Raw genomic sequence first — 72089 nt, forward strand, 5'->3', positions numbered from 1 at the left:
CAGGAACAGATGGGCTGAGGATGGCGGGGGACTGGGAATGAGGGAGTAAAGGGAGGGAAATACGGGAGAGAGCATCGACAGTCGGGGACCACCATCATTGCTGCCCACACCAGACTTCACTTACCACCACTCGCTCGCCCGCCCCCATCCCATCCCACCAAATTCATTTGCAGCTCAGTGATTCTAGACTGTAATGAATCTGCAATTTGCACACATATGCAGGGTGCCTGACATGGTACTCCTTTAAGATCTTTTAACCCCTGATGGAAACATTTACAAACAAGTGGCCACAAGAGTCATCAATCTGCACATTAACCTCTTTCTTGCCTTTGGGGGATTCTGCTATTCTCTATTAGAGGGTTAAGAGAGGACCAAAGAAACTGGAACAGAGGAAATGGAAACAGTCGCTATCAAAGCAGACTACAGAGGAAATTAGCCAACTACTAACAGGACCAAGCTATGGTCACTTCAGTCCTTGCCTTCCCTTGCTTTAAGATTAGAAAATACATGATCAAAGCCAAGTGACAGATGTGAGACCCTTGAGAGGTAGAATGAGCATTTCTAAGCTCCCTGTGTCGGACTCGCTACACATCTGGAAATGCATCAAGTGACAGATCAGTTTCCTGTGCGGACTACTGCAAGCCAATGCTGCTGTATTTACCTCCCTGGAGCTATGTCATTGTTTTTGTGTGTATTTGTATGCATCAGGCATTGAGTACACCGTAAACAGTGACGGGACACTTTGTCTTCCCGACTTGTGCAACCCGGTATGTGTCTCGTGCCACCACGCCAGGGAGCCCTGGGTGGCTTCAGTTACTCATGCCATGTGTATACTTTAGCCAAACAAGGCCTAAGGACACTCCAGGGTGGTACAGAGGAAGGAGGGGCGAGGACGCTAAAGGCGAGGTAGTGTGGTCCAATGGTTGAAGGCTGTGATTTAGAGGCTGTTGATACCGGGCAGACAGCCCAGGCTCAGTCACTGACTCACTGTAGATGACGCTGCATAAGTCACTACACTTAAAATGTCCTCATGTGTTTAGAAATGTTCAAGTGGAAATCAGGCGCGCTCACACAGCTGGAAATCGCTACTGGATCACATTTTCTTGTCTCTCTCTCGCTTTTCCCTGAAGCTTTCATAAACAGATGGCCGGGGCTCATTAAGCTGTTGTCAGGACTATTAATGACATTGTGAACACTTTCCGAGTTCTGTACGCCTTAGGGCTTGCTATTGCCAAAGCTGGGCCATTAAAGAAGGTGTGAGAATAACACAATGCTGCTGTGTGCTGCAAGGTGAGGGATGGAAGCCGTGAAAGAAACGTACACACATGGTGGAATGGCTGTAAGCAGCGGGCTCAAGTTAATGATTTCATGTTCTTGGTAGAGCTGGGAAATATGGTGTGCTAGAAGAATCTTGATACTTTGACACTGCAATAATACATTGCATGCATACTGTGTGCATTCTATGTGCTCCAATTCTATGATGGGTGGGCTACACTACAGTCACACCTGACATTGGTACTGCTTCCAGAAAATACCCTCTGCATGGTTGCAAAAGATTATCCAACCCGAACAAGAGATATAGCCACGAGATGTTAAAATTAGGTGAAGCTAACATTCTGATATATGTATAATGTTTACAATGTTTACCATTTTAGAAACATGAAATATGCTAACATTTGCTAATTTGAGTTATTACAATTCATACAGAGGGTTATATAAATATCTAAACCTAATTGTTCTTGAGGTATTTTAGGCAAAGCCACAATTAGGATCCTAATAGTAGTACACTACATATGTGCCAGATTTGCCCCAGTTTGTGACTCTTACAACCTCAGATCCAGTGCCTGGATACGGTTCCAGGTTCCTGCTGTGCGGACTGAGGCTGGAAAAAGGAGTCTTTTTTATTATGGTCCTTGGTCTTGGAATGACCTTCAATCAAGCCTAAAACTGAGGGCACTTGTCTCAATAGCATGTTTTAAATTGAAGTTGTCTGAAGTCCTTACCACCAGCTGCTCTTGCAGAAATAAGTAGTGTACCTTTCTTACTGTCCTAATGTGCACAATGTAGTGACTGCTTTTCGTCTTTTGTTTTCTTAGTTCTCTGTATTGTATATGTTTGTGTTATGTGTTATGTGTAACGTTGCTGCCTTCTTGGCCAGGTCAGCATTGTAAATGAGATTTTATCTCAATGCTTTTATCTGGTTAAATAAAGGTTAAATACAATTTTTTTTTAAAAACACTGGTGGAACTGCTACCTCCGCGACCCGACCACGGATAAGCGGGAGAAGAAGAATGGATGGATAGTAGTACACATCATTTCTGGGGATCAAAGTCTTCAGAATTCATCATCTGAGGACAATGAATGGATGTGTAGTATATGGAATGTATCCTTTACATTATTATTGAGATATTTCAATTTCTCAGAAGGACCAACAGACAGAATAAAACAACATTGGCATCTATAGAAAGCTCATCATCATCTGACAACTTTATTTGGACTTCTAAACTGTGAAGTGTGAGTTTGTGGGTTTGCCTTCTTGGAGTGGAAAAACTGAAAAAGCACAATGGGAGCTCTGTCATCAGTGCTGGTTTTCAATGCTCATGATTACGATGTTAAGTTGGGAAGCAAACAATGCAGAAACCTAACAGACAGAGAGTACAGAGGAAACTTTCAACATCTCCTCGGTCTGGAAAACAGAGAAGGCAGCAATGAGAGCTTGCAGAGCTCCAGACTCATGTTGTTGATCCTTATGTGGTCACACGCAAACCCAACCGTCTTCCTCTGGGATATCCTCTCAGAGGGTCAGACGCTGAGGGAACGAGAATTCCCCTACTGACCCTGCAGAAATAAAAGGAGCAAGCAGGTGGTATCTTTTCAGGGAATTATTATGTAAATGTTGTATTTATTGTACTAATATTGAATTACTAACATGATCCTGATGAACTAAAGTGATAAAAAAATCCACATCTAAAATGGAATGCAACAAATGTTATACACTTGTTTTGAATAATATGGAATCCAAGAGAGAAGACACTTTATAAGGTTGTTTGCCCAATTCTTCATGTGTGTGTCTGCTCTGTCAGCTTAGAGCTGCGGTCTGTCGAACTGTGATTCTCTCTAATGGCCTATCTCTCCCAGCAGATGTACTCTTCTCCGCTCCACAGCTGCATCCCACATGTTTTCACACTGTTCGACAATGCAGTTATATTCTTTTTTTGTATGCCTGGAGCTCTAGATTTGGTGGTGGTGGTGGTACAGTAGTGGTGGTGGCAGATTCCTTCTCTGCATATGGTCTTTACATCCAGAATACTGCAGTAGCACTTTGGCTATACTTGGTCCTGAAATGTCTCCAATTGGGTAGCGTAAAGAATGTAGAGGGTGGGGGGTCAGATCTGGTAGGGTCTGCTAAGGCTTCATAGCACACACAGTCATTTCCATAATTGCCCACAATCAAACCAACCCCTCCTGGATTCCTCCCGCTCCAGATTCCTGTAGATAAGCTGAGCTGGGGCTCTGGTGCCGGAGACCCCCAAGTAAGAACAGGTGCCGCTAATGTAACTGATTTCAGATTCCCGGTGTATCCAACAAAGAGGGGGGGGCTGTTGTTTCTCCAGTAATTGCCATGGTGGACTGGGACATACCCTTTCGGGTCACTATCGTGTGACTTTTCTAAAGAGGGCAATAAAAGAGGATTTGTCTCACATTTGTTCTGGAGGAAAATGAAGATGCCTCAAAGAATGTGCAACTGCCAGATTCAAAAATGGCTGTGCATCAGGGCATAGCGATTCTTTCACATTGTAGCTTATTTTCCACTGCCTAACACATGTAATTCTTCATTCTGTGGCCACCAGATGTAACCTTGTATGCCCTATTTAACAAACAAAGTCTCACATCCATGATACAGTTTGTGATGCGTTCTCAATTTTCAAAATGTCAACACTTTGCACAAATCTTAATGCCTTTCTCATAAGCTCAGTTATTTGAGACCAAAAAAGAACAACAACAATGGATTATTTTCAAATATTTAAAAGACTCGACTCGTGGCAATAAACTAACTCCATATGGATAGCAGTGAAAGATGTAGTCAAATTCCTGTACATTTCTGCAGTAGTTATATTGTAAATAATAGAACCTGTAAAGTTTTTATTGCATTATTTTTAACTGATGCATAAACATGTTAGACATTTTTTAGACTATGGAGTCAACATGCAGAATATAGAATATACCCATATCAAATACATTTTCATCATCTATCTATCCATCTATCTATCTATCTATCTATCTATCTATCTATCTATCTATCTATCTATCTATCTATCTATCTATCTATCTATCTATCTATCATAGCAAAGGCACCCTCATTGTCCCCTCAAACATTCAGTAGCCTACCAATCGAAACACAAGTGGTTTTTTGAAGACTTGCGTAATAATTCTCTGCACTTTTCAGTGGATTGAGCCCACAGTGCGCCTCCCACTGCCTCCACTCACCGTCCTCTGCTCCACCAGGTAACTGTTTACCTCGACGTGGACGCGACTCTGTGGCCACATGCGCGCCCCCGCGAAGTCATACGTCACCGCGCTCGCTCCTCTTCTCGCGCGCTGGTTAAAAAGAAGGAGGAAAGAGCACGGGAAAACATGTGAGCGGTCTGAGGACTTTAGTGAGAGACAACTTTTATGTCTTCTGTGTTTTTTTGACCCCGTGCATGCACAATCCGCCTTGCTGTGCTTAAAAGGAATTACGTCTAAAGGAACGTCACGGCTCTTTTGCAGTTTACGGTGTTTTTCTGGGGTTTGACCTTTTGTGATCATCAGGATAAATTGTGTTATTGTTTTGTTTTTATTTGTATTTCTTAATTTCTTAGTTGTACTGTATAAGCAGAGGCAACCATAATTGATTGGTAAAAAAAATGTTTTTATAGCAGTGGGTCAAATTCAGGCACCTGCTCTGACTAACAGCATATTTCTAATTTTCTTGTAATAGGAATCTACTGCTTTCAGAAATATAGCCCAAAACAAAAAAAATACTCACATTGCAGGTTAATTAATACCACTCTTTTATTTAAAAGGGGGGGGAGCTGGTTTTTGTTTTATTTTTTATATATTTTTTGTATTCATTTTATGATTTTTTAAAACTATGAAGCATTTGCAATTTGTCCTGGTCCTGGCCATCGCGGTCAACGTGTGGGAATGTGGAGACGCAAAATTCGGCGAAAGGGGAGAAATTAGCCCCAGGAGGAGAAGATGTTACGACGGGAGTTTGCCCAAGCGGCTGAAGAAAAGGGAGCGAAAAGTGTTGCTTGACGGCAGCAGCAGCGGAGAAGTTTGCCACAGGTTATACCCCCGTGTGTCCTGCTGTCCCACCCGGAGAGCCGCATATCAGATCCTGCACCGCAGGGATGCCAGGGTAGGTTATTATATCCCTCCACTACGCATGCATTTCCTTTAAATTGAGACACTGGGCTTTTACGGCTTAAACGCCTCAGGAGATGCATTTACAGCCCTTGTGTATTGTCATTCTGCCTCTTTTTACCGACAGCTGAATATGGGGATGGTCAGGGGAATTTGCCCTGGGCTCTGCTGCCTCTGAGATGTAATAGTCTTATTTTAACATGCCTAAAGGGACATACCGTATGTGTGTTGTATGTTACACAATTGCCCACCTTACAATAGGCTTCCTTCCTTTGAAATGTTACCAATAAGTTCGCCTTAATAGTTGAAGCTTATGTTTTTTGTCTATTTGTATCGCCATAACACCTTTAAATCGTCTAATAATATATCTTCAAATTAACTTAAAGTGCTCGTATAGTGTTCGACTATGTTTTCTGTAAAAAGTGTACCTGCTCCTCTTGCTCACCTCATCTGAAGATAAACATATTTCGAGGTTTTGATGATTTTCATTTGGTTTGTTGTCACGCTTACACATCAACAAATGGAACGCACCTTAATTCAGCTGTCCAATGCGCTTCGGCGTTACCATGGTAATCACTCGCCGATTTACGTTACTTCACGCCACAGTCAACTGTCAGGAGAAAGGGGAGCTAGCTAAAACTGTTGAAACTGTTTGCCCCAAAAGGTAGGACCCCGGTTGTAACTTTTTATTAGCCGTCGACCTTTTTCTGCGCAGCTGGGAGGTGATAGCCCACTCTGCTTCTTGTCGTGTGTTTGACAGCTTGTTCTCAGCGTTTTTCCGGTGCAGGAATTTGTTTGTCTAACGTATTTAACGTTAAGGAAAAAGTCCCACAACACTCACCGCTCATTTACGTTAAACTCTTTCGCGTCGACCGAAGTGATACAAGAAGTGTAACAAATGTCATGTAACGAAGGCTTTTAACTATATGCTCAGTTTCCGTGGAGTGATAGGCAGGACTGTATGTGCCAAACTTTGTATCGGATTCCGTTGAGTCCTTACCGGGCTATTCTCATGTAAACCACTCCTCGAATGATTCAGTGGCTGGGTGGTATCTTACTTTGTGTTGCGACAAAAAGCCATATTGCATCATTTAATTTGCTCAAGTCATGCAAATAAGAGGAGGAGGAGGGGGGGGGTAGGACGAACTCGACTTCTCCTCCTCCCCACTACACTGCCCACACACGGAGCCCTTTCTGATTATGGCAAAAGACTAACAACAACACCATTGTGTTTGTTAGTTTCACTAATGGGAGAAGCTGGAAAACATCACTCTCCCCCAGTCATCAGCCCTGTCCAAGTGTTAATGCCATTGAGAGGGTGTGTGTGTCCTTCACTATATCCCCCTGCCAACCAACTTACACCTATTCCCTGAGGACAAGTGTTTTGTTAAAGCTTAGCACTTTCTACATCAGTGCTCTCCCTCTCTCTCTCAGTCTCTCTGACCATATGAGGTTTGCAGAGAATCACTGATTTATTGCATTAAAAAGAAAAGCGAGATTTCCCCCAAGTGTGGCAATGTATATTAATATGTTTGTTCCGGCAATTTCATTGGCAAAAGCCATTATGCAGATGCTATCCTAGAAAGAAGTAATCCTGTAACAGCTGTTCTCCCACATGAAGCTTGGTTTGATGCCAACTTTAGAAAATGTAAACATCTGATAGAGCCTGGGAATATGTTATTGGAAATGTTCTTTTCTTACGCTTATATTGTTCCATTTGAGTTTGATTAGGGTTATGTTAATTGACCTGCTTTTTTGTGTCCTCAGCAAAAGTGCAACAGTTGAGCCTCATTTTCTCCCTGCTTTTGAAGAACATACTCACTGAGATTCAGCATAAGACAACAAACAAAGGTCCACTTGTTCTGGTTTGGATGATGGCAACATTGGAGCCCATCCCAGCAACATATGGACACAGGGCATGGCTGAGAGCACACCAATGCTACTCTCCATGGACCTCGTGCCAGCCCATGGCACACAGAATCAATGGGCAATTTAGAGCAGGAGGGCAGGCCTGCCTACGACAACGCATGGCATGAATTTGTAGGGCCCAGATACAAAGGAGCGCACCAGGGTGACCAGGGTCACAGCCAGCCTGGAGCTCCCTTTTTTGAGGAAAAGTCAACAATTAGATAAAATATAGAACAGAAGAAGTGGGATTCAGATCTGACTATGTCTGACTCTGAAACCTTAAAAAGGCCAGACTTTCATTTCCCCCTTCAATTTGTCCGTTATACTGCCTGTTGTGATGAGAGATTCTCTGTGTATGTTAGTACATTTTTTCAGGTAGACCCTCAAGGTTTTGCCAGATGTTCTGCCACCTGTTGTGTAAACACGGCTCTGAATATCTTCTAAACTGAAAATCTTTTCCCCAGGTGCAGTTTGTTCTGCAGTCAGAGCGAAGTGTAAGGCATATGTTGGCCTTGGGTCCGCTGGTCTAATTGACTTCGACAGACTGCTAATTTGTTGATACCAGAGTGGGAATGATGTGCCTGTCTATCTCTAAATTGGTGTTTACACATGGACCTCACACAGAGCAAAGCACTACCAGCCTGCCTGCCTGCCTGCCTGGCTGCCCAAGCAGTGCTGCTCTTGACCTAAAACAGATTACATTGTGTTTTATTACAGCTAATTTGTTATGTAAATAATCCTGCTAATTTCTTTTGGATTAACTCTTTGTGTATTTTTGCGGGAATGATCCCAAGTCAGGCTTTGAGGCTCTTATTTGGGTTTATTTGTGCACTGGGATCTGTCAGACATGGGAATTGTAATTGGACTTTAACTGTTTATGAACTTGGGTAAGTAGGCAGTGAATGAGATTATTTCTTTGTTTATTTCTCCAAACAGACAGGGTGTTCCAACCTCAATGTTTAACAAATTGGAATCAAAGGATAGAGCATTGGATATCACAGAAAATGTTGTTAGGAGAGGATAGAAGTGTGCTAAAGATTTAAAATGTCCAATTGCGAGGCTTTGTTATAATTCAGTTTGACTGAATAAGATTGCAGAAACTCTCAGAAATTGTTTCAGTGGAAATAGACCATACCACCACTTCCAGTGAAAAGTTGGAGCGTTTTTGCAGTGTGAATGGTGTGAAGCTTCATGCAGATCGCAGTAGAGACTGCAGACTTTCACACTATGCAAGTGACCGCCTGTTTCCTTGCTAATTCATCAGATGATGCTACAAAAAAAGAAAGTTGCAATGCAAACTAGCAACCCTCAGCGATTGTCAAATCTGCAGATCATGTAGAAGATAAACAGAAATCGTATTAATATTGAAGTTTACAAATGATGTAGAATGTGGAGTAATGGATTATTACTTCGTGTGGCACTTTACTTGTTGCTAGCAAGTTTATCTGACTTTGTAGTAATATGGGAGAGAGAGGTTGTCAACATACAGTTATTTACAATGTGTTGTTGTATATGGGTTGAGTAGAAATCATGGACTTTATGTGATAACTGGGATGATGTTGGCTTATTTAGGACTGAATGGTGAGGGATGGAAAAAGTGCTGGAAGATGTTTAGGCATCTCTGTGTTTTTAATAAAGGAACATCCAAACATTTAATCTAAATCCTTAATTGTACACATGACACAGACTGAAATGAAGACTACATATGGAAAAAGTTAGATGACATTTGCATTTTTTCAAAAGTATTTTGGACTTACTAGAATCATTTGGATTATTATTAAATTATAGTCTTTAAAAATCTCGAATAGTGTTTAAGTTATTAGGGATTTATGATACAGAGGTTTGAAAATGCGACCTAAAATCTAAACTAAAGAAATAAAAGCCCACCATTTTAATCAAGCATTGCTCCCTTTTGCGTGTGGTCTCCAGATTTTCTCCACCAACAACACCGAGTGTGGACTTCTCCTGGAGGAGATCAAGTGTGCTCGCTGCTCCCCCAATGCCCAGGTGTTGTTCCACTCCTTGGACATGGATAAGATGCCACACAGGGAGCCAGACCTGCCACGCCTCTGCCAGGACTTCTGCCGAGAGTTCTACTACACCTGCAGGGGGCACATACCAGGTAAATTATACAGATACTGATGACCATGAATGTGAATTCAATTATACCCCCTGCTCGGTTACCTGGTGATGACACGAGCAAACATATACACATAAATAAAGTAGGCATACGTGATGATTCCTGTCTCATACATTTGAGATGAAACTGACACCTCTGATTTTGATTAATTAAAATTCCCAGCAGAGGCCTCGTTCCTCATTGAGACGCAGCCTGCACATGTACAACTGGCAGATTTTTGGACTTGTGCAAGAAGTGGTGCGTCAGTAGTCTGGTCTGTGAATATTTATTTATCCAGCTCTTACCTCATCTGACCTCACCTCCATTTGTTGCTGCGCTTGTCTCACCGTTTGCTGTCTCGCTCCTTGCTTAACAGTTGCACTTTAACGCATCAGTAAAATGACCCGCCACATACTGCCTACATAGACACCAGTTTTCTGATTAGTCTGCAGTCTGATGTAGCACGTTTTGTCAAGCAAACAGCAGAGCGATATTTTAGCTGTTGTTATGCCACGGTATTCAGTGTAGCTGTATTTATGGAACCAGGTGCAGAAAGTTTTGTTCTCTTGTCTCCGTTATGTTTGTTCAGATCATGCACGTTTGTTTTAATCAGTGTACACTTGCAAACATTGGCTTTTTTTAAAGACCTTGAGAGTAGTAACAATACACAGATTTGAAGCATTTCCTGACACGTGAATGGAAAATATTAGATTTGCAAAGGTGGGTGTGAAAACATGCACGCAAGGCATTGTGGATACTGCTCACTGGACTGAAGTGCTGGGGATGGTCCTGTATTCGGGATGCATCAGCACCCTGGCTGTGGTCTAGACATGACTTCTTCAGACATCAAATTGTCACTTAAAAGCTTGTGGCTCTAACCCTAACCCTAGCCACCACCATGTTTTCGTTAAAGTTGTACATTCACATGAAACTAAAGACAGTTGAAGTGTTTCTCTGCTTGCCCCCATTATCTCTGACCCTCAGCTCTACTATGAGATGGCAGAATTCCTAGAACAGGGGGTAAAACTCATGCTACAGTTTTCTTGTGGATGTGGTTCTGCTAAATGATAGGAGCCCCTCTGCCCTTTGAAAGCTTTTGGTCCTCCACATTTCCTTTGAAGGGATGCAAGATCACAGGTACCTGTGCTTTCATGGCATACCAAACATGATCAAACACTTTCTGATCTCCACCAGCCAAGTCTTCTTCCAATCTCTGACGCCACAAACTGATTAGATCTACTCAGATTTGCAAACAGAGAACAGTTTCAAACACACTTGTCTGCAACCCACCCACATGCTACAGCTCAAGTCAAATATCAAACGCATACATTCCATGTGAGTCCATCCTCGTCTGCATCTAATGGCCTGCTCGCATATCTTGCACAGCACTTGAACTACACTTAAGGTCGGCGAGTGGAACTCCAAAGTGCGTAGGAAGAGGAAGAAGGAGAGGAGGAAGAAGGAGAAGAAGGAGACTTGTCTGGAGTTACATTACTTGCTTCTGAGCTGACAGACATATGGGCTCAGAGAGTCAAACCAAAAAAGCTCCAGAGAGGAATCTGGAGAAGAATCCCCCCTCCCCGTGTTCACCGTCATGCTCCTCCCCGCTCCCCCCCCCCTCAGCCCTCCACAGATCAGCATATGTGGTGACGAATGACACATTTATTTTTCTACAAAGGTTGTGTGTATGTAAAACTGCTGAAGTGCATCAAGATGTCAAGTACTTTGGGTGGGCCACCCAGGTTGCCTTGGAAGATAACCAGATGGAAGTATAACTTTAGCGCTGTGGAGCCGGGAATATGGACGGAGTTCTCTCTCTTTCTCGCTCTTTCTCTCTCGCTCTTTCCTGTCTTTTTTGTTTTGCATGGTCTTCCTTTTTATCTTTTACTTGTTTTGTTTTTTGACTTTTACACAGTACAATAAAGCTGGAACACAAATACATATAATACACATTAAAAATGCATATCTTGCTAAACACAACAAGCTTGAAAACATAGTTATCTGATTGCAAAAATGTTAATAATTGTGTTTTAAATATTTAATACATTTTAAATATGTAATATGGATGTGTTTTGATTCAAGCTCTGGATCTTACCATGCAAGGCAGCAACAGTATATATTACCAAAAACCTGAACAGACAATATGTCTTTCACTTTAGCTAATTCAAAATGTCTGGCCTAAGGTATTAAAATGAAACAGTAGCCTTTACTGCATCCATAACTGTCGTCCTGCTCCCATGAAACTTTCTAGCAGCCCTTGATTAGGCCATGTACTTAGCCCCCATTTCTTCATAAAGACATTTACTGCCTTCACTCTCACTTCTGCCCGGAGGCCTCCTACCTTCCTCGTACTCCTCTTCTCCCATATCTTCCTCCCCCTCTTCACTCAGCCCCCCACCCTGCACCCGAGGTCCCTAACCAGCATGGTTAAGATAACTGCAGACACAAAGTGAGTGAGTGGGTGGTATGGCCAGCGCTCTGTCTGTGTGTGTTTGATCTCCATGTTGTGTTTAGATGTTTCAGGGGATATCCTATCACCTCCAGTATTTGGTGCGGTCAGCGCTTGCGGTCGGTGTGGCAGGAGAGGCAGATGAAAGGAGGGACAGGGAGAGTCCTGTTTGTGTTTTTATCACTGGTGTATTTGTCCTCCTTCTTTCCTCTGAGGGATTGGCTAAAGGAAACAATATTGGCAAGATTGTTTTTAGGTCGCAAAGGGCCTCTGAGACCCACTGCACACTTAGCTATTTGCCGGGAAAAGTGTTGTGACTGCACAGGATGGAGGCGTAGCTGCGTGTGACTGCTGTGTTTACACAGGTCATTTTTTGCTCTGGCACTAAAACATTTTAGGTAAACAAGCCGTCCAAAGGGAAATGAGGAATGATGTGAATCACATGCTTAATTACTTGAATACAATTAGTACGTCAAATCAATGTTTTTACATAGACATCACATAAATATCACATTTAGGGATGCCTGAGAAATGTAGGATTATTAAAAAAGTGTTTTCCTCCAATTTATTAAAATAACAATGTTGCATAGGGTAAACTATCATCCACTGTTACTATGGACACCACTACACTAATGTGAGTTTTTGTCACGCTGACAGGTGACAGTAATAGCTTTGACATGGTGTGCCCCTTAACGTGTGTGTGTTGCAAGAATTTGCCAAATGAAATATCCTTCAACTAGCCTCATAATGTGAACTGTTATGACAACTGAAATGTCATATTCTATGATCTCTTCAAGTAAATATGGAGGTAGTTAGATTGGGTTTGTTTCGGTTGTGTTTGGGCTGTGTGAGCAGAGCCTTCACCAGCTGGGTAAAGGGAATTGGATTGTACTCCTTGAAAGGTCAGGGCTTTGTCACTTAGATTAGAAGCTGCAGATGAAAATCACTCCTGCTTCCTTGAGATGGCTAAAGAGAGAGATACACAACTGAAAGCATTCATACAGCACACAAGTTGTTACAATGAGATGTTTGTACAAATCAGACAAGATACTAAACTGGATTGTTGCTGAGGATTTGAATGTGTCATCTGGTTAAGAATGTATAATGAAAGTGAAATAAAAAAGCAAAGCCTTACTATGAAGAAAACCAGTCCCTTTTTTTCCCGATATGAATCCACAGTGCAAAAGTATAATTTCATAAATCAAAATAAAGACAGTTTAACTGTAATTTAGAATGCAATCATGTGTCTCTCTGAGGAGGCATATTTAACAGCAGAGATGGGTCTTATCTGTGATCCTTTTGGTTTGGCTCAGTTTTTTGCACTTGTTCATTTCAGCCCAGTCAAGCCAAGATTTGGTTTGGCTCATCAAACATATCTCCATCCCTCCCCAACAACACCATCACATCCTTTCTCTCTGTCTCTATTTTACTACATTGTCCTCTCTTGCACTGAGAATTCCATGCACACCGTGATAGTACCGCTTTGTACTCAACTTCCATGTGGAAAGTAAGATCCAAAGTACTATAAAAACTATTTATTTGATTAAGCTGTGTACCTAAACCAGTGTATACATGTCAGTTACCCTGCATCTACAGTAAGAGTAACCCCCTCTGTCTGTGTCTGTTTTCTGTTGTGTTTGCTAGAACTGTTCCAGGCCGATGTGGACGAGTTCTGCCAATACTATGGGAGGAGAGATGCAAGTCTGTGCTTTCCAGATTTTCAACGAAAGCAACCGCAAGGGCAAGATTCCAACTACTTGGGAGATGAGAAAATAGAAGATATCAGCAGGTTTGTAGCCTGACTTTTACTATGCTTTTTTTCCATTTGAGGGTTGAGTTACACCATATATAAGATGTACTGATCGTTATTTTCAACGAGCTTTGGCTAGTACGTAAATGTGTTTCAGCCAAGTCAACGTTTAGGCTTCATTAATACTTATGAGTTTAGATTCATGACATACAGTCAGGATTTGATTGTTTTCATAGTCACATATTCTGGGTTCACTGCTCTATTTGGACATCGTCTGTAGTCTATACTCTCAGACAGAAATGCTAGGCCATCTCCTCTCTAATCCTAAAGTTTGTCCAGACTGCATTTGCTCAGCTTTGCTCACATAATGAAAATGCTTATCCTGCGTCATTCTGGTTGCCTCCCTCACTGCAAAGGTCTGTACATCACAGAGGGCTTTGGCCTTTTGTCCATGGGGGATGCCTTTCATCTCTGTTCCCCCTGAGGCAAGAGGGCCAAGCAGCATGTGCACCTGAATTGGAGCAACTAACATTCAGTCAAATAACTTCCACAAGTTAAAGAGTCAGAGGCTTATTTTTGGCTTCTGTGCCTTATCTTCTTGGGGTCTTCTTGGGGTCTTCTCAGGTAAATGAGAAGGAAACTCATGTTAGTTATGGGCTTACACTAGGGGAATTTAGACACCGAGTCCAGATGCAAAATGAATAAACGTGATATCCCACCTTAAAAACAAAGAAGGTGTGTTTTGTCATTTGGCACAAACATCGGGAAATAGCAGTAAGGTATTCCATTAAGATTAAGATGTTTCAACTGTAGTTATGTGTTATTGTTGATTATTTCATGCTTCCTTTACATTTCAACATTTCTACCTTATAACTGGATTATTCCCTGCCACCATCAGTCTCTGACCTTTTGTCTCCCCTTGTTACCCAGGAAACACAAACACAACTGCTACTGTGCCCAGGAGGTGTTGAGTGGTCTGAGGCAGCCGGTGGCCCTGGTGCACTGTGGTGATGGATCCCAGCGGCTCTTTGTCCTGGAGAGGGAGGGAATTGTCAGGATACTCAACCATGACCTGGAGCTAATCAAGGAGCCCTTCCTGGACATACACAAGCTGGTGCAGAACGGCCTGAAGGTAGGAACGAATCTGACTTTATAGTGTTGACAGTGTTGGAGGGAATCCAGATGTTATATGATATGATTTGAACACAGATGTTAAGGGATTTGAATGAGGTTGCGTGAAGTATTGTTTGCTACATTGCTAGATTAATTTGCTAGAGCTTTAACACAATCCTTTGCAACACAACTTTGTGCACCTATGTAAACGTGTGAGGAACATCTCCAGCCAAGACAAATCCCTTAAAAGTGCTGCCTGTTCACTATTAGTATTCAATTATATAATTACACCAAACAAGCAGTCATTCATCAAATGTGACCGTGGCTAATCATTACGCTATTATCAGCTAATTAACTGTACATTCAGCACACATTGTGCTCACTGCTAATTTTCTGCTAATTCGCACAAGATGGGTTAATGGCTTTCTTAATCTCTCCCATATTGTTCCTATAAAGGTTCTTGCATCCCACATGGTTACCTAATACTTAACATCGTGTCTTAACTATTTACCTCTCGTAGTGACTGGATCAAATTCTCTACACTTTTTATTCACTTTGAAAACAATGTTTATCAACTATCCGATATCCTTTTGATTTGATTGAAAAGACTGATATATCTGTTATTTTTTGACAGCAATAAGCATCTATTTAGCATTTACTGTATATTGTGTGCTTTACCCCCTACCATCATGAAAATGCACCTGCAAGAAGAGGGGACATGATAGGGGTGTTGAGGGGCGCATATAAAAAGGGCTCAACTTCTGTTTGGCTTTGCGCCAACTCTGAGAAAAATAAACATAGGCAGAGCTGCTAAAACAAAAAAAAGGTGCACATGAGGTATCTTATGTCATTAATGACTTTAGAGTCTGTTGCAGCATTTTAGGAATTGTTACGACAGTTGTTTCATAAAGATATATATGTAACCGATTGTGGACTGTACTGTGATGCTAGATCTTTGATTGTCTTCCTTCCAACATTGGAAATGTGGCGAGACTTGAACTTACATTTTTATAATACAACATATCCTGTAGTTCTAAGATTTCTATATGGGTCTCAATTGCAAAGACACTGTACTCATAAGGGCAATGTCCTACTATTTGTAACCAGTAATCCTTACTGCATCTCGGATTTTGAATTTGAGAATTGTTTGGAATTTGTTGTGATTGCACGAGATGTGGGGCACACTCCCAGACAGGAAGTGTATCTATCACGCTACCTCCTGCTCGTCCACTGACAAGACCCTTTGCTTACAAGGAGTCAAACGGAGCACAGCGATTGAATATGCAACTGCCCCCTGCGGTATGCTCTCGCTGCTCTGCTGTGCTCCCTTATCATCATTCAATCCAAACTGGTTGTGGATAAAGTGATCATTATGACAATTAGACGTGGCTCGATCCCCCGCAGGCCTCAGGAGTCCTATTCTGTGATGTTGGCTGGCGGATTGGGCTCCCAGCCACACGGGGTGAACAGAACCAAAGGAGGGCTAAGGTGTTTACTGGCAGCATCAACAGGATGGAGCTGCCTTTATACAGAGAGAGGAACCCAGGCCCCCGGGAGACAGGGCAGATAACGGGTTTATCATCAGCTCCATGCACATGCTTTGATTGTAATGTTCTGTGTTTCCTTCTGCTCCTCTATCCCCCTCCTTCCACGGATCCCCCCTGTGCCAATTAAGCTGAACTGCACAGAAACAATGCTGTGCTGTGGTGGTGTGGGCTCCTAGCTGCGCTGTGGGTGTTCTTCTCCTGAAATCCAATCTCTATACTCAAGCCCCCCCACTCACCCACCCACCCACCCACCCACCACACATTCACACACACACTATCCATGTCATCATCGCAGTGGTCTCTCCACAACTAGCTCACATTCACACACCTCTACCATGTTGGTGAATGTTAGACAATCCCCCTGATTGGACAGGGCCCTGCTACAGGATGTGGTTCAGAATGAGTGCATGTAGACCAGTTAGATTATTCTTACTAATGTGCTGACTATTACTGGATGTTTTAGTCCAATACCAATGCAAATACTTTTGATTAAAGAAGGAAAGGGAATACACTTTAAGCTGCCTATTGGTTTTCGTTAAAATACATGTTTTTGACATGGTAGTAAAATCCCCTGAACTCCTGTTCGAATTGTTTTTAACTTTTCCATTATACCAAATCTGTTTTTGCCCATTTACTGGCTGTCATAAAACAACAATAGAAACCAATTACAAAAGATTGTGTTGCTTCAGCTTGGAAGCTGTCTGTTTTTCTACAACAAATTCAACAGAAGATATATTACAAAATATAACTTCAGGTGATAAGGTCTATTCTTTGTACAGTTCAATTCTCTACTAATTACAGCAATTCTCAGACTAACAGCATCTTGCACTGTACAAGAAAAAGGCACTCGAGAGTAGCGCGTGCGGTAGTGACAGTGAGTTTTATAAATGCAGACATCTGAGCATAGCCACCCAAAGCTGACAGTCCACTGACATTAGCCCGTGTAACAGGGGCGAGGGGGCCCGCATTAAAATATTTCACTGCTTAAACAAATAAGTCACAGCATGTTATTCTTTCTGTCCCTGCTCTGCTGACAGCTGCTCTACATTCTCAACGGCCATCAGCGCTGAATACGGACGACTAAAAATAGTGGCCTCATCTTCGCCATAACTCAAACTGATCTCACAATGATCCTCAGCGTAAGGCCAGAAAAAGTCCATTCAATGAATTTCATGGTTCAGAAGATAGATTATATCTTATTCTTTGTTGGTAGGAGACGTAAAGCGTCATGAGATTGCTGTGAAATCGTCACAGGATTTATGTATCAACCGGTGGAGGAGTTTCAGTGGAGATTTGAGTCTCATTGTACAAGGGAAAAGCAGAGAATACTACGCGGGAAGTGTGTGTGAGGGAGGGAGGGAGTTGTGAGTGCAAAAGCTTCAGGTAGTCTTTGAGTGAAGGGCGTAGACATTGTTTTGCTCCAATCAAGCCATGTGGAATGTCTTTTAGTGGCGGTTTGCCCACGAGCCAATGAGGAAGGATCAAAAGGTCCAGGGTAACAATACATGAGCCAACACGCACGTCACTGGGACTCAAAGACAGCTGCAACACGCAGAATTGAAAATTGTAGCGTTGTGTGTGTGTGTGTGTCGCTGCCTCCACCGCTCAGACAGGACAAGCATTCCATGTAATTCGCCGTGAGATGTGAGATAACAACCGAGTCTGCACCTCACTTTCCCAGCTTTCTGTGGAGCGACGCCAACACTTTGACAGGGCCAAAGCCGGAGCCCCAGAGAACAGAATTGGAGGGAAAAGAGGAATGCAGAGGCAGGTGTTTGTGAAAAATGAAGAGATAATACATCATGAGAAATTCAATCAGAACCCCCTGCCTGGCTGTGGAAGAATGATGGCAGTCGTAAAAAACTCAAAGATGTTCAAGGGAAAAATGGAGTATGGAATGTGCTTTGAGTTGACACGGCAGAGTCATTTGTATAGTTTGAGGTTTGGAGATGGCAGGCATTATAATCAGCACAAATGAACATCTGCTATCATGGTCAATTATTATTAATATGAGTGTTTGCAATTTAAAAAAGAATGTGGAAGCTACCTCTATATTTTATGTTGTCATCTTATGAGCTGAAGGTGAAAAGTACAGCATAACACGGCATATTTTAAACTGCTGTAAATGTACCATGAGACAAGGCAAAAGAAACACTCCTAAATCTAACTGCAGCTTTTAAACCAACAATGTTGAAGCTGAATTCCCCTAAATTAACTTTAAAGCTGACAATATGTGAGACCTGCCGTTTTTCTAAATGAGCTTGTTTGTACAGTATATTATTTTTTGTGTCGTGCCAAGAATATCTTACCTACTGCAGCTCTGGCAGGATGATCAATGCTCAGCAGCAACAGGTTGGCACTTTGTCTTCTTTTAATCAAGGTATCTCCTCTGCAGTAAAAGCCTTTCTGATGCAGTGTTTGTTTATCATGGCTCCATTGCGAGCCCTGCTGTTCGCCTGCTGCTGAAGGAGCTAGTCATTAGCAGGAGACCTTATATTTCAGCCCATTTAACCACAGTGTATCTTGGTGGTCCCCCTTTGGCTCCGGATCTAGGCCTCTTTGGAGTTGTGGTCTTTGACCCACTCTCTATGGTGAGTTTATTTTAGGGATGTGGGTCACTGCATCCCCAAATTCAACATATGGATCCAGCATTTTAAGGTGAAGTTTGGAATCTCTTTTCCCAAGATGAAACCTTTTGACATTCTTTGGCAAAGTGCATTCTGCTCTGCTCTGACTAATATCCAGCTGTACCGTGTGTTGTATCGGCTCCCACATAACTCCCTTTTTATTTGAGTTCAATTATCTGACATTTAGTAGTTCTCATAAATTCGCTTTGGAGGAACTGCTTTTTGGGGTAGAGATTTATTCGTCCACTTTCACAAGATTTCACTTTATATTCAGATTGATAGAACTCGTGTGGCTCATTATTAGGGTCTCAGTTGTGGCTCATTGGTACTTCAAGTTCATTCCTTTGCGAAGACTCATCCCTTTTGCATTTGCATGTGTCTCTGCTGTGCCGATTCTAATGCAATACAAACAGAACTATGAGATTTGAACACCGATTTATTATTTGTTTTCCTTGGCCTGTGACTTAGACTACACCTATCAAGGGCCTGCCACTAATGTTCAAATCTGATATATATATTTCCTGAATTCCTTTCTTCCTTCTACTATTTGAGGGAATACCTTGAGGATGAGACGGCTGTGTTAGTAAATGATACTTGTTTGTTTGCCATGAGTGAGATAACTTCTCTGCGTGATGCATCACTTTTTTTGTTTCCTGAGTGGAAAAAAAAGAATCAAGCTGTTTTTAGAGGGACACAATCACACAGAGACCACTTTATAAACATTCTTCACACCTAAGTCTAGCATTCTGTTCATTCTTTGGACAAGAAGAAATAGTGAGGGAGAGTAAAACATAGAAAAAGGGCCGACCTGGCCTGGCTTGCCTAGGGAATGAATTGCTGAAGCTGATTATTACAGCGAACTGTGATGGGAGGACCACCAGGGTAGTGACAACTGATGTAGCTGCCTCCGGGGTGAGACAAAGGTTTACATATTACACAAGCAATTTAGATGTTTTCTAAACATGTTGCCAAGACAGTGGGAGTTGGCAGCTCTCTGCCCCCCCACCACCTCCCCATCCAAGCCTTGAATTTTGCATGGATTTTGTGTAAACCAGTAAAGAGCGAGGAGACGCGGAGCAAAAAGCACGGACTGAAGCACTCTGCACTTTTGTGCTCTCTATGAACTGTGAGTGAGCTAATAAATTCTTTCAGCCACTCAGCGTAGCATTCACGGATATCCCCCAAAGATTACACACACAAATCACTGCACAATGGAGGCCACCGGGAGGGCCCGAGCGTCACTGGGGCCCCACGACCCTGTGGACAAGCGCACATAACCAGGCTGCAGAGAAGACTGCGTAAAGGCGGGGGGTTGTAGAAGAGGCGCAGCTCTACCCAGAGTCAAATGCTTTATAATGGTTGGTAATGGTATATTCAAGGAGGTTGGTGAAGGTGTGAAGTGAAACAGGCGAGGGTGGGAAAAGAGAGAATGGAAGAATAGCAGGGGTGTGAAAGGGAATGTGATGGATAAATAAAAAAGAGGGATTAGAGAGGGTGAAGAATTAAAGAAGGTGGGGGGTGAGGGATGTGTAGAGGCTGCATGTAGTGGTCCGGGTGATGATGAAGATGACCGAGGGGGGTGATTCCAGCCCGAGCAGAAGCCAAGGAGGGACATAATTAACTCCTGGATCTTTTGTGTTTCTCATCTGACTGCAGGGTGGAGATGAAAGGGGCCTGCTAAGCCTGGCATTCCACCCCAATTACAAGAAGAATGGCAAGCTCTACGTCTCCTACACCACCAACCAGGAGCGCTGGGCCATCGGACCACACGACCACATTCTCCGTGTGGTTGAATACACCGTTTCGAGGTAATGGGAGAAGTGTGTGCCAAATCTACCTTAAATATGGGCCGTTCACTGCCTGAAAGGAAACCCAAACCTCGGCTGCCTCGTAGTCTACATACGTTTAACCGACCCATTAACTATTGGGGATGGATAATGCCTGGCCCACTAATTTAACCGCCGAAAAACACAGGACAGTTTACAACGTGGTCAGTCGTAATTTGTAGCGATGCATGACGATTGGTGTAAATTCCCACAAATTGCTTTTCAGTACATCTCTCATTTGACTGCTAATGGTTCAAAATTCAAAAAGCACAATTTGTAGAACTGTTAACCTTTTTAAATGAAATAAGAATGGGATGAAATGGAAACTTATTGGATGTTGTAAAAAAAAGTATTGTAAAACCCTAAAAGGAATGTATTATAATAGGCTGTTCCTATCCAACAACACTTATTCGACACATTTCTGCCAGAAACCATAGGAACCACAGTAAATACGAAAGCTTTAAGAGCTCACAGCGTAACATGGGCGTTTATTTGCAACACTCCTGTGATGATAGCGACGTTTGCCTTTTGCTGTGTCGATACCTCACACTCCCTTGACAATGACCTGTAATTAAGAAAACAATCTTCTCTCACGAACGTGTTTAAGTGTTACATTTTAATTTGCATAATCACAGTTGTATGTTTAACTTAATGATGTAATCTTCATTATAGTCTTGGCATGCAGTCATGGTGATTGCAGCATATAGTCTTTCATTTGAGGGGCGAATAGAGAAATGACTACTCAAAATAACACATCACGAAATATTTGTTGTTGATACTGTAAAGCCAAATCCCCACTTTGCATAAGAACTTGTGCAACATTGTGTTATATCCCCACCCACGGTCTTGGTCTTACTCAGACAATGCTTTAGATTAAATGTCTCCAGACAGCTAACCATTTAAACTCATTTAATGTTGGATGTTGTAAAGTGTATTATGCATGTCAGCATTTCTTATCCATGCCTTTGGAGCATTTTATCAACCAACATAATTATTCAAGTAATGACATGAGTGGGTACTTATGTATAAAATAATTTCTCACGCAGTATAGCAAAACATTAAATGGCAATTATTTTGAAGCAATCAAGAGCCAACTGCTCCAAACAAATACTTACGAAGACCCTAATACAGTGTATAATTCAAGTATGTATATGAGAGTGTATTGAAACATGTAGGTATTTAGATTATATATATATATATATGTTACTTTGTAGTGTAGCAACCATTATTTGTGCACCCTCTGACAGAAATGACAATGACATTTATGTTTTTTGTTAGGAAAAACCCGAACCAGGTGGACACCCGGACGGTGCGCATGCTGATGGAAGTGGCCGAGCTGCACAGGAAGCACCTTGGAGGTCAGCTTCTGTTCAGCCCCGATGGTTTGCTGCACATCGTCCTCGGAGATGGCATGATCACCCTGGATGATATGGAGGAGATGGATGGACTCAGGTGAGATCAGAGGTCTGAGAAACACACTATCAATGATCAAGTGTTGGTGTGTGTAACACGATTGAATCACTTCGTAGCTCCCACCATCGTGAAGGTGTATTTTCTTTGTGTTTTTGAATGCAGTGATTTCACAGGGTCCCTCCTGAGGGTAGATGTGGACACAGACTGCTGCACATCCCCTTACTCCATACCGCGGAACAACCCGTACTTCAACAGCACCAACCAGCCACCTGAAATATTTGCTCATGGATTACATGACCCAGGCAGGTGAGTGAAACACTTGAAGAACTAAACAGCTGTTCCTGGCTGTTCCTTCAATATTGGGGTAGTGCGACTGAATCAAACTTTGAACACCTTTCTTTTCTGTCAATGAATTTGAATTTGTGGTTTCATGAATGTATTTTCAGAAAGGTTTCTCATAAACTCTGCTCTTAGGCCAACTTGCTATGTGCAGTTGGTTGGTGTTTCTCCTGTATTAACCCCTGATATTCTGAACCCTAGGTGTGCAGTGGATCGGCTTCAGTCGGACAATGGGAGCCTCCTGATGCTCTGTACAGACACCAGTGGCAAGAACACATCCGCAGGAAGAATACTGGAGATAACTCCGGGCAAAGATTATGGTGAGCCCATTATTTTGCAATGTTAACATAGTTCATGATAAAAATAACTGATTGCAACATTTGTCTGTGTTTTGTTTGATGGCATTACGTCTTGAGAAAGACATGAAAATATATCAATTTCTTGGCTTCACGTTTATTCCGCTGAAAAAGACATCTGTTTCACGACTCTTTCATTTTGTAAGAACATGGTGTTTTTGCAGCAAGTTCAGAAAACACCCCGGGTCGAGTGCAGAGACAGTGAAGGTTGAACATAAAAATGATGTGATCTCGAAAGATTCCCCCCTTGTGGAGTGTATATTTGCCAGGGGAATGTAATATCGTGTCCACAAGTAAGATTCGAACCTGTCGACAACAATAACTGTCTAGATGATGGTTGAGTATTGTTGAAAACACAGCTGGGAAGGGCCCAGTTCTTCTCACATTGAGAAAATAATCAATAACAGCAGTTCCTTCCCAATGCTTACACTTTCTCCTCACAATAAAACAAATCACAGCTGTTTGTTCCAAATTGGGCTGGTTATCTTTGCCACAATCAATGTTGTTTTGGCAACCCGAATCCACCCTGATCTCTCTCACTACAATTCAATATGCTGGTTTTTGCCACAGACCAATTCCCTCTCCAACTTGGCAGGATGGCTGATTTAGCCAAACTCTGTGAGTGATTACAGTGGGGCAGCAAACCTCCATTCATATTTACATTACATGTCATTTGTTAGACGCTTTTATCCAAAGCAGTACTGTGGGCAATCCCCACAGGAGCAATTTGGGGTGAAGTGTCTTGCCCAGGTACACAACGACATGCTGACTGCAGTGGGACTCGAACTTGCTACCCTCTGATTCGAAGTCCAGCACTCTATCCACTGAGCCACAGCCACTCCAAGACCGCTGTAATCCAGAACACATGCTATATTGCCATATTCACCATTTGAATAGAAGATTATTAAATCCTCTGTTAAGTCTAAGATGTCTGCCAAGGAAGAAGCCAAATACTGTATATTGCTGTCCAATTTGTAAATCAAAATTCACTCTTTGTTGTTTCTTCTTATCTTGTTGAGTTTCCACACAATCTTTATCTCAAATAGACTACTGACAAAATGAAGGTTATTCTTTTTATTTAAACACCAACAAAACAGCACTTGCTATTATAGGCAGCAGTTGAATTGTTTTTTGAGTAGATTCAAACCGCTGATGACCTTTCCTCCTTGTCCCTCTCCAGAAAATGAGCCTTCGGTCTATGACCTGCAGTCCAGTGGAGGAGCTCCACCTGTGGGGGGCTTCATCTACAGGGGCTGCCAGTCGAGAAGACTTTATGGCAGCTATGTGTTTGGAGACAAAAATGGGTAAGAATAAGAAAGCTGAAACAGTGCAAAACTGAAAAAGACATGTTGTGAAATCCAGATTGACTCCCTGCACACTGCACCATTTTACAAACATAGCTTTTCGATGATCATTACATTCAAGTACACACTTGAATAATGAGTAATAGGACAAACATCTTAAGTCCTATTGAGATCACCATAACTCTTCTCACACTGAAATCTGTCCCTTGCTTCGGCACTTGCCAAAGTAAAGACAAAGTTCCATCCACGTGGGGGAAAACAAGTTTTATGTTACTGTCACCACGGCGGCACGGCCCACTCAGTGTAAATGGAGAATTGAACATCCTGCTGCTCGGTGCTGTTCACACTTTTCTTTGGTTTGTAATTGATCCTACTTTGCTGATGTCAAACACTGACGCTTGAGTAAACAAAGGAAGTAAATAGCAGGGGGAAGTACACTATCTGGAGTTGGCACTGTGTTTAAAACAATGTGTGGTCGGTTAATTCGGTGCCTCATTACAATTTGAGGGCATGCTGTTGTGGCTAAGTGAAGGCTCCGGCATGATGTTTGTTTTGAAACTAAAAGCAGAGGTCCTAAATAACACCATGTGAGACATGGGGTGGAAGAGCAACATGGGTCAACGAACCATGTAACATCTAGTAAAACTTGTCCCTGTTTCCAAATCTCAACTCTAATTTGCCCAGTACTGCTTTAATGTAATCGCATTTTATTTTGTAATCATACAGCAAATTGTGCATGTCATGAATAGTACATACTGAGCATTATACTACAGTGAACATGAGAAAAACTGACAAAGTAACGACTGCAGGAATTCACCTACATGTTTTGTTTGTTTCAGTAACCTGCGGATCCTCCAGAAGGCTACCTTGTCAGACAGCGGTGAGCAGTGGCAGGAGAAAGCTCTGTGTCTGGGCCCAGCTGGCTCCTGTGGCTCCATGCTGGTGGGACACATCTTGGGTTTTGGAGAGGATGAACTAGGTCAGTGACAATGATAAGACACACACACACACACACACACCACACACACACACACACACACACACACACACACACACACACACACACACACACACACACACACACACACACACACACACACACACACATCCTCTATCGCCTCTCACATGTCCAACCTGGCTCTCTTTCCCTTTTCTCCCTTCCCTTCTTTGTTTTCCACATGAGTGTCAGATATGTGTGAACTTATTTTATGGAATCACTTTGAGGTTTTACAACATGAACTATTGACAAATCATGGCTTAGAGTCATTTTGTTGTATATTTATCAATGGTGCAAATGTTAACATCATGTTGAGGAATTTTCCATTTGGTTATTCAAAATATTTTTGTAGTGTTTCGCACAAACAAAGCGTGACGCACGATTTGCAATCTGGAAAATGTGCAACACCTAGCCAACTAGGAGTTACATCTCCAAACTACAGAACAAAAATCCCTCTTACTCTGCCCCTGTGGCACCTTCCCAACAGGATATTAAATGGTGCGTACTTCCTTCTGGATTAATTGTAATTTCCATAAGATAGCAAGGATACTCCAAAGACCCATTTATAAACTGCCTATTGGGCCACCTACGAGGCGATGTTATGCATGGGTAGAGAGATGTGTTACTGTTTACCTGGGGGGACTGCAGCATTAAGATAAGAAAGGGTGAGCTGAGGTGAGCAGACTAATATGATACAGAACATTTTACCAGCTGGACCCCCACCAGACTCAGAATTATTAACTGTCAGCTGTGCTGTTTCTGATTAACACTCACACATGATATTCCTCACTCACACTCCATCAGAAATGTTTGATCACAGTTCTTGCCGGGTCTTGGAGTTATTATTTGACGAGGTATTTAAAAGATCCTGTATTTGATCATGATTTGCAACTGGTGCAAGAATCATGAAGGGGTTGGGCTTGTGTCCCATTGTATGGGCCCCACGGACACATGTTTACAATTTGTCCCCTTATGGAATTTTCTTGCGGGCTTGTTCCTCATTAAATTATCCGCCTGGTTCCCAGTCATGAGTATCCAATTGTCCCATTAAACTGTTTCTTAGACTCCTTTGGCAAGTGCAGCCATGCAGAAGCTGTAGCTACCCTCATTCTCCTCATCCTCTCCTTATTACTTCTTGTCTTCCCCACTCTTGTCTAATTTCCTCCTCTTGCCCTTATTCTGGAACAGATATTGCATGAATGGCAGGAAAGTAAATCATTTGGACATATGCTCTGCAAAGAATATGCAACGCCAACTGTGTTGATGGCCAATATCAATGATTGTTTCTCTTTTGCAGGTGAAGTCTACATACTGGCAAGCAGTAAAACCATGGCGCAGTCCCACAGTGCAAAACTCTACAAGCTGATAGACCCCAAAAGGTACATTCACAATATATATTTTCTTTTTCATCATATGTTGGTAAACTGGTGGTATACAGTTGGGTCTAAGTCTTTAATGGAATTACCAGCATCTAGCCCGCCAACCTTTAATCGATGCAGTTTTCATCTAATGGTAACTATGTGACTGATCCCACATACAGTTTTACACATGAAACTGACTCTTATGAAACCACTGATCTATCGTTGATCAAATTGCATTACAGTGCGATCTTTCTTTCAAATGTTCCTCCTCAAGTCCTAAGTACTTATACGTCCCCTCTGCACACACATGATTTATCGCTGTGACAAGAACTCCCCTGCCCTTCATATAACTATCTGCCTGCGCTAAAACAAATGCCGAGCAGTAAGTGGAGAATAAGCATAGCATTTCAAAATGTTAGTGTAAAGTATTGCTAAGAGCAACACTGACTTAGCTGGCCATGTTCTCCTTAGAAACGATTGCCTTCTGGTTATTTTCAGAGCATTTGACAGCAGAGTTCATTCTGCTAAGAGCAGGGAAAACACAAAGGCACCTGTTGTCAAGCACAGAGAGCTCTATATAATGTATTTTAGCACATGTAGCAACCGTAGGAACACACACATGTTCATTTATCGAGCATCTTTTACTCCTCATCTCGTGGAAAGAGTTCAACAACAATCCAGCACACCAACTCACAGTAGGTTTTAGCAGTCCAGTCTATTTCTGTGCAATCTAATCCTGAATTAATGGATGTTAAACAACTTGAATGTGTTGGGAACATGCGTGTGAGTGTAAGTTCATCATTCAAATGTGTGTGCGTGTCACTGTCATAATGCTTACCATATGCATCGCAGTTTTAGAAACCATTCCGATGGTGATGGATCTATAAACAATTTTTGTAAGTGAGAAACGTTTTTTCACTGAAAGTATGCAGAAAGGGCATCAGTTCATCCCACATGATACAATCGAGATGTATACGCATTTGTTTCTGATTTATTACCCTGGCAGAAAGAACATTTACTGCAAACGTAAGCAGACTTTGTAATTCAAACCCACACATTAAGCTCCAAGCTGAACCCCTCCGATGCTTCTACCTATCTTCTTATCAGCGCTTTTGCAGGAAGTTGAGAGGGTAAAGCCCAGTGGGATTAGGCCCATCTGCTCAGCTCTGGGTCCAATTGTATGAACTAAATGCAAAGAAAAGTCCCAAATGACACATCTTTAGGCTAGGTTCAAATGAATTGAGAGAGGCAGAAAATGTAAGAGAAGAAGAAACAGAGAGCGAATTTGCATGCCTCAGAATCACAATAGAAACATATCCGCAGCTGATTATTCCTGGTTGATGACAGTGCCACCCAGGCATTAGCGCAATTAATTAGACCACAGATGTTTCAAAGGGGCCCTGGTGGCTGGACGCATTTCTCCCAAAGAACAATTCTTTCCACCATCAAGTGGACTTGTTTAGTCTGTGCGGACCCTGTGGTGTTGGAGCCTTGACTCCTAATACACTCTGGCTTCGTTATTATGATCTTGTTACAAGGAGGATGTAGAGGGGGTACGGGGGGAGTGAATGGGGTTGCTAACGTGTCTGACCTCAGCGCGCTATCAAGTCTGGTGGTCCTCCCCTTTTTTATTCACCATAATGCGAGGACATCTGGACCCTCAAACCATCTCATAAAGAGCTTTGTTTTGGGGGGTTTTGTGGTTCAGTATAGCATTTAGCGTTGTGTTTTGATCAACTGGGTGTTTGGGAACATGGAGGGGGAAAGAGGAACTGTTAGGGAGGGCGGCAAAGGCTTACAGGGGAACATCAGCCATAAAATCCTTCAGCAGTGTTTGTGTAAACATGTCCTGGCCAGATGACTTCATTTCTAGGTATTTGTTTGTCAGTTGGAGTACCCCTCCAATAATAAATAGGCCACCATGCATTTTGAAACATGCTGAATGTGTTTGGTCTGAGGGTGTATGTGAGGGAGAGAGCAAGACGGGGCTTGTTTTTAGTATAGCAGCAGGGATGGAAAGATTTCCAACCATATAGACTCTATAATATGACTGGGAGATGCAGTTTAAAAGCTCTGAATCCTTAGTTTAACTGAGAGTTTCATTTCTCTTCACTTCACATATTGTTCCCATCGGTTAAACATTAACATCCATGCACATATATTGTACCTAAGGCAAGATACGTGTATTTGTATAGCACACTTCAGCAACAACGTAAATCAAAGTACTTTACTTAGACGTAAAAAAGACGTTAAAGAAACACAGGACACATAAATATTATTTAAGATTAAAATATGTTATTTTCTGATTAAATTCAAATATCATATTGAAGTTTTTATGCCTTGTTTCTCCCTATGTTGCCGTAAACCATACAGTAATAAGGCAAAGCAGTTGCTTTCAAATGGAATGAAACTTGAATCTGCACATATACTCTAGGCTGGTATTTATGGGCACGTTTGGCTACTTTTCAGTTCCAGTGAGTCTGCGTTTGATAACGTAATTATTTATACAGTCAGATCATTATATTTATGCCTGGAGAAATAATGCAAGAAAGAAACCTACTAACAAACAAAGATATTATGAAACAGCACAAAACAGGGATTTGTTTCAGCCCCTCTGTTTATACAATACGTCATGGAAGTCATAGTCACACAGTTACATGTTTATCATATCGTAATTCAAAAGGCACAGGCTGCACTTCACCCGTGCAGTTAGACAGAATCAGCTCCTTACAGTTGGTCCCCAGCAATAGCTCAATTGTTACATATAGAGCCGTACCCCCTGCTGATTTCTGCTGTAAAATGCAATTTGCCTCCCTATTTGTTACAGCCCCTCTCTACAGAAAAGCAGCGTTATGAAAGACTTTTCACACGTTCAGGTTTTGTCAGCTGCAGGCTGCGCTGATTGAATTACAGTGAGCAGAGACCTTAAAAAGACACAGTGAACTTCGAATAGGGTCCTGGGACCTCCTTTATGAACTGCATTAGCCATGGAAGTCACAAATCACTGGATGTACAGGGGAAGGAGACAGCGGGTGCTCGTTTCTGGATATATTTATCTGTATGTGTGCCTCTCTGTGCCTTTTTGTGTGTACAGATATAAACTGTGTGGGTGGTGCGTACACGCGAACATGCACATCTGTGAGCCTGTGTGAGCGTGCGTTGCGCTAGCTCCCAGCACGCTGCAGAAAAAAGCCCTTTCTTTATTTTCCTATCCCTCCTAAATCTTCCTACATCTCTGCTGTGGTCCTCCCCTTGACAAAGCTGCTTGCCAGTTGCACTGAATAGCCCTGGCTCCTACAATACACAGTAAATTTCTTGCACAATTAAAACAAGGAATGAAGCTACAAAAGAAGCCCCCAAACAATGGAGTCGGATGACAAAACAGCAAAAGAGACCACACTGGGCCGTTTGATTAAGCCATTGTTAGGGCGCACAATGTACACCACTCCACAGCCCTTTTCTCACATATACCTCGTGTCAATCAAACCGGCCCTGCGAGCCAACAAGCTAAACACACACACACTGACACACACTGACAAACCTAATAATCAAACAGATCAGGAACAAATCTGAGGCAGATCATCCACACTGCAGACCTGAATGAACGCCAGTGTTAAGATATGTTAATGTTCAGCTTCCCTTGATGTAAGGACAGAAGGAAGGCAGTTTTTTGCACAAAACAGCAATCTTAATCAGCAAGTCATTTCTAAACTCATCTTCAGTTTTAGACTTTCTTAATTTCCATTCTATTTTTAATGTAATAATGACATGATTTGCCTTCATCATCATCATCATCATCATCATCTCTCTTTCTGTGTCAATGTAACTACCTCAGTGTGAGCACTGTCGCCCTTCTCCCACTCCCTCGCTCTCACACCACCCCTCCCAAAGTTGATAAATTCCCACAGTGGCTGTTGACCCAGCTGCCTTTGTCAAGTGTCGCTACCAGCAGGTGCTGTTTTCACAGCCACCCTGGCAGTCGTACAGACTGTTTAGTAGCGCTGCTGACCCCTGCCTGCTATTAACAGTGTTAGCTACAGACCCCCCAATCCTCCAGGGACTCTTACTCTTTCTCTCTCTTACTCTCTTTCTGTTTGCTTCCCTACTTCGCTCTGTTTTAACTGCATGCAGCCTGCAACAACAAAAGCCACCATGGATGGAGTCTGGAGTTGGGTGCTGATGGGAGCATGGGAATCACCCCCCCCCCCCCTCTCCTCTCTCTCCACCCCTCCATCCTCTAAATTTAAAGCAACTTTAACGCACACACGCAGTCACAGTTTCGTCACTGCGCACTGCCATCACTCAGTTTGTCTGTCAGAATATTTGCAACACATTTTTCAAAGTAGGAAGTAAACAGTTTCACAGTCAAATAAATACTATTATCACCAAACAATAATAGTTAGTCATTTATCAACCTACTGACAGATCTTGTATTTGACGTTGAAATATGTGTCTCTCCACACGTAGTCAGTCCTATACAGTAGGTCAAACCAATATAGCATTTACACACATTTACCCACAGCAGACTATTGAGTGAACGCCAACTAGATGTATGTACTTTAATTATAGTTTGAAACATGCTGATTTTAGAGTATGATCACCCTGGTTGTAGGTCCTGAACTCCATCTAGTTTTAGTTTCTCCTGCTGATTGACCATTTGCTCCCCAGCCATGATTGATGTGGCCTGTTCTCCCATGGGCCGAGCATTACATATAAATACACACTGACCTCACTACTGATGCTCTTCAGCTCTCATACAAGCATCAGTCCACAGTAGTCCAGTTACCAAGCCTGTGTGTGTGTCAGTGTGTGAGTGTGTGTCCATCTGTGTCCAGTAAACTGTGTTTCCTCATTAGCTTTTTACGTCCGTACATCTACAGTTCTCTCTCTCAAAAAATGCACACACAGACACGTGTTTGTGTGTGTGTGTGTGTTTGTGTGTGTGTGGGCAACAGACGCTTCACATTTGAACTCACTGTATTATTTCCAGATTTGTAGAGCGTGATATGAAATCATTCTGTTTCAGCCCATTTGCTGTTGTGCGTGTCTGGATGTTTGTCTTAATATGGAATGATCACAATATGTGTCTTTGGTGTTCAGACTTGACGCATATGGTGTGGAGATGTTTGTGTGTGTCTGCATTTTTCCAAATCATGTTTATATCTGCAGAGGCCAGTGTAATCCAGTGTTAACCCTATGTGTTGCTTTGTTCTTCAAGTAGGTAGGATTTAAGGAAAAACACGAGTTAAAACAATGAGACAGCCTAATGGATGGTCCTGCTTTACAGTTATTTGTGAAGGAGTTGACAAAATATTGGAATATACACAATAATAAATGTAATGATACACAAATAATAGGAACATTTATTGACATATACATACATTTTTTGAGCCTTTTTGAAAGGTCAAAAATGAACGCTGTAATGTGCATCACGTCCAAAGTGCTATCTTTCTGAGGTTACATCTCAACAAACGCTGCCTGTCGTGTGAGATCGTAGCATATGTTGGAAGATTTGTTGATCCTACTTGTTGTAACATTAAAAATAGCTTTACAGTAAACAAAGGGCTACAGCTATAAAGATACATGACAATTATGAGTCAAATGTTTTATACAGGACTGCCAGTAATCCTAGTATAGTATTACTGCGTACCTCAGCCAATGAGAGTTGGATGGGAGTTTTTTAAGCTAGTAATTTTACGAAAAGAACATTTTTTTGTTAACATTAATTTATTATTTTGCACAAATCTTTTTGGAAACTGATCTGGAAATTAAGAACTGATGTGTTTGTGTGTTTGATTTCTCACTGAAAGGGTCTTCAAACTTCTTACCAGACTCCTTTACCATAGGAGACAAAAAGGAACTATCCATTCCAAGTCCAATCAAACAACCTGTGCACTCTGGAGAAGTCATTTCTGTTTTGGAACATCAGAACTCTGCCAATTCCTCCACTTGGCGCAGCAGCTGAGCACAGAACAAACACAGAGCTGATTAGCTGTGTAGTGTAACTGGCCAAAAGTCTGAAAAATAGGTAGAATCTAAACAATATACTTCATGTGTCATGACATGAAATCGTCCAAACATGGAGTTAGAGTATAACTACACACCTTTACACGTTACTAAGCTAGTCTGTGTTTAATCAATACAAGGCTGTTTACGTCTCACATCAATTCGAGTACACTTGTTGTTTTCGGATGCAGACAAAGAGTTTGAGGCATTTCAGCAAACACAGTTAAATATTCAAGGGTTCTTTTAGGGTTCAGAATTCGAGAGAGTGGTTGAAAATCCAAATTGTGTCATTCTGTCACTATTATCGGATATAAAATCAACATTTAACCTGATCAAAGGACAAGATTAACCCAGCCACTTGACGATACTATAATTGTATCCAATCTGTTCGGCGTCTATGTGCGAGGATTTACATTTCATTGTTTCAGTTCTTACATTTCAAAAATGGTGTTAATGCAAGTGCCGTACAACATCTTAAAACTGATCCATTAACCAATGATATACTCTAAATAGCTTAAATGCGGAGATTGCCATTGTGTGACTGATATGAAGTAGTATTACTTTATCAGTGTGTGACTTTATTCAATAATATGAAGCATTAATATAATGTACAGCCCCGCCCCACTTCCTGTAATTCATTAGCCTGCTATGTGATGCTCTCCCCCACATACTGACCTTCCCTCCTTCTACCAACTGTTGCAGGCCCCTCGCCCCGAAGGAGTGCCAGCGTCAGGTGGAGCCCCCCGAGCTGCTGATGACAGCTTGTTCCCGACACTGTAAGAACGGACACTGCACCCCGACCGGAAAGTGCTGCTGCAGCCCCGGCTGGGAGGGGCCCTTCTGCAGAGTTGGTGAGGGTCCTTTTAAACATCTGCTGCTTTCAGTGTAGTCATGTGTGTATAAAATCCTATCAAATATCCATGGCTACTAGATATGACAGAAATATGCAATAGCAAGTTTTGTACTTCTTGTTGACGATAGCATTTATTATTATAATAATGTGTTCTCATGTCTGGGTTAGGGTATCTTGTGCTTTCACTATACTGCACAACAAATGGCTTTTTGAATAAAACCAATTTATTTTACAAAATAAACTGAACAAAAAGGTGAACTAATAAAAACAATGATTGTTACACAGCTACACAAGTGCTGTTTCCTACTGATACTCGCTTTTAAGTTACCCAAAGTCTGATGCACAAGTTGACATCACAATGACTATTTTTAACAAAAAGCACCCCAAGTGCTGTTCAATTCCAGATGTGTAAACCAGGTTTATTATCGCAGAGCATTCAGCGTTAAACGTGCAGTATTATTTTCTTTTACATTTTCTTAAAAGCATTTGATCCTTCATGAAACACAAAACCCGCTTCTGTTTTATATCTTGCTTTACGTACGACCTTTGTTTTCTCCTCTCTCTGTAGCCAAGTGTGAGCCAGTCTGCCGCAACGGAGGCGTGTGTATGGAGCCCAACAAGTGCCTGTGTAAGAGCGGCTACTCTGGGCCCCAGTGTGAGAAGAGTGAGCAGGGCATGCCCAACGACCAGGAGAAGGACGGCATTCTGGACCACATCATCGACATGACCTCGTACCTCCTGGACCTGACCAGCTACATCGTATAGGGGCGCAGAGGGGGGCTGCTCCCCGCTGTCATCCCCCAGCTGACAAAAATCTACCTACCACCACCAGCAGACTCTAACGAGGTGTCCTTAACACGGCCTCTTAATCTCCCTCACACACACACAGGCATGTACACACTCACAAATACACACAGGATCCCTGTCAGACTGCTTCTCATCCTCATTCTTCACCAAACCAAACTCTTCCTCTTTCGCCTATAAGCTACTTGCTCTTGAGCACCAGGCCTGGCATCCAAGCCGTGTTCACACTTCGGAGAGACAGCAGAGGAGATGATTGATACGCATGGCCAAGTTATGGATGTTCCACTAGGATGTTTCCTCTCTCGTTCAGAAAACGCTTGCAGGAACCGAGACTTTGGACCTTTAAGGGGCTAATCTGTTGCCTTACTTAAGACCCAACAATAAATGGGGTTTGAGGCATTTCAGCGAAGACAGTTGATTGTTCAGGGGTACTTTTAAGGATTCAAAATTGTAAGGAGCAGCGTGGCTTGAGATCCAATTTGTGCTCATGGTCCATTCAAACCCAGCAGAATAAATCTCTTCACATGAAGACTTTGAAGGAACACTCTGAAGTCAATGACAGTCGTGGGTCTGCAGTGCTATCATTTTCAAAAGGCTATAATACAAGAGAGATGTCGTCTCACTTATGATGTTGTTTTTAGTTTGTGGGCACATTGTCATAAAAAGCTATAACAGTATACGGTGTGTAAACTTTGTTTTGCAACAGTCACTTGCTATCAGTGTACAGAATGGATCTACGGCAGAGGACTGTCCCCTCCACAGAAACAGGAACCACGGAGTGAGAACGTTTTGTCAAAGCCAGTTTCAAACAATCTGAACAGAGTTTTTGGCTCCCATGCACTGTATTCATTTTTGTTTCATTCACTTTATTATTCAAAATGAATTAAAAACATATATTAAAAGCGCAATGAGAGTAGTTGTAACATTGACACACACACACCACACCGTCACAGGTATGGTTTAACAAACTCCTTGCATTGCGTCACACACTGAACCCCAACTCAAACTACAAAGGGAAGAGATACAGTAGCGCGGTGATGTATATTTCCAATAGAGCTTACCTAAGTACTACTTAGCATTGCAAAAAAAAACAAAAAAAACTATAGCATTACTATTGTTATGATAGAGGAGGGTTTATTTTTTTAAGCGTAATAATATATGGAAGAGAATGGTGTTTATAGAAAGCAGTTTTACACTAAGCTTGTCAGGTCATGTCATTTCATGTTCTGTACTTATACATATGCAGCTTTTTCCTCTGTTGAGAAAGTCACGTAAACCTTTTTTTATTTTCCTTTTCTTTTTCCCCCCCACTGTAAAAGTAATGCATGTCTGTGCCTGCAGAGAGTAATTTGGAGCAGTTGGCTGAGTCCATCTAATTCTTCTCCCTGACGTGTGGTTTCATTCCCACTGTCAGAAACGTGTCTCTGTTTGAGATGATCAAACGTCTCGGGCCACCGAGTCGCAGTCAGAGGCAGATCCTAGAGCAGATTTAAGATGAGGATCTGTCTAATGTTTGAAGGTTACAATATAGTGACTCCTATATGTAGTTAAAACATCAGACTGGGATTGTCTGGAGCCGCGTTAATGTGTGTCAGATATTCCCGAAGTTAATACAGATGCAGCAGACTTACATGCATGCTTATATTCTTTTAAACTATCTTATTAAGAACTCCACATTTGATCTTTTGCCATTTTAATTCCATAAAAGGAGTCAGAACCAGTCAGTGTTTAATATTTTCAAAGGCAAACAGTTGCAGATGTGCTCTCTCCCCAACTTTTATTTTGAAAAAACAAGTTTGCAAGTATCATGGTTCATGATGGTTCAGTGTCGATAAAAGATGTATTTGTTTTTTCATCTCCTGCTTTGCTTGTGTTTGCTGAAATAAATCAACTCTACCTGGTCAAAATGGAATTCATGCTGTAAAATGGAAAATTATAATTTTTTTTAGCACTTAATGTGAAAGTTGCATTGTAGCTGCTGAGACGGCGTGGTGTGAATAGAATAACCATTTTCATTATTTAAGTAGTTACACAAATAAAATAATTATTTAAGTTCTATGTTGTTTTTACCATTGTACTGTATGTGACCATTTTTTGTATTCCTGTATTGTAAATAAAACTAGGGATAACTTTGTTTCTCTACAGAAATATCAATATGTCTATTAAAATTTATAGCATGTCAGAAATATTTGTCTCTTGTTTTTGGTATTCACCAATAAATGGTAAGCTTAAAATGTACTTTTGATTTCAGAAGGGGATGCCTATATAATTTGTATATATTACTCAGAGTCACTGGAAAAGTAGAACTTCCCTGGGAAAAAAAGCTCAATTTGAACCTGAATAGATGTGTAGTCATTATTCCTACTTCACAATGTATACATTTTAAATCTTTATTCAGTGGGAAGTGTTATTCAGGCTCTGTCCAAAGGTTAAAAACAAAATGGAGTTTTAATCTACCTAGCTCACACATTTTCATATTAACTCATTATTGTACAGGTTTTTATAGATATTGTGGAAGAGTGTCCCGGAAGTCACTGATCCCAGGCAAGAAATAATCCAGCGCATAACTTCTGGAAAAACTAGTTAATTGAAAACCCTATTTTTCCAAAAATGGTAGAGAAACCCTAGGAGACTAACGTAACAAAAATAGTTACCACAATGAAACCCCCCTGAGTTGTTTAAAGACAATTAATTTCTGTATTACCTATTTTCAAATGTTTACGTTTGGTGCATATAGGAGAAATCTACAGACGCATTTAGAAGAATAAAAACCGTAGTGCGAATTGTTGATGTCTTCTTTATAGCAGCTTGAAAGAAAACTTGTTATGCACATTAGATAGCCCAAAATCCAAAATATTGGGACGGTGGAACCTTTGGAAATAAGAACACATACGGACGTAATTTGTCAGAATGGGATGGTCTTTAGTATAAAACCTGTAGCCACTTGGAACTGGGAATTGTCTCATTTCTCAGTCAGCTGCAACATTTCCACCGACCATTTTTCCTGCAGCCAGGTAAAGAGAGTAAAGAGAAGGATGTTGAGAAACAGTTTGAGTTATATGAGGGCCAATGTGGCACCAGGCCTGGGCTTTTCCTCTTACTCCCGCTTGAATGGAAAAGCCTGCGGAGTTGACAGCTAGCGAGCCGAGATGGCAGCTATGTGTCGTCATGCTGCGTCATGGCATCGCTCAAAGTTCAGCCTGAAAAATGTCCTCTTGTGAAATGGAAATTCTTCACTTTCAGAAGTACGCAGAACACATTCATGCAGCTAGGAACACACGCAAGAGCCACTGCTGATGGCAATATTAATTTCCTTCTCCAAATACCAATGAGGCTTTGTGTTGTATACTGATAGTGAGTGGAGACCACCCACCTCACTCTGCTCACACACTCACACACACACACACACACACACACACACACACACACACACACACACACACACACACACACACACACACACACACACACACACACACACACACACACACACACACACACACACACACACACACACACACACACACACACACACACACACACACACACACACACACTGCCATATTTAGAGTAATGCAACACTAAGTTCACTAGGCACTATTCAGATCCAATCAAAATTGCATAAAGTGGAACTGTCCAATAGTGCTGCGAAGCCCAGGGTATATTTGAGTTTATACTCTATCTGTGGCATGAATCATTACTTTTCATTTGGAATAGTTTTATTTTTCCTTCCCAAAGGGCTCTTGTCTGTCTATCTTTCCCAAACAGTGTAACCCAGTACATTGAATAAACATGAGGAGCCTGTATACCAAATATTTGTAGGACTGAGATGGCTGGAAGTGCATGCCATAATATTGTATACATGAGTGAAAGAGTCGGCACAAGCAATACTTATAGGGTAACAGGAGGAGACGGGAAAAAACAGGAAAAAACAATAGCCCCGTGATTAAGAAGAGACGTCATTCTGTTTCTGCTCATCCAGACAAAAGTGAACAATTCATTATGCTGTATTTACTTGAGTTTCTGATCTGTTTCCCATTACGTCCTGAGGGAGATCCAATACGGCCTCATGTCATTGAAATGGAGCATGGAAATAATGAATTGATATAAACAAAGGGTGACCTCAGGATAAATCAAACAATAACTACAGCTGAAACTATAGAGCCATTGGGAGGCAAATTAGTCAGATGAACCGATCGTCTTTGCAAACAGGTGTCTGTATTACCAATAAACAAGTATTAAACTACTCCAAACTAATGAATGCATGGTGTACAGCAGGGATTGATGGCACGAGTAAGGTGAAACACATGTGACTATTCAATGTCTGCCTGAACTACAGCGAGGCTTCGTTTTTGAGAATGTAGATGTGTAGTAGTACGATCTGCTGGTTATCCAAGTATAATTGGGAACAAAACCTGGCTATATATCCTCAAAGTACATTTGACCAGTTTTCTAACTCTAACGCTAAGGGCCTTGGGGTACCATAGGATTCTAGAGTTAACTCCTAGCCTTATATTTTTGTGCATATTTTGGGTTTTACTTTGAGATTTGGATCACTAAAACAGATATTTCTTAATATATTCATTTATCTTTCCACAGATGAAACAAACAGGAGATTTTCCTTTGAATATTTGAAATGCTACAAGTGTGAGTCACCTACTGTAACATTGTATTTAGAGGAAAACATTATACTCACGAAAGGTCATCTGACAAATGTGATAGACATTTATAATATGTCCATCACCAATCATATTTATGGCCAAAACAAAAAATAAGTTGCCTACATTTTAAAGATGTCTTTACTGACACGTACTTCAAACTTTGAGAGCTAATTTCAAGATTCACTAGTTTAGTAAAATGTGTGGCTTCACGAAATATCTCTACAGATTTAAAAATGATCTTTATTACATAATCCCATTACTTTTGCAAACATGTAAGGTCATTCCCAATCTTTTTCACGATACCTTGCTCAGTGCTGAGTTCATGGATGGATGTCAGTTTTAACAACTTTTTCTCCATGGCAACCTATCCAGGTGTATCGTGAAGACTGTAAATTCAACAACATTCTCTAAAAATAAGCATTAAGTGAATAGTTAGCTGGCGGTGAGGTTTTACAAGACTAAACTTAATGTGCACGTGGAGGTAAAACATAACACAGTTCCAATGTATAGCATGGTGATTTACGGAGCGGAAAATCCATAAATAATATTACGCAGTTGTACATGGAAACTCGAAAGGTCTGGAATCGGTGTGAAATGTGTTTTAATGACTTTATTGCTTCAAGGCCTTTATTAATATATAATATAAATCATTTTGCAGAAAAAAGGTTGGTCCCTTTAAAACAATTGGTAAAACAAAAATGATTTAAACGCAGACCACCACGATTCAAGGTTTTTTCCTGTAACTACCTAAACACACTAACTCAAGGCTTTTTAGCTAATTTCCCCCTGATGTCTGGCGCTCCTCATCATAATCCATTATTCTGACTCCAACATCTGATTTTTCTGATACCACCCATGTCCACCCATGACACTTTTCTGGAAACGTCTCCGGACACTCACCATGATTGTGACATCCCTTCAGGTCTTGTTTGACTCACCATGAATAACTGTTTCCACTGTGATCTAACGGCACGTTACCTCTTCTCCACCGTCCCACAACATCCCTGTTAAATGTACAGCGTGTGTTGTACATTTGGCAGATGTCACGTGTCAACATGAAGTCATGATGTCTTGTCAGGGAAGCTGGGAGAGCAGCATTGATTAATGTTGTGCATTAACATCTGTGTTTGTCCGTATTGGCACTGTTTTGCTGTGATTTTGAATATAAATTGTAACCACTCCAGATTCCAACATATTGATTCATGTGAGAGTATTGGATCTGTGTAAACATGTGTGGTGCATGTTTTTAAGTGGGCCTGTAGCTGCTTGTGTACATGTGTGTGCATGTCAACCCCCTGTATATCTGGTTTTGTCACACCCCTAATTGCCTAGTGTATTCTGTGACCTCATGTGTTTACTCTGACTCAGGGAGTAGTGCAGCTGAAACGCACGACTGAGGCAGCTGAAATCTCATATTCCCCAGCCCTGATCACTTACTAATGAAGACACACTTTCCGACCAGCCTGCCGCTGCTGCCTTTTCTTTCTGCCTCACTTAACTCTCAGCTTATCACATAACAAAACAAACCTAACTCCACGACCACCTTGGAGGAGGTTTGGGTGGTTTTATGCAAGTCTGTTGCTTTTTGGTGGTTTTTGTTTTTAGCAAAACGTTTTTTTTCACACCTCCCCTATCTCACATTTCACACTTCTTCAATTCATCTCAATTTCTAGGTTATTTACACCCATTTCTATCCTCAGGCACTATATATATATATATATATTTTATTGAGCATAAAAAGTACAAAATATACAATTACAGAATAAGAAAGGGACAGAAACATAATGCTCACTTTCAGTTTTCTATTCTAAACATCCCACCCGCCTCGACCTCAGGTAAGAAAACTAATTAAGCACACAAAAAAAAAAAATATATACAATTCTAAATAAATAAGTATTAATAATAATAATAATAATAAGGGGAAACTGTAAGCAAAACTATTCTTACAATAAGAATAATATGAAACAAAAGGACTCAATCATCTGATCTGTTAGGCATAATATCCAGAATGTCTATGAAAGATAAAAACGGGCTCCATATTTTATTAAAGTTATTTGAAGAACCTCTAAAAGAGAACGTCAGTTTTTCCAAAGCACTTCCTCTTTCTACCTTTTTACCAGCTCTTAGCTTACACTCCTCTCTACATCCTTTCATTCCATCACTCCCCCCCTCTCCACTTCCTCCCAGTCCCTCACTGCTCCTGGATTCAGAGCTTGTTTACTCTCCCGGACCACAGCACTGACTCGCATCCATGAAATGATGCAATTAAGGTTCCCACTGGGGCTCAATCTGTCATGTTAGCACATGCTAAACCCCCCACAGAGCGCTGAGAGCAGCGCTGAGTGTTGGGCGACAGGTAAAACTGACCGGGGTGAGGAGTGGTGGTTTAAAAAATGAAGTGATGTCTTGTACTGTAGAAGAAACCAAATATAACCATGATAAATGATACCACACTACATTGAAGGGGGAGGAGAGAAAACATCAGTGTGTGCGTGTGTGTGTGTGAGTGCATGAATGTCTGTGTGAGTGTGTGTGTTGAATGTCATTCAAACTGTTCCTATTTATTACTTTTATTTGTGTATTTATGTAGATCTAGCTTTTTGCCAGCAGAGTACAATTGAAAAAGTTTTAAGAAATACAATCTACAGTATGAGAGCAGACTTTGTGAATGATGTCATCATTTTACTGCAATATCCTCCAAAATGGAGTCTAGACCTCGATTTGGTGCTTAAATTGTTGAGACGTGAATTTACTCTTAAGACTGTCCAATGGCAGACTGCAAGGCAAACAAATAAGACATTTCTTTCACCCCTTTGATTGAAGCTTTATCTAAAGGTAAAGTGGGAGTAATGTCCAGATCATAGAGCATGACTTGTGGTGAGGAAAACAAATGTACACTGAAAGAATTCAAATATTGACTTTCTTTAAATCTATTGTGTTTTGTAATTGTATAAGGTTAGTTGGAAAAAATAATATTAAGTTGAACCTCATATATTTAAACGTAATATTATTGCTTTCAACTAACCTAATACAATAATCTGGATTCTGTTGACATAATACATTTATTTAAAGTCAACGTTTGAATTTTTTCAGTTTTTAACACATTTTGTCAGAAAAATTCTTCCACCATTTTGAGTGAAATGTGCTTCTGTTCCTGAATGTTCAGTAGCTTGAAGGTCCTTACAGGGCATGTGTAAATCTGCATATATCATGGCTGATCTATATGAATGTGCGTGTGGCTGTCAAAGACAACACATCGCTCTTTGTCTGCTTCCCCTCTCTGTGATCCTCAGACGGGCTAGGTAAACAACTGATGTCGGCTGGAATGGACCACCTAGGTACAAGTTTCCATGTGGGGGTATCCCCTCAAAGCGAAGCGAGGACATTTTCCGAAACACATTAAAAAGAGTTATGCAAATGGTTTACGACAGCGCTCGTGTGGCTGTATTGTTATATTAATCTGTATACACTGTGGCTCATCTTGGCAGGACCCTTTGTTTGCCTTCACTCTTAATCTGCAGCGCTCATCTCGAGCTTACATCACTCCGAGTCAACAGAGGGACATCCGCCGCAGCTTTACTGCTAACACTAGCGCTGACACTGGGGTCAAAATGTGTTTGTGTGTGTCAGAGTGTGCGTCAACCAAAGCCACCATGCAAAGCCAAAAAAGGTGCACTGAGTGTCTGCTGGTGTTCACAGGCACCTGACCACTGCAGAATGGCAAACTAGGCCAAATCTGCATTTTTCTTTTACAAGAGAAATGGCCCAGAACAGTTTTGGGATGACCATGCCCTTGCACATATTTGCACTTAAAACACTGACTGCCCTACGAGAAAGAGAAAAGGGAACCGCGAAAGGAAAATAAAGTTAAGCACAGTTATTTTTTCTGTGCTTGCATCAGCCGTCCGTGTGTGTGTGTGTGTGTTGAGGCCAGTGAACTCCGCCAGATGCAGCCTTGTTATCTGAACGGCCACGGCCCTTTCGGCTGCACTGTGTCGAGCCTTACACTTTATCAAACACCACTAGCAAAGAATCTGGGTCTTGCACAAGTCAAATGACACACACAGGAGTAGCATGTTCACACTCTTTCCTGAACACACGTGCATGCAGGAAGACACATGCACACCTCTGCATGCAGATCATCCATGAACACCATCCCACTGTATCTGAAAATGACTCTTGGTCAGTCTATCTTGGTTTATTCCTTCAGCATATCATATCACATGATGAAACTTAAATGTGCTTTAGTCAATCTTAAAGGAATAGTTTAACATTTTGAGAAATACAAACACTCATTCTTTTTGAGAGTTGAAAACCGCACTCTCCATATATAAAAAATAAATCCATGAACAGCTCTGAGAGTCTTTTGTGAATCTGTACATTAACATAAGCAGTTTAAGGAAAACTAATATTACTCCCAGCAGCCTCAGCTGTACCATGTGTTTAGTGATCTTTAGTTCAACTCATAGCATGCTAGCATTCTAAAATACAATGGTGAATGTAGGAAACATCGTATCGCCTATATTTTCAGAAAACTTCAGGATTTAGCCGTGCCTGAAGCCTAGGCTGCTATCATGACTGAAGACTCTTTATGCTCATAGTTGTTTCCAATCGATTCCAATCTTTATTCTAAGAGTAGCTAACCAGCTCATGGCCTACATTGTTAATGTGCAAACACAAGAAACTGTCAAGGGAAGCAAAAAATTGAATTACCAAAAATGTTGAAATATTCCCTTTGTTTAATAAGATGTGTAACTTAATTGAGAGAAGCTTTCCAATGAGTCAAACACAAAATGACATCTTCTCTTAACTTGTGCAATGAATCAACAGTTAATGTGAAAGAAAAAAAGGAAAAAACAAAGCTTGGTAAACAAAAAAAGCCATATTGTTTATGGCTCCCACAACAAATTAAAACAGTGCATGGCCTCTCAGTCAAACCCACACACACAATCACACAAATGCACCCCCATAACTCCAAGTCCTGCGTCAGCGCGCACTCTACAAAATGAATCATAAATAAATCTAGTTAGTGTTATTCCAGAAATGGAGGAGCAGAGTAAACATGCCCTTTCCGCAGAGAAATATTGAACTGAATAAGAATGATTGCCTATTCATTCTCATCAATGCCACATGAGGTAGGAACACATGGTGTATCATTTTCTTTGGCGATGTTCTGGTGTTTTTTCTGTGGCGCTGCCTTTCCAATGCCAAAGCTCTAATCCTCGCTTGGTTCAGAGGCTGCCTGTGTTGCTGCTGGTGTACTGTGTGCATCCTAATCTCTCCAAAGCTCTGTGTCTAATGGCTGCACTGCCTCTGTGAACACTTTGTACTTCCAGTTTAGCTTTAGCCTAAAAGGCATGGCAGAGGGGAAGGGGTTGTTGTTACACAAACAGATAGGAAGAACGAGGAAGGGAAATAAGAAAAGAAGGCATTAAAGGTCATATATTTGTGGAACGCATGCCTCTTTTACTCATCAAAAAACATTAATTTAGTTTTAACGCTGCGTCATAGAAGATCTGTCAATCAATGTAGTAATATTAGCAGGCTCCGATGTTGTGTTTTAAACTGTGATGGCAAGGCTACGGATTCATTTTAATGTGATGTTTGTTCTGTCTTTCTATACGACAATCATCTATAAATCACTATGCCTTAAGAATTTCAGAAATACTAAAAAATGCCACTCGCCAAACCAAAACACATACACTTTACAATCATATAAATCAGTGAAAATCCTTATATTTGTGGATTTCTGAAAGCAGCAAGTCTTGCACTGGTTTGTTGGATACATTTATTGTTTTGACCTTGCTATAGGAGACTTAATAAAATGTATATGGGCTACTTGATTCTACATGGGTTATCTCTAGTTTCCTGTTATGAGTGAGACAAATCACTTGTTATGTAACTCAATATCACTTTCTGGATTCCAGGAGTTCCTTGAAACAGTGTTATGATGGAATCACAGTGGCATAAGCATGATTTAAAAATTGAAAATGGAGATGATTCAAACAAGACTTGATGCTAGAGATTACAACTTAAATTCTTGAGATGCCTGTCTTCAGTCAGGCAGAGTTAATGTGTTAATGTACATATTGTTCCCGCACATGAAACATGAAAGGAGGACAGATCACAGGATCAGGGTGCGAGAGGATTACAAAGTGCCGCGCCTGCACCCAGGTGATCACGGTGATGGATGCGGTGAGACTTCCTCCCTGTTTCTCTCCCCAAATCTGTAACTGCTGCCAAGGCCGTCCCTGCTGTCCTCATCAAGCCCTCGCAGGTGTCCCGTCTGCTGCCCTCAGCCCTGTCCTTTCACCTTTAACCCCTCACACCTGGGTGACTCCTTTGCATACCCTCTCCGAACTCTGACCCCAGACTGTCCATCATCCTGGGGGTCACCTGGAAAAAGCATTAACCAAAATCAACTATGGTAATTCTGTGATGATGCTCTCTGCACAAAAATCTGAGAAAATACAACAAAAAAACAAACATGATACACCCCTTTTATGAGATTTAGAGTAATTTCATTCAATAATAACTTACTGTTTTGTACAATAGGCTTAATTTTTTTATATTAAAACAAGTTGTCACATATTATTCAATATACTACAGTTTATACGTCTGGTTATTTATACGTTGATTGATTTTGGGGGTCTTAAATAGAACGTTAAATGTGTATAATGTTTTTTGCTTGGGGAAATAGAGAAGAAAACATGCATGTATAAACACGTAAAGGCCAAAATCTGCTTTCGATTTACACTCATAAATACATTCATACTGTAAACATGTGTTTTTATCAGAACCAGATGTACTTACACTTTGCCATGTGCACATGAAACTATGCATATGAATGCATGAATACAGAGTGGTGTGTATGTCATGCATACCGTGAGTAACAGAATGGCGTATATTTATTACTGTGAGGTAAATAAGAGAAAGTAGCTGCCCACAGTTTTGCATGATCTTGCTTTTTTAAGTCCAGTGACCGAAAGCTGTGTTTTTATGTGGTGTGCACTAGCAGCCATATAAACCGGTTCAATGTCAATATAATAATGCTAAATGCAGCTTTCAAATCACATACATTTTTTGTTTTTATTTTGATACCAGTGGGATTGCCAAAGTCCAAAATTACAGATCACTATATCATTAGAAAGTTCTTGCAAATGTCCTTTTTATCTATGAATAATATCAAGTAGGGTTTGTTTACAAGAAGATAAGATGATTAAAATACGGAAGGTGTAATATATACATAGTCATATTCATCTCTTTTTTTCTAAATCATGTCATTCATTTCCACATCTATTTCTTGGCAAGTAAAACCAAGTTTGACATTTGACAGAAAAAAGTAGAACACCAAAAGAGCAAAAATGCACTTGTACAACCTCAAGCAGACCTTTGACAATTCAGACCAAATGAAGCCATTATTGGCAGTTACTAAATCCAAAATGATTGTCAGCTATTATTGAATTAAGTTTAATTTTACTTTCCAGTGCACTGGTGGTCTTTTCATCTCTGTGGGCGGGAGAACATGCATCTGAATTGTCATGAAATCCCCCCACATGTCACTATTACATAAGAAAAAGTACATTTTAATAAGAGCAGAAGGGCTGCCTGTATGGCCTGTGTGATTGACCACCTACATTGTTCCGGGAATCCAGGGGACTCACTCCAACCTCATCATTTATGACGGATATGTTATATCTTTTGAGCAGGTGGGGGTGGGGAAGAGGCTTTACATTAATGACATCTGATCTATTTGTGCGGCTTCCCTTTTCAAGTTGAGGAATCAAAGACCACCAATGTGTTACACCTCTAATGTGGTCAAAGGAGGAGGAGGAGGAGGAGGAGGAGGAGGAGGAGGAGGAGGAGGAGGAGGAGGAGGAGGAGGATCTGCAGATCTGGCGCAGACGCACTTGAAATCTTGATCCGCTTCCACCGAGTCCATGCTGGCAGATGGAGGTTTCGCAGCACAGCTCTCAGATCAGCCCCTGCACTTGCCACACACTGCGCTAGCACCGACACCGTTTATCATTCTGTTTTACTGTTGACGGCCACTTTCTTTTTTTTCTCCATTTCCCTTCCTTTTTGGCAGCAGGATTAAGTTTAATTGTATCGTTTATGACAGATACGGAGTGAGGTTTGGCACTAATTCAAGACAGACCGTGCAGAGCCATTTTATGGTTTCTTTCCACCTCACTTGCTGATGTGTGGTGGTGACACATTTGACAAAAAAAACTCCAAGATGGAGGGCTGGGTGGAGGGCTGTCGAGAAAGAGATTAAAAACGAATTGAGACAAAACTTTTATACACACCAATTTACAATTTTCAGTCACCCTTAACCACACCTTCTTTCCTGCAATTCAGCACCTCATACAATCTCATTCCTCTACAAGTATTATGGGTTGAATATAAAAACGTTGTGGTTTGCAGTTAAATCGTTTCTACGCCGTGGTCTCCTTTGCGGAGGTGGCCCCCCCCCCCGGGGCCAACGACCCACATTAATCTCATAATTAGCTGAATGGGATTGGAGGAACCTGCCAAATATGTGCTATTTGTTGTTTAGAGGTCAGACAAATTGAGGTGTCAATTGAAAACAGAAAAGTCTGGTTTGCTGTAAACTGACTGAAGGAGCAGGATAATGTTGGCCTGGTGCAGATAGGCATAATCAGTTTGGTGTGGGCCCTCGGGGGGGCTGGTTAACACGTGACTTTATAAGTATTCAACAGCTGATGTTCATTCATCAGACAGATGTAGTGTTAAGTCAAGCTGTGTGTGTGTGTGTGTGGTGTGTGTGTGTGTGTGTGTGTGTGTGTGTGTGTGTGTGTGTGTGTGTGTGTGTGTGTGTGATTTTGCAGACCACCAGGCATTCAGACATGTACTCCGCCTTTGAGCTTAATACAACTGATTGCACTCTGATCAGTGCTGGTAATAGTTAAAGCTTCAAAGGCTCTGAGGCTGCGGCTGTTAGACTTAGATGGTAGTCCCAGCTATCGGAAAACATGTATTCTTCATCTCTGTTATTTCATTTTATAATGTCATACTGTACGTTTATCTACAATCAAAGAAGACTGAAGAGAAATGCAGATTCTAAGAATTGTTGCTTTCCCTAACACCTTTAAGACTTATTGTCCCTGTTGGTTCAAGGGGAAGTTAACTTATTATCACTCAATGAATTATTTCACACTCATGACTGATGACTTAAAAGCCAAGTGTACGGAATGAAAGAAGTCTTAAAAGTACTCAGGATTATGATACCTGTGGATCTGATAATGAAGACGTGTGGTACATCCCAAAACAAATGAATATTGAATGGATAGAGTTTTGTCAACAAATGTACTTTTCAGTTCTTTGCATTCCTGAATCTCAATTATCCTCTGTGATCCTCTTCTTGTTTTTCTCCATTGCTGTCTTCATCTGTCCCCCCCTCTGCACACAGGTGAGCTGTCACACTGGACCCTAGAATTACACCGTGTGACCCCCCCTCCACTCCTTGAACAAACACTCACACACACACACTTAAACGCCCTTTGGCACGGAGGAAACCTCTACAATTGCCTTTCAAACAAACACACATCACACGTTGGAGAGGGTTTCCGAGGATAGATGTAGCCAACATGAACTTAAATGGTCTGTATAGAAACTGTGGTGGAAGAAAATGATGGAAATAAGCCGGAGGGTCTTTGTGGTGATGCTGCATTTTATTGGGCTCTCTGTGGCTCGTCATCATAACAGGTAAGATTTGATTTTGTTATCTAATTTGTTGTTCTTGTAAATAGTTATTTAACTTTAAAGCATCATTTCCCTAAGAGCAGTCAGATGCTCGACTCTTAAGACAGCAAGAATCTGTGCAATTTAGTCAACTTCTTCAAAAAAGAAGGGGTCTTTGTCTCTTTCACACTGATTGTGGGGGGGGCTCTTCCAGTACAGTGTGAGTGAGCATATGAAATGAACCTACTTGGCCTGTGTCTAACCATTTAAAAGCCTCTTAGGGTGTGAGGAGATTTAACAGCGGCTATGAGTGAAGCTCGTTTAGTGGCCATGTAGTTTATTGCGCTTTTGTTTATGACAGCAGATTTTAATGAGGGAGAAATTATTAGTGCATGAAAGTTCTTTTTCTGGTGAATGCTTGGGAATGAGGAAGGTGTTTCATAATATACAGCTGCAGTCAATCTGTTCAAAGGAAAAGGAAAACTACAAAACGGTTGAGATATTTATTGGAAAAAGAAGATTGTAAATGAGTGACATTTTAAACTTGTTTTAGTTACCTTTACATTTGTGTCTTTCTATTTATTAAAACGGTTTGTGTCTGGATTTGATTATTGTTGACATGACACTGCTATGTTATGTTTTGCATATCTTGCAATAAACCGCTTTTCTACCGCTCTTGATTTTTTATTTCGTTATTTAGTATTTCTTGTGTATCTTTACTCGTTCTTCCTTTGGGGGATTATTTGTTGATCTTTCACCTATGATACTCTTTCTTTCTGGCATGAGGCATGAGGGTCAATGTAAGTAAGACAGTTAGTTTAAACCTTTGTGAACGGTGTAACTCATTCTCACTCATTTTTTAATTTATATTATAAACATACCAATAGTCTTAAAATGTCTTTAAGTCGTCCAATTGTATTCCCTATCATATCATTTGCTGTCCGATACTGTCAGCAGTTTCCAAATTGTTTGCAGTATAATTAAAGGCTGCTGTCTTCAACTACATTTATTCAAAGTGTATTAGTTTGTCTGCATACTCACATGCATAGTGCAATAGATCTGTGTTAAATAAGTAAGCACTTCTTATTTTTATCTGTGTTGTCAAGTCAAATATCAAATATTTTAAGATGTTTTCAGGTTGTTTTTGTGATGCTTTTGTGTGTACAGCAACAGCTGTTAGCACTGTGCCCAATGCAGATTTCCACCAGGGGACAATAAAGTTGACTCTATCTTTCTAAAGTGGGGGCAGACGAATAGCCTCCCTCTGTGCTTTTCTAATCCTGAAGTGTTCACCTTCTTTCAGGGCATCAGTCTGTGTGGGTGCTGTGCTGAAACTGAAGCCCTGAAGGCTTGACGATGCTTAATGATCTGATAACCTTTTGTCCCAGCCTCCACAGGTCAGGGGAGGATGCGCTGGAGCACACTGGGGGTCGAGCGCTGCCAGGACTCTGCAGCTATGGTCAGACTACTTCCTGTTGTTTGGGATGGAGGAATGTTAACGGCATTTGTGAGCGTAAGTCATTCTGCAATTCAGTGACAGCACAAGTACAATGACATATTACCCAAAGTTCACAGGTTATCAGTGCGGCATCTCTGAGAAAAAGAAAAACTAGAAAATAGTGTCATGGAGTTCTTTTTACATTTTTCTCATATTTTACCTGTTTCTACTTAAAAAGTGTATCCTCAGTTGTGGAAAGAAAAGTTGTAAATGTACCCACATGTTTCACTTACACACAGTTTTGAGGTGCTTTTTGAGGTTTGCTACATTACTCATTTGCCATATTTCAGAAGGCTTTAGTACGGTGGCCCTGAAGTGCAAGACACCACAGCATTTCAGAAAACACTACAGCATTTCAGAAAACACTACAGCATTTCACAAAACACCACAGCATTTCACAAAACGCTACAGCATTTCACAAAACACTACAGCATTTCAGAAAACGCTACAGCATTTCACAAAACACTACAGCATTTTCAGAAAACGCCGAAGTATTTCAGAAAACGCCACAGCATTTCAGAAAACACAACATCATTTCAGAAAACACCACAGCATTTCACATTGGACGGAAAGGGTATTCCTTTAGGGAGAACACTTCTTGTTTGTGATTGGACAGAGCCAGCCAGAGAAGCACTGCTGTGATTGGTTGTTTTTGCTGCCAGTCAAGAAATGACGCTTCGTGATTGGTCAACACCCGACAGCGAAATATGTCCCAACACATCAGCCGTTAGCACACACTCAGAGCTCACAGCTCCTCATATCTGTCCAGAAACTGAACAAAAGTTAAACATGTACAAACCACAGACTGTCTGTGTCATGGTGAATACAGTCGCTGCTTTATTTATGTCTGTATGACGTTGTTGTGAGTGTGGACGGAGCAGCAACAGGTTAGTTTAGCCTGATGGATCCGATTCCATTCAGAAAACACGCATTTTAAAAGCTTTTTGTCTGGCGTCTTGTTTGCAGACTTGTTAAAGCGTTAATTCATGGTTTTTACTAACCGTTATCAGTATGTAGTTGCTTCGGCATCACTTTGAAACGTGTATTACAATTAAATTACGGTCAAATATGTTCATTTTGTTGTAGTTGGTATCTCCCATATAATTTACATGGAGATACGCGCCGCCCCCTCTCCAGCGCGTCTTGTTTGAATGACAGGAGCAAAGACAGCTGACAGCCTCGGTGAAACTCGAGCGATTAGAGCGATGTGAATATTGGGTGGTCTACCATAGTATTTACATGGAGATAAGCCCCTTAAAAACCATGAATGAATAAAGCATTAATTCTGTGTTTACTCCTGTCATTCAAACAAGACGTTGGAGAGGGGGCGGGCCGTATCTCCATGCAAATCCTATCGGAATCGGATCGATCAGGCTAAACTAACCTGTAGCTGCTCCGTCCACACTCACAACAACGTCATACAGACATAAATAAAGCAGCGACTGTATTCGCCATGACATAGACAGTCTGTGTTTTGTATATGTTTAACTTTTGTCCAGTTTCTGAACAGATATGAGGAGCTGTGAGCTCTGAGTGTGTGCTAATAGCTAACGGCTGATGTGTTGGGCCAATCACGAAGCGTCATTTCTTGACTGGCAGAAAAAACAACCAATCACAGCAGTGACAGCACAAGTACAATGACATATTACCCAAAGTTCACAGGTTATCAGTGCGGCATCTCTGAGAAAAAGAAAAACTAGAAAATAGTGTCATGGAGTTCTTTTTACATTTTTCTCATATTTTACCTGTTTCTACTTAAAAAGTGTATCCTCAGTTGTGGAAAGAAAAGTTGTAAATGTACCCACATGTTTCACTTGCACACAGTTTTGAGGTGCTTTTTGAGGTTTGCTACATTACTCATTTGCCATATTTCAGAAGGCTTTAGTACGGTGGCCCTGAAGTGCAAGACACCACAGCATTTCAGAAAACACTACAGCATTTCACAAAACACTACAGCATTTCACAAAACACCACAGCATTTCACAAAACACTACAGCATTTCACAAAACACCACAGCATTTCACAAAACACTACAGCATTTCACAAAACACCACGGCTGGCAGCCATGGCTGGCTCTGTCCAATCACAAACAAGAAGTGTTCTCCCTAAGGAATACCCTTTCCGTCCAATGTGAAATGTTGTGGTGTTTTCTGAAATGCTGTGGTGTTTTGTGAAATGCTGCGGCATTTTGTGAAATGCTGCAGCGTTTTGTGAAATGCTGTAGTGTTTTGTGAAATGCTGTTGTGTTTTCTGAAATGCTGTTGTGTTTTCTGAAATGCTGTGGCGTTTTGTGAAATGCTGTTGTGTTTGTGAAATGCTGTTGTGTTTTGTGAAATGCTGTTGTGTTTTCTGAAATGCTGTGGTGTCTTGCACTTCAGGGCCACCGTACTTTAGTGTCTTTATTCTATTAAATGTGTGTTATTTAAAGGTGGGATAGGTTCGTTTGAGAAACCGGCTCGAGATACACTTTTTGTTATATTCCATGGAATGCTCTTAACATCCCAATAGCAATGAATATCTTAAGTGCTTTGACAAAAAATCCATACAAAAATATCATCTGTGGAAGCCGTAATACTGTAAAAAGCTACTGTAAAAGCCGGGCCGTTTAGCTGGCCCGGCTAAACGGATTGACGGCCTGTCTGTCAGCCTTCCATCTCGTGCACGCACAAATGTATCTCGTGCCCTCAATAGCCGCATTCACACCGCAGGACTTTCCCTGGTACTTTGGTTCTTTAGTTCCGTTAGTACCAATAATGTCACGTTCACACCGCCGGGACTACTCAGTGCCGGGAACTCTTTGGCCATTTTCAGTCCCTGATAGAGAGGTGGTACGAACCTGGTGATAAAAGAGTGCCAATTTATATTCTATTTCTATTGGCTGGGCGAATTGCAAACCACGCCCCGTTAGACTCTGAATTTTTTTCGTTAAGCAGCCATTTTTTTCCTCGCTACAAAACCACATCCACACCTGAGCGAGTAGTTTTTTGTACTTTAAAGCAGTTATGACCACACGTACTACAACACCGGAGCGGTGGAATGATGAGGAAGTGTCGGCGCTTCTGGCAATTTACTCCGAGGACGGGATGCAGCAGCTTCTACAGAAAGCAGTTCCCAACTCCAAATGTTTTGAGCGATGTTCGCAAAAGCTACTTGAGCTGGGAATCGTGCACAGTGCACACGGATGCCGGGTAAAAATAAAGAAACTCAGGCAGGACTATCAAAAAATTAAAGACCACAATAATAAGAGTGGTAACGATTTTCTATTGTTATTATATATATATATTGCCACTGTTTTTTAATACTGACACCTAACTTGCACTACGGTGTGTCTGCTGCTATATATATTGCCACTGTTACATTGTTTTGAAACTAGGCCTACTTACACTTTATTTTACATTTCACACTTTTATTTAACTTCAATTTACATGCATACGACACACCTGGAACAGCGTGATGCCGTTATTGTTATGTCTTGACTGTGCAATAAAACAAACAAACTGGCGAAGCTTTATTTATTGTGTCCCACCCCAAATTTGCAGAATAGAAGAATGTGAGAGCAGACAGGTGTCGGTGGTTGAATGTATCTACAATGTCGCAACCTTGTGCAGCAATGGCAGGGGCAGAAACACAAGTCTTACACACATAAACACAAGTAATTTATCATGTCATTTGTTTTAGATAAATAAGGGAAAAACACCAAACAAGGGTTAATGTCCTTTTCCAAAATCAGCCTGAGGGGGTAATATATAATAAATACATAAAGATAAAGTCCATTGTTATAATGGGGTATTTTATTTGTAAATTACCCTTATGAACTCCATCATGTCTGAGGTCGGAAAGTAAACAAACGCCTCATACAGCGGGTGGGCTTTATACCCCCTCCCCCGTGTAGTTCTTCTTCTCTCGTTTTTTTTTGTACTCGCCGTGAAGTGGTTTTGCGGCCTGCCAGTAAACCCAGAGAAGAAGAAGACAAAGTGACGTCAGCGTAATCTTGCCTCAGGGAAAGTACTGCGGTGTGAATGCGATTGGCACTAGCCCCCTGGCGGATTCAGTGCCGTGGTACTTTAGTGCCGGCACTAAAGTACGGCAAGTCCTGCGGTGTGAAAGTGGCTAATTGCCGTAATTGGGCGTTCATGTGTGTTGGAGGAGGTGCTCTGTAAGGAAGTCCGCTCCTCCGCTCCCTTCACTGGCTTCCGGTAACTGCTAGAATCCACTTCAAGACACTGGTACTTGCATACCATGCTGCGAATGGATCTGGCCCTTCCTACATCCAGGACATGGTTCAACTGTACACCCCAGCGCGTGCACTACGCTCTGCATCAGCCAAACGACTCGCTGCACCCTCGCTGCGAGGGGGACCCAAGTTCCCATCCGCAAAAACACGTGGGTTTGCTATCCTGGCTCCAAAATGGTGGAATGAGCTCCCCATTGACATCAGGACAGCAGAAAGCCTGCACATCTTCCGGCGCAGACTGAAAACTCATCTCTTTCGACTCCACCTCGAGCGATAGAATTACTAACAAAGAACTGCTAACAGAGCACTTATATACTAATAAAGGACTGGCTTATCTATAGCCAGTTGAGTAGCACTTGAAATGTTTGGCTCTATGAAACCTGATGTACTTATATGATTCTGTTTTCTTCAAGGTTGTGTCTTCCTGGTCGAATGTACTTATTGTAAGTCGCTTTGGATAAAAGCGTCAGCTAAATGCAATGTAATGTAAAAGGGGCGGATTCTTTTCGGCTGTGTACTTTCAAATTTTAGTGCACTCGAGCCGGTTTCTGAAACTATACCTACCTTTAAAGGTGGGGTAGGTAATTTCAGAGAAACCAGGGGCCCATTCCAATAGTCCATTTAGCTTAGGAACCTTCCTAACCAAGTGAAATGACCCGGAAGTACGTCACTGGCAGCCATGATAAGTGCCGTTCCAATTCTCCAAATGAAAGGAAAGGAGGTTTCAAACTTCCTTTATAACCTCCTTTAGCTTAGGAACCACTGGACCTCCCTAACCGAAAGGAGAGGAGAAAATGCTGCCCCACAATGCATTGCAGCCGCAGCATTTGCCGTCACTCGGCCGTTCACGGAAACAACCGATTATGACCGAGAAATGATATCATGAAAGTTACGGTGCTTAAGCATTTTAAAACGTATGTGGTAAGTTGCCAAAGTGCTTTTTTCTGAACGTTCATCAGTATTATAATCAAAAAGAGAAATATGAACGTTAGTTTTTACTGAAATGATCAAATAAAGTCAACATTTCAGTCTTTACTGAGCTGTGTGGAGTTTGTTCAACTTTTAAAAGATGTTTGAATGGTGATATACACAGTGATAGATGTTAAGGACTAACGTTTATAATAAATACATTTGTATTGATTTTAAGATATGTTCATAGTTCATACAATCATACGTATTGGGATCATTTGTATTAATGTGGACCGGAGGGAGAGGGTGACGATCATAAGTTTCACTTTCCTTTTTTATTTCAATTCCAACTTTGGTCATGAAGAATATGTTTCTCTGTTGTCCACGTTCATAAAGCATAAAACAACAGCATCAGAGCACGGTGCAGAGTCTCTAGATGAGTTTACAGTAGTCCCTCGTTCTTATTGAACATCCATGTTGTAGTCCGCTGTATAGAAAACTGTAGTTTCCATAGTTTCCCCCACAGCAGCAGACGCACATTCATGACGTCCGCTGGCGCATCATAAACACGTCGGATAGTGAAAGTGCATTCGGATTCTCTAAAGTACCGCGGTCTCTTCTCCTAAATCCTTTTGAATTCTCCTATCCACTATCCCTTAACCCCGTGACGTTTCACTCAGAGGTCAAGGAATAGGAGATAGGGTTAGAATTTAGAAGCTGATTTTTGGATTATCGGAACGCAACCCAGCTCGAGTGCGTTAGAATTTGAAAATACACAACCGGAAAAAATCTGCCACTTCCTTACAGAGCCCCTCCTCCAACACACACGAACGCGCACATGACCAATGAGGGCACGAGATAAGTTTGTGCACAGAAAGGCTGACAGGCAGGTAGGCCATCCAGTTATTTTAGCCGGGCCGGCTAATATGATTGGTCGTGCTTTTTGCAGTACTACGGCTTCCACAGATGACATTTTGTTATGGATTTTTTTGTCAAAGCACTTAAGATATTCATTGCTATCTGGATGTTAAGAGCATTCCATGGAATATAACAAAAAGTGTATCTCGAGCCGGTTTCTCAAACTTACCTACCCCACCTTTAAGTAACTAGTTTTATTTGTGGATGAGGATGATCCATGAGCTTGTAAAAAACAACATAGAAATAACATGACCTTGTGAAAAGTAGTTACAAAATATCTTCAACAGCCAGAGTAGGTAGAGTTACATGGCCAGGTGTCATGAAACATGAATGACAGTAAATGCTGATGTTGCTCCATATCTGCCTAATGTATTAATAGGAAACTGCTTTCTAACAATATCACCACATCAAATTTAAAACATGACACATTTAAATGTTGTGTTTACAACTTTTTCTCTTACTTACAAGTGAAATAAATGAATGCTCCTCTAATTTACACATTGTATACTTTTACTTTAATGATGGATCTTATCCTACACCGCGTACAGCAGGGCTATTCAATTAGTTTGGAACGGGGTCCGGTTGATGAAAATGATCCAAAGCAAGGGGCCGGGAAAAAGATGACTTGAAATATTAGCAATCATATTTAGAGCTTCAGATACAGTAAATACTACAACAGCATAGTGGAGTGCATATATTGTGTTTAATTAAATCAAACAACATAGCCCCAAGGCCTTTATAGATTTAAATGGCAAGTTCAGAACTCAGTAGGCCTACATGTGAAGCTAATTTAACCATCAACATAATTTAATTCGATTTAATTTAGGTGAAATTATCTAATCATTCATACAAAGATGCAATAAATGACAGTTTGTCACTACAGTAGGTGGGTTCGAAACCCGAGCCCGCCGAAGTTTTCAAGCAATGACTTCCCCTCTATCTCTCAATGTAACACCCTCTCTGGAATAAAGGCACTCTGGCCCAAATTTAAAAAGTAGATTACTTTTTAACATTATACTCAAAGGGCCAGTAAATATCACCCCGGGGCCGGATTTGGCCCACGGGCCGCCAATTGAATAGCCCTGATGTACAGCATTGATGTAAGCATGGTTTATGTTGTGTCTGTTCTCCTCCACAGCTGTGTGCAAGAAGTCCTGTGTAAATGGAAAGTGTGTGAGACCAGACAAGTGTTTATGCTCCACAGGATATAAAGGGCCTCAGTGTGATGAAGGTAGACTATAACACAAAAAATCATTGTCAGTCTTATGTTTCTAATTTCTTAACCCATTCTCATGCATCGTTTACCGCAAGGGTTTCTATCTGCTGCTCGAATAATGTTTCATATTGACTCCAGATGTGAATGAGTGCGGTTTCCTGGAGAGGCCGTGTTCCCAGCGCTGCATGAATACACACGGTAGCTATCGCTGTTACTGTGACCCTGGGTACACACTCAGCGCAGATGGATACACCTGCACCAGTGAGTCATTTTCCTGTTCAAAAGATCATTTAAAACGTAATCTAAAAGCCCAAATGATAAAATGTCTAAACTGTCAGGTCATATTTCTGATCAGTTTTACACAAAAACCTGTGTGCCATCTTTATACCATAATAGGAGGTTAATGTATCTGAAGAGTTGGTACTCCGTTTACACACCTTTTTAGGCTAACATAAATGTTTATGACAGAAATTCACGGTTTATATTGTAGAAAGTGATATCATAACAAATGTAGGTGGTGATAGGGATTTAAAAGGCACCAAATGTAAATAATTGATTTATGTGAGATACAGATTCTTGTTTTTAAGTAGTGTTAAGTGTTCATTTCATGTGTTTGTGTGTGTGTGTGTGTGTGTGTGTGTGTGTGTGTGTGTGTGTGTGTGTGTGTGTGTGTGTGTGTGTGTGTGTGTAAGCTGTGATCCACTTGCCTTTTTCTGTGACCGATCCTCAGCCAGTGTTTCCCTGTCTGTCTTCCAGGAGAGGCTGCCTGTTTCTCCCTGCGTTGCCAGTTTGGTTGCCAGATGGAGGGAGGGGGAGCGGTGCGCTGCCTGTGTCCCCCCGGCCTCCACCTGGCCGCTGACAACAAGACCTGTGAAGGTAATACTCCTTCAGAAAGCCCCCTAGCTTATCACTACACCTCACTTGTTTAATGTTTTCAGTATCATGTTAGCATGATAGTAAGCCTGAACTGCTGTTTCAATTCACTTTGGTTCCTTCAAACCGGCCTCATTATTCAGTCTCACATCGTGTCTGGCTGTTTCAAGCTCTTACTAATAGTGTATCTGTGTACATCAATTTCAGCTTGAAGGGAAAAACCTACGGAGAATTATAACCCCTTAGCTCGAGGCGGTATTTAGCATCTTTCAGCTTATTGTTTTGTTTTCATCCATAAACCTTACTATGTTGGTTGTTTCTCACCACTGTTATTAAACCTATTTCCCTGTTTTCAAGCGATAATCTTTAAATAATTAATGTACACTATCGCCCAGACTGAAAATCTTAGTTAAATGCTGGTAAAATATCGTAGGCAGCACATTTAGCAGCTAAATAGTCAGGATTGTGGAGTGGTGACAAAACAGAGCTAAAAGGAGAGCAAATATTGGACTTACATGATGAGATGGACCCGATTCTAAATGAATGTTACTCACAGCTATAGCACTTTGTTGTGGACTCCAGTGATGGGCAATGACACAGGGCAAAGTGCATCGGCAGGCAGGCAGCTCGTCCACATACAATTTATTTATTATCGTCGGAATGTAAAACATTTTTTCCACAAATATAATAATAATAATAATGCATTACATTTTTTTATTAGAGCGCTTTTACAGGTGCTCAAAGTGCTTTACAAGTACACATTACACATATTAGACATGTATGTATGTACCCACAGGAGCAAATGCGGGTAAAGTGTCTTGCACAATGGCCTGACGCAGTGGCAGCCGAGGCGGGATTCAAACTGGAGTTCACCAACGCCCCTTGATCTGATGACCAACGCTCTAACCACTGCGCCAAAACCGCCCCCAAATATAACACTTTTATTTTTTTAAATAGCTTAATTTACCCAATTCAGCTTTAAGTTCCTGGGTTCCTGAATGGTTCCCGCTCCCCTTGGAAAGTTCCTGTGTTCATACAGTCACACACTGCAGCAACACATATGTTGACGTATCGCCTTGCCTTGCCAGATCATTTCTATTTGGATTTACGTCTAGTGCAGGTGATGCACACGGCTTCCAATGCACATTATGTTTACTACCTGCTGCGAACTTACCATTAGCGCCTCTCAACTGGGTCTGTTTACCCAATGGTAAAAGCCTTTAATTACCTGATGTAGAAAAACATACCCTGGACTCTCTCCTCAGTGTCCCAATGCTTTATGACTTCAGTCCTCAGCAACAGACACCTCCTGTCCTGTAATGAAGCAAGCCTTCAGCAGCCTCTCACGGCTGTTAAGGCTTGTTCACACTGTGGGAGAGTTTTTGGTGGGAAAAATTCAATGTTCAAACAGAGGGAAATCATAGCTTTGGTGTCACTGATGCACAAATGTGTTTGAAGTAGTGTTTGACAAGTATATGTACTATACATGGAGTAGTAAGGTTTGTATTTACAGTATGGTGTCTGACATTTATTCTCAAACTTAAAATAATGATTACATGAGGTAAGGATGGAAAAAGTATGATACACTCACTTGCCAGATTATAAATTAAACCTAGGCATTTTCTGTCAATTGTATGTCTATAAACTGTTATCATTTCTGCACCTTCCCATATAGGAAGTAAATAGACTATCCTGCTAAATTAAGTCTACAAAAAACATTAAATAAGATAGATTTGACTCTAGGAAATAAGAAAAACATTTTTTTGTGTGTCATAATTGTACAACCTTCCAGAAGACACCTTAAAAGACTTCCTTCTGCACACCTGAAGTGAAACATGTGTGTATTTGGGTCATTCCTTGTTTTTAAACATCAGAGCCCCTTTCAAAGCTTCAGTGCAAAGAGGTGGTTGCAAGGTCAAGGTACTGATTTGAGCCTTTCGTGTCTTTTTGAAGGTAATTATTGTTTTGAGCAAAGACAAGAAACATTCAAGCAGTGGACTACAACGCCAAAAATGTGGCCTGTTGTGCAATGAAATGTTCCAAATGCGTTGCTGGTGTTTGACATGTGTTTGTGTTGCAGATGTCGATGAGTGTCTGCGAGATGCTCACGTGTGTCGAGCACGACAGACCTGCAAGAACACCTTCGGCAGCTTCGTCTGCGTGTGCCAGGATGGCTTTGTGATGGGGACGCTCCAGGGCTCTGTGCAATGTCGAGGTGTGGTCTTTATTTGTTAGCAAACAAAGTTAATGCTAATAATGAATATTGTAGTTTTTAAGCAATATCTAGTAGTTTCCTTATTGTTGCTAACCAGATGGTCACATGTTTTTAATGTAATCCCATAAAATAGTAGTGAAAGTAATGATGTGCTTGAGTCACATTACATTACATGCCATTTGTTAGACGCTTTTATCCAAAGCGACTTACATACTCGATACTGTGGGCAATCCCCACAGGAGCTATTTGGGTTGAAGTGTCTCAGGGACACAACGACATGCTGACTGCAGTGGGACTCAAACTTGCTATCCCCTGATTGAAGTCCAGCACACTCTCCACTGAGCCACAGCCTCCTTCACATATTTTCAAGAGTGTCTTTTTTGATTATAAAGCAGATCCAGGTACTGGAAAAGTATTAAAACACTTAAAGAATAACTAAGAGTATTCAGAAACTGCCCCGGAAATGATGAGAAATAAGAGCAAATTGAGCTTATTCATGAAGTTGGCTTAAAAAGACAGTGTGTTTATAATCAGACCAACAACATTAAGAAAATAATATGTTTTTTTAACACAAGAGCATGTAAACGTGTTCAAGTAGAAACCCAAAATATTAGTATGAACCTGAGAATGAGCTTTAGATGGCCCCTTTAAAGTATTTGTGAGGTTATATTTCAACATGTTCACATAGTCTGACAGCAAAGATGAACAGGAAATGTGGGAAGAGAGTAAAGGGGATATCATGCAACAATAGACCCCACCAGAAGAAAGTATTAAAACAATGTGTTATGCGCTTTTGACCACCAGTACACAGTGTAGGCCACATTGAGATCTGTTCCATGTCCAATCCTGTCAATGACTAAATGGATCACAGCACAGCTCCACATGTTCTCATCTGTGTTAATTGGCAGAGAGAGGGATCATTGGAAGATGTGCTTTGGCAGCAGAGGATCCAGAGACCATGTTTATTTGATAAGCACTCATAGCTCACCCACTCAGCTGTGGGCTCTCCCACGTGCTGTTTTTGTTTTCATCCATGTGATGAGCATTGCAAAATTATCTCTCGAGCAGGTTTGAAAACAGACACTTCTCGAAACCCTTTTGCTCCCTCCATGATGATCCACTATGACTTAGCTGTGAAGCAGCCTCGCTCTGATAAGAAATGATTTAATATCTAACAAGCATTCCTCATTTAAAACAAATCTCCTTTCTCCTTCGCTCCACAGATAAGGATGAATGTTTAACCGGGTCTCACCAGTGCAGCCACCTTGCTCAGTGTGTCAACACAGATGGTTCCTACACCTGTCAGTGTTCGGAGGGATACTCCGGCAACGGACGCACCTGCTGGCCCAGGAGAGCCCCACAGCCCAAGGCTGCCATGTACTTCAACTACAAACTCTCCAAAAGAACCAAGCCCAAACTACCTTCATCATAGAGCTATACTTCTAAAATATATAACGCTCAAACGAAAGAGGAAATTCAACATCAGAGGGTAACTTCAGAGAGTTAAGGTTAAAACACGGGTTACCACTCAGAACAAAGTCATTGTAAGTTATGTTGGTCATTTTCAGCACAACTGGAAACCTTTTCTCGTCTGTTATTTCTCCTCCTGTTTAACTAGGCGATAACCTGGACTACCCCCAGCTCCATTAGTTGCCTGTTTGACGTCTGTTGAAGGAACCCTTCATTTAACAAATGTAGCACAACATGGACCACACTCTGTACTTTGCCTGTGTGCTCTTAAACCCAAATGGACTGATGACAGGAGGGTTTTCTTTGTGCTGGCGTCACCAGTGTCACAGAAACACCAGCTCTGTTATTGCCTGTGTGGCCTACTCTGTCAAACAAAGTGCTGAACATTTTTTTTGCACATTTTGCTCATGATTCATCTCTAATTTATTACATATTCCATTAAGTTTCTTTTCTTGAAATAAAATCAGATTTGTGAGACTTCATCACAATTTGTTAATAAAATACTGACCTCTTGTGGATAGATAAGGGAAGCTATATTTGGGCTGCATTCAGAGTATTCTGAAGAGAGTTAGTGAAACTAAATACTTTTAAAATGATATTTACTTTTATTCCTATGTCTACCATATGATGTGTCTTTAAGGGATTTTTATGAAGCATTTCTTCATGAATTCCAATTAAAAGTGTATCAGAAAACATGACTCATGTGTCATACGTTTAGAGGTATTTGAAACCCTGCTAAAATGCAGACTGATGTTTTCATACCTTGCTGTTTATCTTCTTCCCTCTTCCTCTGTTTTGGAATGTTTTCAGACCCACTAAGTCACACGCAGGGCAGACTACCACACAGCAAGAGAGCATAGACAGGTCAGACCAACCAAATACCAAGAATCTCTGTCTGTCAGCAGCTGTCTGGAAACCTCTTCCTGCATTCAGAGAGCGCAAGAATGGAAATTGAAGTTGGTTTTTGATGTTTTCCTCAGGTCAATTTCACGCTTCCATCTGAACGATTAGGATTGTGTCCCTGGGAGACGAGGAATTGCAATACTTGGAGATAATAACTGTAATGATAGCAGATGATGGTAGGGGGCACTGTGTGTGTGTTGGGGCTTCAGTTGTAGTCCTGGAGGCTTTGGAGCGCTGAGAGTCGGGCTTGCAGTGAGAACAAGCAGCTGCTGCCTGCTGAAGGGCCCTGCCACTGACCCTATTCATCCCAACAGCAGGTGTCACATCAAGTCCCCGCCTCACCCTCGCGCACACATTCACACATATGCTCCACACACACACACACACACACACACACACACACACACACACACACACACACACACACACACACACACACACACACACACACACACACACACACACACACACCCATGTGCAAAATCACAGAGCCTTGTGCACGTGTACACACACACACACACACACACACACAGATGAGTGAGTGTGTGTGTGAGTGAGGGGGGACCTGGAACTACTTACAGAGAACAAAGAAGGAAATCAGGAAAAAATGCAGCCTCTTCGAATAAATCTCACCACAATGCTGAGAAAAATCCCCAACCTCACCCCCAGAAACGCAAGAAAAACCTTGTTTCTCTCTTTCAAAGCAGTCAAAAGTGTCTTACAAAAGCAGAAATAGAAAACATTTTAGATAAAAGGATCCAGGCCCCTTTCTGAAAAGGACCTCACACCAAGTTGTGTGTAATTCCAACCAGAAACTGGTTTATTTACCAAAAAATAATAAGATTTAATGCCAAAGCACTTAGGCCACAAATAAAGGACAACAAGTGGTGGGTACGCTGAAAGGGGCGAGGGAGAAAAAGGGAGGATAACACCGGGGTGCACATTTTCCCTTTTCTTGTGCTTGTTATTTTCTGGTTCTCTGTTTACACGACACACAAGATTTCACATGGAGGAGTAGCTACAGGAACAGTGGCACTAGCCGTGCACATTGGCCTCCGCAAAATAAAAAGATACAATAAATGTCAGAGGAATTTGGACATCTGCAGTGACACAAGTTCTCACAATGGGGCAATGGCGATTTCCCCAGTCAAAGCGCTGCTGCCCCGGCTTTACTTATATAAAGCAAAATCAACATTTATCCTGAGAAAGTGAGCAATGATGATGACAAGTGCATACAGCCAATGACAATACAATAGCAGAGAGGCTAGGAACAACCGTGCCACCCAAGTTGCTGAAAGACCGTGCTTTCAAACACCACCACTGAACTGTAACACCACTAAAACCCCTGTCTTGCCCATACTGTCCTTTTCACTTTAGCTTGAAATAAGCCAGCCTTTTTTTCGCTTTGCGAAAGAGGAGGCTTTTCCACGGCTAATTCTGGTATTATGTTCCTATTGGACCCATTTCTCCTCTGACACACAGTCACTATAAAGAGGAACACAGTGCAGTGTTACCATGAATGAATACAAATTATAAATGCTGACCAATCCCACTCAGGGGGAATGAGCCAAAGCTTGAACCCTTGGCGTAAAATTATAAATCTTGTTAGGAAACCATTTTCTCTTGCTTGCCTTTGCCTACAAAATCTGCAGTAGAGTAGAGAGAGTGTGACAGCTCACTGCCTACAGCAATCCTCTACACACTATTGAAATTGACTGAAATGAGCTGAACTAAATAAAGCTGAGCTTATTGGTTCTGTTGCCAAACCATTCCCTGTACTCATGAATCTTTGCCAAAAAGAAAACGAACCAATTTCATTTGTTTCAGTGTAAAAATTAAAATAGAATCACATCACTGCAGCTTAACTTACCCACTTTACCCAGTTTTGACACGGGGATAATTACAGCTTCCTCTTATCTTAAAGGCAGCACTGTCCTCTCAGTCACTTTTAAATCACATTACATGGAGTAAATACATGTGAGTCACTCCCTTCTGTGTGACCCCCGGGAGGAAAAAACAGCATGTGCACCCGCGCTTCCTTGTAATTCTCATTCATACTAATACACTCCCGATGAATGTTCTGCTGGTGGGTAGTGTGTGTGAGGCTGAAGGAAAACCTGATGTGGAAATATCCGATAGACCTCAAACGTCTTAAGAAGTTAACTCCCAGACACCCTTGTTCCAGCACACACACACTTTCTTTCAAATGGACTGAGCCTTCGTGTATCAGTGACCTTAATTCATGTTTCAAATCCTCATGACGACTTTGAACTCTGTTTGAACAGTCAAAAAAAAAGTTTCCTTTCTTCTGTCTGCTCCTATTCTCTCCTCAAGGTACGTATAACAACTGGAACAGCCACATCATAACATGAAAGTGGAGCCTTGACCTGACAGGAATTCACTGTGCCTAAATCATTCTTAATATGAGAGCCAGGCAGCCTTGTTCGGGGGATTATCCTCGATAGAACAGGAAAGATTTTCAGCTAATCTATATAGGAATGCCCATTCTGGAGAAGGTGAAGGGAAGTGGCTGGGACCAAAGGTTTCTCTTGGAAGCCAACACACTTCATTATTCTTTTGTGCAGCAATTACGGCCCAACCACTGAGAAAAGCAATATATTTTTGTTCTCTTACAACATGTGTGTTCTCCAGGATACGGAGAGAAGACTTTGCATCCTGTTAGTGAGGAAATGAGTAGTGGTGATTAGTTGATTTGATCAAGCCTCAAGCAAGTTCGCCAATCATTTCTAGGTTTCTGCAAATCTAATTATTCTAACTATTTTGTTGCTTTTCTATGTTTTATATAGGTATAAACTGAATATATTTAAGTTGTAGACAACACAATTGATTTTAAGTTATTACCTTGGGCTCATGGATAATGAGTATTTTTCACAGTTTTTGTCATTTTAAAGACAAATCAGGGCAATTTTACACTTTTTGGTCCAGTTTTTATATCTTGTATGCTGAATTTGGAGTCGGTTGTCTCCTCGAGGTTATATAGGTTTGTGTGCATGTAAATGGTCGGTAAAGGCTAAAAGTTGCCTTCAGAGGGAGTTGCTCTGCTCCACTCTCCCCCCTGCCAGAAACGCCAACACTGGAAGCTTTTTGTTAAGTTCCATAACATAGTGACATCACTATGCAACACTCGCGCTTCTATTGGCTAGCGCTCCAACACATTCTACTTGATAGGCTAAGGGGCAGGACAACTCTAAGTGGTTGACCAATCACAACAGAGCTGGCCAGCTAACCAATCACAGCAGACTGGCACACAATACAAACATAAACCTGAAAAGTCGTCTTTAAAAAATGAGAGAATAGTGGAATTATTTTTGACAGGTGGCTGGAAAAAGGACACCAAGTAAATGCTAACAGTGCTCTGGTTTGCTTAATGTAAAAATTAGCAATTGTTTGAGAGAGCAGCTTTGGAGTTATGTGCACGACTGGATGGCTTGGATGTGTATATATTTAAGAGAGAGCATGTGTCTGAATGCATGTGTGTATATATGAAGGTGTGTAAGGAAAGTTCTGGTGAAAAAAAGGGACGGGCAGCATTTTAATTAGTGCTGAACTGGAAGCTGAAACAGTGGAATGGTTGTAGGAAAAGACAGCTGCAGAGGCTGTCTGCTGACCATTTAACACAGCTCTCACTCGCACCATACACCCTTCCAACTATCCATGTTTCTCTCCCTGTCTCCTTCACTCCTGTGCTGGTTCAGGTGTCTGGGGCAGCTATGAGGAAGCACTGGGTGGCACCCACCCAGACTTGCCGAGCTGGCAGCGTCCACTCTGCTGAGGAATGTATGAGAGGGTTGCTGGCAAGCTCGCTGTTGGCAGGTTGTCCCGCTGGGGAATCACTCAGTGAGAGCAGAGAGCGGCCAATTCCCTGTCAGTTGCCGGTGAGCTCACAAGGGCAGTAGTTGGGGAACATAGACTAAGACACAGAGACGGCCTGTATTCATTCTGCGTAATACCTTCCCATTCACTCTGCAGCCACCCCACCCTGCCTTCAGGGAGACAGTCTTGTTCAGAGTGTAACTTAGTAATTAAAACAGTGTTCCACTCAAATCTGTGGAAATTGTTTTATTACCGTAGTGCTAAAATTGCATGTTCATGTGCTTGAAATGATGTCCAGCTCAACTGTTCTGACAGTGCACAAAAGAAGCCTGGTACAAGACACACTATTTCGACACAAACATATTTTCATGTTGTGTTATCTATCTTGTTGTCATATCTTCATTTTGACCATGCATGACCATAGTGTTGCTCAAGAAACTTCCCCCATTTCCAACTCCAGTTCTAACCCCACACAAGCCAGGCCAAACCGAACCTCAATTTCCACTTAAGCTAAACTTGAGGATGAACCGTAAACCCCAAAACCTCACCTCAACCTGACCACACTGCGACCACCGCTGGCAGCCCGTCCCATCGCTGAGATGTTTGAACCATTGGTTGAGATATTGTTTTACTTTAGGCTCTGCTCTGTCTATTTTGGCACCATAGAAATCAACACAGGCCTCCATGTTAGGCCAATTAATAACTGGCAAACCATTTCAGTTTAAAAAGGTTTCTCGAAAAATGTAGTCTATTTTGACATAAAAGTTTAAATAATTTGACGTGGAATGTTTCTTGAAGTCGGAGTGCAAGTCTGATTTTCCATCCAGATGAACCAGTGTTTAGCTGTGAGTCAGGTGCTGCCAAGACTTTAAAAGGCTCCTTTCAACTTCTTGGGGACAGTAACTTTATGCAGCGCAACACTGACCTCTCATGGAAAACAAGGAGATGTGCAGTCAAGGAGGGAAAATCTGAAATGTTGCAAAGTGCATGTTTCTAGTGTTTTGAGATTATGTTAGTGTTTATATAGTTATTTATCTCCAGAAAGCCATGAGAGGATGTGCAACAAAGTAAGAGATTTATTTTCTGTACAACGTTCCTTAAGGATACATTTAAATATCAATATTGTGGAGCCTCAGTTCCATCAGGGGTCAGCTTGACCTCCAACTATTCATTAAAGGGAGTGTGTACCAATTCAAATGTTATGGAAAAGCTCTCTATACAAAATGGAGTTAATCTTCTTAATATGATAATAGATAGATACTGGCTGTATTCAAAAAGGTTTATCCAACAACTAACATGTCCATCATAATTTGGCCTCTAAACTATACTTAAAGTATCAAAAGTAAAACTGCTCATCGTGCAGATTGTTTTGATATTGTGCAACACATTTTAATTACTTTGTATAAAGCAGGGTAGCTTACTCCAGGTGTAACTAAAGTCTTATTTGATTATATTTCACATCATTAATCCAAATCTGTAAAGTAACTAAAGGTATTAAATAAAGGCAGTGGAGTAAAAGTACATGTTTTACCTCTGAATTGTAGTGGAGTAGAAGTACAAAGTAACATAAAATGGTAATACTCAAGTAAAGTATCTCAAAATTGTACAGTACAGTATTGAGTAAATGTACTATGTTACTTCCCACCTCTGCTCTTGAACAACAAAAGACTAGAATGCACAATTATCTTACCAATATATCATTTATTTTAACATCACCATTCTTATTTTTCATCGGATTTCTCCTTAATTTCTCCTTTTTTAACAAATGTTGTTGGGGCTTTCAGTTTGGTCAACAAATCACACATTCACCCTTTTAACATGTATAATTAATCGTAATATACGGTGGCTGAGAAGTTTAACAAAGCTTGAGACAAATTTACATTTTATAAAACAAATGTACAAGTCCCGAAACACTTTAACATTTGCCGATGCACTTTAACAAACTAGAGAATCAAACCGGAAAAGGGAATGTCCATCGTACCAGAAGTGACGTGCAAGTGATTGACACAAACTTAAGTTTGTTTTGGCTGATAGAACGCCGGTACCTATGGGCGGCACAAGTGTGTTTATGGTCGTTAAACATGTTTTGTCCGTTCTGTGGAAACCACCTGGGCCAAGTGACACGGTTTTGCTCATCACGACATGTAGGAAGTGGAGCTGTGCCTTTTACTCACCGCCTTCGCTGTGTTTACCTTCATTAGAACAGCTAAAGAGCGACTGCACGCTGCTTTGTTTTAACCACACACACCTCTGCACACACACACATCTACACATCTACACACACACACACACACACACACACACACACACACACACACACACACACACACACACACACACACACACACACACACACACACACACACACACACACACACACCTCTACACACATCGAACTGCCTGATTATTACGCCTTATTATTAGTTTTATGAAGGAGATGTCCGTTCACCAGGGCGTGTATGTGACACTGGAAATTGTTTTCAGAAGATATTATGATAGTGTCATCTGTTCCGGTGCACTCCGACAGCACCGAGCACTACATCGAGATTAAGATTAAACACATTTATTTCATTTGGGAACACACACACATACCTATGGAGTTGGCCAGATGTGTGTAAATTACTGTTCATGGTAATTTGTAAACAAATGCCGGTGTCGGACACACACACACACACACACACACACACACACACACACACACACACACACACACACACACACACACACACACACACACACACACACACACCCATGTGCAAAATCACAGAGCCTTGTGCACGTGTACACACACACACACACACACACACACACACACACACACACACACACACACACCATGCGCCTTGGTGACCAGACATCTCCTTCATAAAACGAGTAATATGGGGAATCATCGGGCAGTTCGATGTGTGTAGAGGTGTGTGTGGTTAAAACGAAGCAGCCTGCAGACGCTCTTTAGCGTTCTGATGAAGGTAAGTTTCATGAATGTGACACTTTTATTTGTGTAAGATAGCAAGGGGGGGCATATTGTGATGGCCAGGCCTGTCATAAAATGCCCCCCCCACCAAAAGAGGTTTCTATGAATCCCACCCTAAAGCATTTTTCAGGGTATGGTTCTAGGACTGGTACCAATAAATGGAGCAAGTTTCATGAATGTGACACTTTTATTTTGTAAGATAGCAAGGGGGGGCATATTGTGATGGCCAGGCCTGTCATATAATGCCCCCCCCCACCAAAATAGGTTTCTATGAATCCCACCCTCAAGAATTTTTCAGGGTATGGTTCTAGGACTGGTACCAATAAATGGAGCAAGTTTCATGAATGTGACACTTTTATTTTGTAAGATAGCAAGGGGGGGCATATTGTGATGGCTAGGCCTGTCATAAAATGCCCCCCCCCCCCCAAAAAAAAGAGGTTTCTATGAATCCCACCCTCAAGCATTTTTCAGGGTATGGTTCTAGGACTGGTACCAATAAATGGAGCAAGTTTCATGAATGTCACACTTTTATTTTGTAAGATAGCAAGGGGGGGCATATTGTGATGGCCAGGCCTGTCATAAAATGCCCCCCCCCCCCACCAAAAGAGGTTTATATGAATCCCACCCTCAAGCATTTTTCAGGGTATGGTTCTAGGACTGGTACCAATAAATGGAGCAAGTTTCATGAATGTCACACTGTTATTTTGTACGCATAGCATATATGCTGACAAAGACTATGTAACATTTGTAAACATATTTAGATTATTAGATGACAACTATGTAAAATTAAACAATACATTTTAAAGCACGTTTATACAGACAGGACGTAACAATAATGATAAAAAAAAACATTTAAAAAAACAAACTGAAAAGGAAGTGACGAACGAATTTCGACACCTCAAATACGGAGCGAAAAGTTAAACCAGAAGAATCAAGACTATGAGCTACCACTAAACAACTCACAGTCTGAAAATTACCATTAATAAAAACCCTGAACGTTTACTTTTCGTTTTAAACATCGTTTTAAGGTGTAAACCTATGGTGTTAACGTGTCATTTAGAGGTGAAACGTGTCATTTAGAAATGCGCGTTCCCGTGACAAGGGGGGCATTTCATGACGGGGAGGCATAATGTGACACAACACCGGCGGTCTATCAGCCAAAACAAACTTAAGTTTGTGTCAATCACTTCCACGTCACTTCTGGTATGATGGACATTCCCTTTCCGGTTTGATTCTCTAGTTTGTTAAAGTGTTTCGGCAAATGTTAAAGGGTTTCGGGACTTGTGAATTTGTCTCAGTTATCGTAAAAGTGTTTTAGCTAATGTAATTTTGTTTTATAAAATGTAATTCTGTTTTTCATCCATCCATCCATCTTCTCCCGCTTATCCGTGGTCGGGTCGCGGGGGTAGCAGTTCCAGCAGAGAGCCCCAAACGTTCCTTTCCCTGGCCACATCAACCAGCTCTGACTGGGGGATCCCAAGGCACTCCCAGGCCAGCGAAGAGATATAATCCCTCCACCTGGTCCTAGGTCTACCCCTTGGTCTCTTCCCAGCTGGACGTGCCTGGAACACCTCCCTAGGGAGGCGCCCAGGTGGCATCCTTATAGGTACCTGAACCACCTCAACTGGCTCCTTTCGACGCGAAGGAGGAGCGGTTCAACTCCGAGTCCCTCCCGGATGACAGAACTTCTCACCTTATCCCTAAGGGAGACACCAGCCACCCTGCGGAGAAAACCCATCTCGGCCGCTTGTATCCGCGATCTCGTTCTTTCGGTCATGACCCATCCTTCATGACCATAGGGTAGGAACGAAAATGGCCCGGTAGACAGAGAGCTTCAGCTGCTCCGATTCTCCGGCCCATCGCACGCTCCATTGTTCCCTCACTCGAGAATAAGACCCCGAGATACTTGAACTCCTTCACTTGGGGTAAGGACTCATTCCCTACTTGGAGTGGACAGTCCATCGGTTTCCTGCTGAGAACCATGGCCTCAGATTTGGAGGTGTTGATCCTCATCCCAGCCGCTTCACACTCGGTTGCGAACCGATCCAGTGAGAGCTGAAGGTCGCAGACCGATGAAGCCATTATAACCACATCATCTGCAAAAAGCAATGGTGCAATCCTTAGTCCACCGAACTGCAGACCCCCTCCCCCACGACTACGCCTCAAAATCCTATCCATGTATATTACATGGCGGAGGCCAACCCTCACCGGAAATGGGTCCGACTTACTGCCGAGGACACAGCTCTCGCTTTGGGAGTACAGAGATTGGATGGCCCTGAGTAGAGACCCCCTCACCCCATACTCCTGCAGCACCTCCCACAGTAACTCCCTGGGAACTCGGTCATACGCCTTCTCCAAGTCTACAAAACACATGTAGACCGGATAAGCGTACTCCCAGGCCCCCTCCAGGATCCTTGCGAGAGTAAAAAGCTGATCCGTCGTTCCACGACCAGGACGGAATCCGCATTGTTCCTCCTCAATCTGAGGTCCGGTAAATT

General features: G+C 41.5%; 2 protein-coding genes across 3 annotated transcripts; both read left to right on the forward strand.

Annotated features, from left to right (window-relative positions):
- The first annotated feature begins 4584 nt into the window (after nucleotides 1–4584).
- Nucleotides 4585–36367, forward strand: hhip (hedgehog interacting protein). Its single transcript, XM_034231469.1, has 13 exons — nucleotides 4585–5404; nucleotides 9247–9439; nucleotides 13530–13674; nucleotides 14566–14767; nucleotides 20579–20730; nucleotides 22027–22200; nucleotides 22324–22467; nucleotides 22702–22820; nucleotides 24037–24160; nucleotides 25000–25139; nucleotides 26455–26536; nucleotides 33227–33375; nucleotides 33946–36367. Exons 1-13 carry the CDS (start codon nucleotides 5135–5137, stop codon nucleotides 34140–34142), a joined length of 2091 nt encoding a protein of 696 aa, XP_034087360.1. The 5' UTR covers nucleotides 4585–5134; the 3' UTR covers nucleotides 34143–36367.
- A 12015-nt stretch (nucleotides 36368–48382) lies between these two features.
- Nucleotides 48383–62529, forward strand: LOC117556208 (nephronectin). 2 transcript variants are annotated; one of them, XM_034231499.1, is made up of 7 exons: nucleotides 48384–48571; nucleotides 49936–50060; nucleotides 57245–57337; nucleotides 57461–57583; nucleotides 58079–58198; nucleotides 60276–60410; nucleotides 61634–62529. In XM_034231499.1, the coding sequence occupies exons 1-7, from the start codon at nucleotides 48495–48497 to the stop codon at nucleotides 61840–61842; spliced, it is 882 nt and encodes a 293-aa protein (XP_034087390.1). In that variant the 5' UTR covers nucleotides 48384–48494; the 3' UTR covers nucleotides 61843–62529. The 2 variants fall into 2 exon arrangements, with proteins under 2 accessions (XP_034087391.1, XP_034087390.1); XM_034231500.1 differs by lacking the exon at nucleotides 57245–57337 and having other exon boundaries at nucleotides 48383–48571.
- Nucleotides 62530–72089: the final 9560 nt, after the last annotated feature.

Source organism: Gymnodraco acuticeps, unplaced genomic scaffold (assembly GCF_902827175.1).
Source record: "Gymnodraco acuticeps unplaced genomic scaffold, fGymAcu1.1, whole genome shotgun sequence".
Lineage (NCBI taxonomy): Eukaryota > Metazoa > Chordata > Actinopteri > Perciformes > Bathydraconidae > Gymnodraco > Gymnodraco acuticeps.

Coding starts and splice junctions, on each gene's coding strand:
- hhip (XM_034231469.1), top strand. CDS start 5,135: ATGAAGCATTTGCAATTTGTCCTGGTCCTGGCCATCGCGGTCAACGTG. Junction 22,201..22,323: donor GAGGAGATGGATGGACTCAG/GTGAGATCAGAG, acceptor TTTTGAATGCAG/TGATTTCACAGGGTCCCTCC. Junction 26,537..33,226: donor AAGCTGATAGACCCCAAAAG/GTACATTCACAA, acceptor CAACTGTTGCAG/GCCCCTCGCCCCGAAGGAGT.
- LOC117556208 (XM_034231499.1), top strand. CDS start 48,495: ATGATGGAAATAAGCCGGAGGGTCTTTGTGGTGATGCTGCATTTTATT. Junction 57,584..58,078: donor AGATGGATACACCTGCACCA/GTGAGTCATTTT, acceptor TCTGTCTTCCAG/GAGAGGCTGCCTGTTTCTCC. Junction 60,411..61,633: donor GGGCTCTGTGCAATGTCGAG/GTGTGGTCTTTA, acceptor TTCGCTCCACAG/ATAAGGATGAATGTTTAACC.